Here is a 53,127-nt window from a genome sequence, read left to right on the forward strand (position 1 = left end):
TTCCTACTTCAGCTGCCTGTGCTCAGGCTGTGAGAGCCCAGAAATTATTACCAGGACCAATCTGATGCTTTTCTCATTCTCTTCTAGAACTTTGCTGGGTAATTTTGTTGTTCTGTTTAAGACAGGATCCTAGTAGCTTGAATTTGTATGACCTTGAATTTCTAAGAGTGCTGGTGTGTGTGTACACTGCCACCATGTCATTTACACATTCCTGGTGGTGGAATTTAGGGCTTCATGAATGCTAGGCAAGTACTCTACCAACTGAACCACATCACAAGGCCAATTTTTAACTTTTTATATTTAGGTCTTTGATCTACCCTAGTTGATCACTGTATGTAGTATTAGTATAGTGATCCAGTTTCACTCTTTTGCACAAGGATATAACTTTCCCAGCATTTGTAGAAGAGATGTGCTTGTTGGGTTTTTTTGTGAATTTGGCATAAGCTAGAGTCATCTAGGAAGAGCAAACGTCAGTTGAGAAAAAATTGGCTTGAAAGCAAATCTGTGGGGTGTTTTCTTGATTAATGACTAATATGGAAAGGTCCAGTCCACTGTGGGCAGTGCCACCCTTGGTCCTGGATTGTATATGAAAGCAGGTGGAGCGAGCCAGTAAGCACCATGCCTCCATGACTCCTGTTTCAGTCCCTGCCTCCAGGTTCCTGCCTTGGCTTCTCTCAATGGATTGTGGCTCGAGATAAGGAAGCCAAATAAACTCTTTCCTGCCCAAGCTGTTCTTGGTCACAGTTTTTAGTCACAGCAATGGAAACCTAACTAATATAGACATTTAGGTTTTTTTGGTTTTTGGGTTGTTTTTTTTTTTCTATTTTCCTTAACCATATTTCTACTTTTATTTGGAAAGGCATTTACCAGATCATAAAAGTAACCTCTTATTTTCTGTAGTACTTTATGACTATTTTTATATATAAACCTTTTAAGTCTGCTATAACCTCAAGAAAAAAGCATATTCAATTTTCCTTATAATCTCTTAAATAACTTAACTTTCCCCTTGTTTCTACTGAAAGAAGTTTCTTTTTGGCTACAATTAACAAAATACATATTGACTAATGAAATGAGTATACGGTTCTCAAAAAGATGGTTCAAATGACCAATAAATATAATAAAAAGTGCTCAACACCACTAGTCAGGAGAGAACTGCAAACTTGAGATCCCGTCTCAGCAGGCAGCATGGCACTGGTTTTAACAAGACAACAAATTCTGGTCAGGCTGTGAACAAAATGGTGGTGCTGAGAACTGAAACTTCTCCAGCCAGTACAGAAATCAGTATGGAGGCTCCTCAAAAAAGACCTACTATGTGGTCCAATTATAGCACTCAGCCATTTACCTGAAAGACTCCAAATGAACAAATCAGAGATCCTTGCGCATAGGTGTTTACTGTAGCACTACTTACCAGCACTAAGTTATGGAATCAACCTAAGTTTCACCAACAGAACTGACAGGAAAATTGATACACACAAAACTAAAATGAAATATTTTTAAAAGGATAAGGTGGGATCAGGAGTAAGTATAAAAATTACTTCCCAGTCTAATATTCTCTGGCACTAGTTATCAACTAACCTACATTTCACTTTGATTAATCGACGGAGGTCTCAAGGACTGAAATCTATTAAAATAAAATTAAATTTTCAAGCAATTTAGACAGTAACATGTATTTATATGTACATATATACACACAATGTATAAATGAAATCCTTATATAAGCATACAAATTCTCTTAACAGAAATAAATTATAAACAATACAATAAAACTTAAGCTTAATTTAGCATAGTGGTTTGTTTTTTTAAATAACTAAAACAGATTTATACCTTAACAAATTTTGGTCATTTGAACACAAACTATTCTGATTGGTGCATATTTTTCTATACAGAAATTCAACACACCCTGAGTTTCACTTTCCAATCTATGGTTAAATACATATCACACTAAGGAAATAAGGATGTTTAAAATAATGAGCTTTACATCCTGGTGCCTAGTTCACTGCAATCACTTGGAACAGCTCGGTTAGTCTGTGTCATGGTGGAAGGACCTTTTATCTCCTGGGATTTGGTCTACAGGAATCTGGTGAGCTAACACGCTGCTCCAGCACAGCCAGCCAACGATGAGGTGAAATCAGGACTTGCAACACTTTGTTCAGGAGAGTCTCTCTGTGCTTCACTGCGCTCTACAGCTTCTGGATCATCACCTGAAATTTGCCTGAAAAACAGAACAGCAAACAGAACAATTATTCTTCAATTTGCAGGCATAAGGAAAACAAGCACATTCATTTCCACTCAGGAAGCAGTTACATTCAAAGAACTTGCTATGTCAAAGGTCTTTTGCACTCCTTAAGGTATTCAATAAAGCCTATTTCACTGAATAATTGTCTGGTTTATGAGGAGGTGTCTTTCCTACATCCTGGATCTGTCCCTCTGTCTCAACTCCCCCCACTCTGTTTGGAGACAGAGTCTCATTATGTAGCTCTGGCTTGGAGCTCACTATGTAGACCAAACCAGGCAAGCTTCAAACTCAGAGATTGCCTACCTCTGCTTCCTCAATGCCGGGATTAAAGGTGTGAGTAACCATGCTTGGTAATTCTGGGTATTTCATTACTAATTTGTCAGTGGATAGAAAAGTAATACAGTGAAATTCAACTAACTTGCGTTCTTGGTTAGTACCTTGATTGAAAAGATATTACATATTACCAAAACAAATGTGAAATAAATGATACTAAAATAAAAGTTTCAGCATTTTTAGCTTCCACTACATTTAAAAGAAAAAGACCTGAAAAATGAGTTAAAACATATATAAGATAAACAAACTTACAGGCAGGCATTGAAGATACTTCAGCTGTTACAATACTTTTTATTCCCAAGTTTGACAAGCCACCTCTGATTAAGCCACATGTAAATGCTAGATACTAAAAGGGGAAAAAAAATTAAAAAACAGTAAGGATTTACTAAAACAATAAGCTATTGATAAACATGGAATTGATTTAAGCTATGGTATCAGCACATCAAGCTATATTTAAAAAGGAGAATGAAGAAAGAGGAGGACAAGGAGTAAGAGCAAGAGGAAAAGACAGGGCTAAGAAAAAATGAAGTTGTGAAGCTGGCCTTAATTCCCAGCACTTAGGAAAGAGAAGTAGGCTGATCTTTGAGTTCAAGGCCAGCCTGATCTACACTGAGTTCAAAAACAGCCAGAGCTACATAGTAAAAGGTGTGAAAGCCACTGGTGGTACACCCCTGCACTCCAGCTATTCAGGCTAAGGCAAGAGGATCATTTCTTTTTTTTTTTTTTTTTTTTGGTTTTTCGAGACAGGGTTTCTCTGTGTAGCTTTGCTCCTTTCCTGGAACTCACTTGGTAGCCCAGGCTTGGCCTCGAACTCACAGAGATCCGCCTGGCTCTGCCTCCCGAGTGCTGGGATTAAAGGCGTGCGCCACCACCGCCCGGCTAGAGGATCATTTCTTGAGGCAGGAATTGGACACCAACCTGAGCAACACAGAGTCCCCACAGCATGCAACCCCTAACTAAAAAGAAACAGCACAGATATTGTAAAGAACTGTTAGAGCTAAATCTAACTGAAACTAAAGCACATGGACAAATGACTTCAGCTTAATCAATCTGGTGCTGCAGAATAAGGCTCTGAATCTAGTATAATAGCAAAAACAGAGAAACAACAGAGTTGGCTTGAAGGGTTCTCCAGGCTGTGCACAGGGATCTAACTAGACACTTGTACAACACTTAACTAGTTCTTTTTCTAGTCCCTTTAGCCTTAATTTCTTGCCTATTTTCTTGGCCTTCCTATCAACACTGCTAACTAAGTGAAGATGTCTCTGTTTCTTTTTCCTTTTTTCACCTGTGAGACAGGGTCACATGTAAGTCAGCCAGGCCTCAAACTTCCTATGTAGCTAGCTCCTGGTCTCCCCGCTTGTCTCCCAAATCCTGGGATTACAAGCATGTGCTATCATATCCAGCTTCCTAAAACCAAACATCTCATCTTGTCTAAGACTTAAAGCTTAGCTACAGAGCCTGCCTGTAACCCTAGCACTCAAGCGGCTCAGGCAAGAGCATCACTACAAGTTGGAGACTAGCCTGGGCTTTGTGATACGTGCTCTTAACTCAGCAGCCATCAATCTAGTCCCCCAGCAAAACATCTTTAACTTATTCTTCACAACTGAAGAAACTAAGAGGCCCCAAAGTTAAGTGAGAATTAAAAGTAGTAAAATATGAATAAAAAGAAAAATAATGAATATATATTAACCATAAAAATGCCTGAAGCCTAAATTCATTTGGTTCTAGGTCCATCCTTTCTACATCATAACCACACTGCATTTGCAAGCTACTTCAGATACGAGAGGCTATTAGGAGGAGTAGGAGGACAGCAGGAAGGAGGCAGACAAAAAGGGGAGGCAGTGGGCGAGGAGGACCAACAAGAACAAAGCATACATGAAAGAAGAATCATGACACCTTTGTATGATTTACCTTCGCATGGTAATTTTAAAAATTCATAGAAAATTGAAGAATGAACAATATTTATAGATAAATAGCAAATTATACTTGCTTAGATACTTTTAATATTTCAAAGGAATCTTTATATTAGAATTTGTTATTCTGCCAGGCATAGTGACATAGGCCTTTAATCCCAGCACTTAGGAGGCAGTGAGCTCCAGGCCAGCCTGGTCTACAGAGCAAGTTTCAGACTAGCCAAGCTACAGAGAGAGATCCCGCCTCCCTTCCAAAAACAAAACACCCTAAAATTTGTTAAGTTTCCTTTAGTCCATCTGTTTACTCATTGACTTCTTTGTGAGATAAAAGGCAAAACTCACACAAACCCTAGAAATACAGATATACTTAATGTAAAACAAATTTTTAGAAACAAATGATAATTATATTTCTTTTTTTTTTTTTAGCCAGAGCTGAGGACTGAACCCAGGGCCTTGTGCTTGCTAGGCAAGCGCTCTACCACTGAGCTAAATCCCCAACCCGACAATTATATTTCTTAAACATTTAGCCTAGCAAAGGAGATGGTAAACTCTGAGGTAAGTATTTCTGTACAGCTAATGTCTGTGTCTAAGTACCTTTACTGAGATAACAACATCATATTAAAGAGTCTTCAGTAAAGTCTACATTCACTGCATGTCTCAGGTACACAGGAGCTGATGGTCAATATGTCTCCTGTTTCATAGAAAATGGCTTAAACAAAATGGTATAAGTGAAATACCTATTTACTGAGACAGTGTACTTATTTATTTATTTATTGGTCTTTTGAAACAAGGTTTCTTTGTGTAGCCTTGGCTGTCCTGGAACTCACTCTGTAGACCAGGCTGGCCTCCAGCTCAGAAATCTGCCTATCACTGCCTTCCAAGCACTAGGATTAAGGGCGTGAGCCACCGCCACCACCACCACCACCATTACCAGCCTAAGAGTTTATTAAAAGACATTTTTAACTTGGACTTTTAACATTCGGGTTAAGAAAAAAAGAGGGGACTGGAGAGGAGAGGTGCCTCAGTGGTTGAGACCACTTGTTACTGTTGCAAAGGACAGGAATTGGGTTCTCAGCACCCATATGGAAGCTCACCATCTCCTCAGGCATCAGACACGCATATAGTGCACACATATAAGCAGGCAACGCTTGTACACACAAAACAATAAAATAAAAAGTCTAGATTAAAAAAAGAAGAAAGATTTACTTAAAAAAAAAGGATCACTTAAGAACATGGGTTTGGGCTTCTCAATGAGTTGCTGAGATTACTATGTTTAATTTCAATCTGTTGTGATTGGCTTTATAATTTTCCCTGTTATTCTATTTTTTTGTTTCAGTACAAAACCAAATTCCATTAAATACCTTTGATGCATGTTCTAAATACTGTTTTCCTGCAGACAGCTGAGTAAGTAGTCGAAATTTGTTGTCCTGAAGTACATATATGCCCTGTATTAAAAAATTAAAAAACAATATCAAAAGTCCGTGCAGTCTGCAGTCCTTAAAAATTGCCTTACCCTAGGTGGGTATAGTTTGCCATGACTATGATTCCATCACAAAGTCAGCAGACTGTCTCAATAAATAAACAGATAAAGTAGATAAGACTGGTAGACAGACAGATGATAGATAGATAGAGAGACAGATAGACAGAGAGATAGACAGAGATAGACAGACAGATAAATGAATAAGTAAGTGAACGGATCTAGGAATAAAAAGAATATAAATTAGCTACTGCACACCCGAACAACTTGTTGTATAAGATTCATTTTTTTTAAGTTGTTCGTGAGGGCCAGGCGATGGAGGTGCACATGGTGCCTTTAATCCGATATCACTGCCTTTAATCCCAGCACTTGGGAGGCAGAGGCAGGCAGATCTCTGCGAGTTTGAGGCCATCTCTACAAAGAGAGTTCCAGGACAGCAGGGCTGTTTCACAGAGAAACCCTGTCTTGAAAAACTGTGTATGAGAATGTGCACATCAGTGTAGCTGCTCAGTGAGATGAGAAAAGACACAGATCCCCTGGAGCTGGAACTACGGGCAGCTATGAGCGTCTGATATGGACCGGAAACTAAACTCAGGTCCTCTGTTAGAATATTACGAGCTCTTGAGCCGGGCGGTGGTGGTGCACGCCTTTAATCCCAGCACTCGGGAGGCAGAGCCAGGTGGATCTCTGTGAGTTCGAGGCCAGCCTGGTCTCCAAAGCGAGTTCCAGGAAAGGCGCAAAGCTACACAGAGAAACCCTGTCTCAAAAAACCAAAATAAAAAAAAAAAAAGAATATTATGAGCTCTTAACCCCTGAGCCATCTCAGCCATCTCTCTAGTTAAACCAAAGCAAGTTATTTAAGAATTAAATATGGTCTATGAATTAGACTTTAGAAATTATTCTAAAGATATAAATATGATAATGGTTATGGTTCTGAGTGATAAATAAAGGATCAATCCTAAACCAATTACTCTGTCGTGGTACATTCTAAAGATTTTTTTTCCCAGTTCCAACAGTTTTATTAGAAAATATGTTTTTGAAAAGAAGACTCATTTTATCATTTCTGGTCAGTGGAATGAAGAGCTGTGTCCAGGAACCCTTCAGTAATGCTAAAAAGGACCCTGTTTCATCCACCTCTATTCACAGACCCAATGATGGCACAAACTTGTAGTCAACGAGTTATTCTAGCTTGAACCACAGACTCATCTCTTTGTCAGTCAGCATTGAATCACTGCCATGAATGACGGTCCTGCCAACTTGAATGCAGAAAGTCCCCGACTATCAAAATACCACCAAAAATGAGGTGTCTCTTTGCCCACTGCTAGAGGACTATTGTATTTTTTGTTTTGTTTTTTGTTTGTTTTTTGAGACAGGGTTTCTCTGTGTAACCCTGACTGTCCTAGAACTTGCTATGTAGACCAGGCTGGCCTCAAACAGAGAGATCCAACTGCCTCTGCCTCCCAAGTGCTGGGATTAAAAGCATGCGCCACCACCCCCAGCTGAGTTATTTTTAGTTATGTGTTTATAGGTATGTGTGTGTACATGCATGTGGATTCCTAAAGAAGCCAGACACTGAATCCTCCTAGAGTTGGAATTTCAAGAGCTTGTGAGACATCTGTCATGGGTGTTGGGAACCAAACTCATGTCCTTTAGAAAAGCAACACATTCACTTAACCACTGAGCCATGTTTCCAGCCGCCATTTGCTACTTTTAACTTTTGTTTTGTTTTTGTTTTTCAAGACAGGGCTTCTCTGTGTAGCCTTGGCTGGCTGTCCTGAAACTTATGCTGTAGACCATGCTGGCCTCAAACTCAGAGATCCAGCTGCCTCTGCCTCCCAATGTTACATTTTAAAATTTTAACACAACTTAACCTAAGTAATTCGAGGAAAAGAACCAGTTATATAGTTACTGACAACTATTGCTTTTTCCTTGTTCACTTTACCCTACCAGAGAAAAAGATGGACTTATCAATAACATTAGAAAAACATGAAGTTTACCCCTCCCCCAAAAAAAGAATTCTAGGGGGCTGGAGAGAGATGGCTCAGCTATTAAGATCACCTGCTGCACTTGCAAAGGACCCAGGTCCAGTGCCCAGCAAACACACTGAAGCTCACGATCTTTCCTCACTCCAGCTGCAAAGAATCTGACACCCTCTTCTGGCCACTAAATGCACAAGGTACTCTTACAAAAAAATAAATCCTAAAAAATGTAATTGAAATAAGTAAATTAAGGGCCAACAAAGACAGCACAGCTTGAAAAAGTCCTTGTGCACAAGTCTCACAATCTCAACTGGATCCCTGAACCTACTGTAGATGGAGAGACAACCCGGAAGCTGTCCTCTTAACCTCACTGTGACACACAAGCAGTTACATTCACACATATATCATATACAACACTAGGTAAGTAAATATTTGATACGAAGGACATTCACATTAAGTGACTTTAAAAAAACAGGTCTTCAAAACAACAAAAAAAGATTTATCTAAATACCTGGTGATTTGTCCTTAGATTGTCAATTTGTTTCTTGAATACTGTAGTCCAAAAATCTTTACATATGAACTTCATGATGTCTAATTCATCCTTGAACCTTGCAGTATCTTTCGTAAACCTAAAAGATCAACTAGAAGTAATACAATATATTTCTTCCAAAGAAAACAAAGGGTGAGTATTTTTCTAACAAGGGGCAAATTATTAGCTAATTTCTAAATGCCACTATTACTAAGCATTTATTGACAGTGATCATACAGTCATTAATACCAAGCAAAGCCAATCTCATCTCAGTGGATTTACATTCTGTCACATAATTATGGGGCTCAAGAGTCTATTATTTACTAGTCAGCCACACTTTCAGTGACAATTCAAACTTGCACATGAAAAACAACAAAAACGACCTCATTGAACGTGGTGGTTTGTGCCTATAATCCAAGCACTCTGGAGGCTGAGGTAAGATCTCCACAGGTCTGAGGTCAACCTGGGCTTTATGAGTTCCAGGGCAGGCTGGGAGACTGGGCAACAGTATGAAACTTTATTTTAAAAAAAAAAAAAAAAATGCTGGGCAATGGTGGCCCACACCTTTAATCCCAGGTCTCAGAAGGCAGAGAGGTAGGTGGATCTCTGTAAGTTCTAGGAGTTCAAGTCCAGCCTAGTGAGTTCCAGGACAGCCAAGGCTATACAGAGAAACCCTGTCTCGAAAAACCAAAAACCAAAAAAGAGTAAACATAGTGTTTTATATAAAATATAATCTAATCTAAATTCTACCATTTAAATATTCAGAAAGGAAAACAAAAAAGCAAAAAAGAAATGATCCATGAACAGAGACTTTCAGACGTTTCTATGCCTCGGCAGTTAAAAAAAATTCCATTTCCATTCGGTTTTTAAAAACCTACTAAGCCATAATACAGAAAATGCAATGAGACTGTAAATAGATATTTCAGTATATTAATGTTTTCATGGGAAAAAAATCACGTATGTAAAATAGGTCTTCCTCAATTATTAAAAACATGAAATTTGAAGCTGAGCACAGTAGAGAATGGTTATAATCCCAGTATTCGGAGGACTGACAGCATGAATAGTAAATCTGCAGCCAGTCTGAGTTACACAGCAAGGCCAAGTCCATAAACAAAAATAATAAAACCCGAATAACAGAATTAAACAAGCAGCAGATCTAGAGAGAATTTTTTTCCAGTGATGGAACCCAGGGCCTCAGGCTCACTAAACACATGTCCTATTACTGATATACCAGCAGCCCCTTAAAAACAATATCCATTCTATCAACTACAAAGCAGAAAAGAAGCCAGTCAGTGGTGGTGCACTCGGGAGGCAGAGCCAAACAGATCTGAGTTCAAGGCCAACCTGGTCTACAGAGTGAGCTCCAGGACAGGCACCAAAACTACACAGAGAAACCTTGTCTGGGGGGGTTGGGAGAGAAGGCAGAAAAGAATTAAAAATTGGAAATTAAAATCAAAGTATCTCAAGTGTTACATAATGATTTGGAACTGGTCTTCTGGGGTCATAACCTACCTGGAAGAAAATTTTCAAATCCATACTGCTCACCTTTCTATCAATCCTTGTCCCACTCGAAACCCCATGTTTTCCAGCTTAGTAATACATCGTCCATTTTCCTATCAAAAAAAAAAGTTTTGAATACTTAGAATTCTAAGACATCTGTATTTTAAAACAATAAAATAGAAATCAGAGAACAAAAAGATGTCTCAGCAGGTAAAGGTACTTGCCACCAACCCTGATGATTTTTTTTTTAATCAGTACCTTTACTATATACCACTTGCAAAGAAAGAAATCAGGGGGCAAATAAATTCACAATGACTTAAACATTAAATAAATTACAAAAAGATAGAAGACCCTCACAACAAAAAACTCTCACTACTTTTTATTTAAATGTTTCATTGTAAGTATCTGGGGAGCACGTCATGGCACACAGGAGGAAGTAAAAGGGACAATTTGTAGGTCTTAGCTCTTTCCACCACAGGAATCCAAGGGATTCAACAATTCAACTCAGGTTCTCAGGCTTGACAGCAGGCACCTTTGTAAGTAAGCAACTTAACAGCCCTCCCTAAATTTGTCTTACATGTAGTGGGGGGGGGGGTGTGGGTGTCACAATGCACATGTGGGAGTGAGAGAACAAACTGAGTTGGTTTGCTCCTTCCACCAAGTGGGTCCCAAGAATCCAACTCAGGCTCTCAGGCTTGGTAACGAACACCCCATTGTTGTTTTTACTCTTTTTGGGGGGCCCGCCACCCAGCTCCCAAATAAATCACACACGGAGACTTATTCTTTTTTTTTTTTTTTTTAATTTATTTATTATGTATACAGTGGTCTGCCTGCAGGCCAGAATAGGGAACCAGATCTCATTACAGATGGTTATGAGCCACCATGTGGTTGCTGGGAATTGAACTCAGGTCATCTGGAAGAGCAGCCCATCTGAGCCATCTCTCCAGCCCACGGAGACGTATTCTTTTTTTTTTTTTTTTTTTTTTTTTTTTTTTTGGATTTTCAAGACAGGGTTTCTCTGTGTAGCTTTGCGCCTTTCCTGGATCTCACTCTGTAGACCAGGCTGGCCTTGAACTCACAAAGATCCGCCTGCCTCAGCCTCCCAAGTGCTGGAATTAAACGCATGCACCACCACCACCACCACCTGGCTAAAACACGGGCAGGTGACTTATTCTTAATTATCAATGCCCAGCCTTAGCTTGGTAGCTTCTTGCCAGCTTTTCTTAACTTATTCTGACTACATTTTGCCTCTGGGCTTTTCCCATTCTCTAACTTCTGTAAATGTTACTCTTATTCAATGGCTCGCTGTGTAGCTGGATGGCTGCCCCCTGGAGTCCTTCTCCTTCTCTGGCTCCTAGCTCTCTCCTCCCAGATTTCTCCCTATATATATCCTCTTTGCCTGCCAGCCCCACCTATCCTTTCTCCTGCCTTGCTATTGGCCAGTTCTTTATTAGACCATCAGGTGTTTTATACAGGCACAGTAACACAGCTTCCCAGAGTTAAACAAATGCAATGTAAGCAAAAGTAACATACATTAAAGTAATATTCTACTACAGCACCCTTTTCAACAGTCTCTGCTGGTAGATATAGTGACAATATGAAATGCTAAAAAGTAAATTCAAGATAACACTAGAGTACACAAACACACACACACACACACACACACACACACACACACACGTTTGAATGAAGTTACACTACTTTAGGAGATAATGCTCACCCCAGAGCCACAGGCTAACTAACAAAAACTAGGTTTGTCAGGAGTGGAATATCTCTCTGTGAGTTGTTGATAAGGGAATTTCAGGAGACTCCCCAAAACAATAGGCTGTAGCTGGAAGTTTTCCTGTGTTCCGCCCAGTCCCACAGCTGCTCAGACCCAAATAAACACACAGAGGCTTATATTAATTATGAATTGTATGGCCATGGCCTGTGGCTCAAGCTTCTTGTTAGCTGATCTTATATCTTATATTAACCCATTTCTGTCCTTCTGTAAGTTGCCACGTGGCCGTGTCTCACCAGTACTTTACATGTTGCTTCTTCCACCGGCAGCTGGCACTGTCTCCTTCCTCCCCTTCTCCTCCCACTGTCTCTCTTCGATTTTCCTGCCTGGCTCCATCCTGCCCTTCCATAGGCTGATACAGCCTTATTTATCAACCAGTCAGAGCAGCACATATTCACAACATACAGAAAGACATCCCACAGCAATAGGCTATTGCCCTTGCACTTGGCTGCCTCCCAGAACCTGAAGTAAGACCCTATTGCTGAAGGCACAACACACAGCACAAACTGAGCTGGAAATGACTAGAAGTATACTCCCTTGAAGACTAGCTACCACAGTATCCAAAAGTAGTATGCAAGCTGCCAAGGGAGAAAAGCAATCAATAGTCCTACCCAGCTGTGATGCCTATAAACCACAGCAATGACCAGCATGGCAGAATGTCATCCCCAAGGGTACAATAGTCACACTTATATCTTGGGGGTAACAAGTAGATACCTAATTGGACATAAGGTCTCTTCAAGAGGAAGGGAGTCATGCCTGGTACTATGACCCTAAGCAATTACCTGTGAAGTCATGAACCCATATAATTTCTAACTGCATTCTCAATGCTTATCCTTATACCCACATATAAGTGTTCCTTCTGAAGCAGATGGAGACCATTACAGAAACCCACAACAGGTGAAACATAGAAAACAATTGACTGTGAGGTGCCCGATGCCAATTGATATGTCTACAACATAACCCCTATATAAGGCTCGGAGAATATATCAGAATGGGGTGAGGGGACAGAAAACTGCAAGAGCCAGAGGAGCAGAACATCTGCTGTGAGACTACGTTGTGTCTTCTGTGTATGAGAGGAACACCGTAAACTCATAAACTCTCAACAATGCAGTCACCTAAACAAAACCTACACAATACCAATTGCCATGCCAACAGAGACAGGGGATGTCTCACAAGGCCCCACCTCTAAATGAAGAGCTATGAACCATTAATGACTGCAGAGAGAGGGAGAATTGGTCTTCTTCAGAGAGGAGTCCCTTACAGGTTATTCAATCCCAAGTTGTCAGCCCTAAATAACACACAACACTAGAGGGACTCAGTAGGGCGTGTGTGTGTGTGTGTGTGTGTGTGTGTGTGTGTGTGTGTGTGTGAACAATAATTAAGAATAGGTCATGCGCCGGGCATGGTGGCGCACGCCTTTAATCCCAGCACTTGGGAGGCAGAGGCAGGCGGATCTCTGTGAGTTTGAGGCCAGCCTGGACTACCAAGTGAGCTCCAGGAAAGGCGCAAAGCTACACAGAGAAACCCTGTCTCGAAAAAAAAAAAAAAAAAAAAAAAGAATAGGTCATGCTTGAGAGTGGGGAAGCATGGGAGAAGTCGGAAGAGAAAAAAGGTGGGGTGGAAGTGATATAAATACAGTACTAATGCATGAAATTCTCAAAAAAAATTTAAATAAAAAAGTAAAGTTGAAGAAAAGTGAAGAAGGAAAAAAGGCACTACATGAAATACCTCTCATGCTCATAGATTAGTGAATATGCTGTGAAAGTCAACACCTAATTCTTATCAAGATTCTAGTAAGATCCTCACAAAACTAGACAAATGAAACTTAAAAACTACCTAAGATCCAAATAGCCAAAGCAATCCTGAGCGGAGAGAATAATGCTGGAGCACTCCAGAGCTATAGTAACGGAAACAGCACGATATTGGCACACAGACACAAAGACCAATCCCAGAACAAACTCCCACAGCCACAGTTGACCTTTGATAAAACAGCACAAACTCCCTGGTGAACAGCGCTGGGGTGTGGGTAAATGACAGAACATCATCTAGTGGGGACTCACACAAGACCCCGGCCACAATCCCTAACATCTGCGGCTCTTTCCAGGGAAGGGGGATCCCTGAAAAAACTGGATGGTCATAGGTAAAAGAAAGAAAATAGTTCTCTCACTCTGCACAAAAATAAATTCAAATGGACCAGAGACCTTAATGTAAAAACCTGAAACTCTGAAATTGCTAAAGTAAAACACTTTAAGATATAATCAGAGGCAAAACATTTCAGAAAAGGTTCCCAGTAGCACTGGAAATAATAACTGACATGAGATCCTATGCAATAAATGGTTTCTACGTAACAGTCAGCAAAGTAAAGAGATAAACTACAGAATGATGGAATGGAATGGAAAAAAATCTCTGCTAAGTATACATCAGACATGGGATTGCTATCTTGATTCTGTAAAGACGGGGGGGGGGGGGGGGATCCCTAGGAGATAACCTACTACTATACTGTGACTCTGCTAAATGGGCACAGTACTAAACCAAGGCCTAATGATTCATCTTTACATCCATAGATTACTGCATCTCTCAACCCTCAGAGACTTGTTTGCAGTCGACAGTGATTAACAAAGGCTCACCTTGGTCACAGTGAGGACACTAAGCCTGCAGAGTGCTCATCCCTAAACAGGACACCTATATCATACACTCTCCTCTCGAGGCTCAGAGATCATTGCAGAAGAAAGGGCAGAAAGACTGTAAGAAATGCCATATCCAACCTCTCCACTCAGCAAGATTCTGCACATCCTTCTCAAGGGACTACACCAGTAAATGGATCGAACTAAAAAACCATATTGAGTGAAATAACCCAGAAAGACAAACATCACATATTCCTTCTCATTTGAAGTTCCTAGCTCAAAATCTTTAGATATAAAATGTAGTCCTCACCCCTCACCAAGGAAATTTCTTCTTGTAACAGACAGAGACCATTACACACAGTTCAAAATGCAGAGTGGTAGAGTCAGTCCCAACTGATATATCTACAACACAGCTCCTGCACCTGAGGTTCAGGGATCATTGCTGAAGAGGAGACAGAAAGATTGTAAGAGCCAGAGGAACAGGAAGTTTGCTGAGATTGTGTCTCCTAGAAATGTCAGAAGATACACCCATGAAGTCTTACCAACATGGTTGCCTAAATATGACCTGAACAAGGACAACTAATAGAACCAATAAACAAGCTAATGTGGAAGAGAGAAAGCTCCTGAGGCCTCAACCCTAGACAAAGAACTACAAGCTACTAAGGAATCCTGAGAGCAGGGAAACAATCTATTTTTGCAGATTCATCCAGGAACATATTTATTAGCAGGGACTGTAGTTATACAGACATTCAAATCCTATGATCATATCACCTATGACCAAAGAAACTTTAAGAGTAGGAAAGGTATTACTTCGTTTACACTTCCACGTCACAGTGCACCACTGAGGAAGCCAAGGCTGGAAATCAACAAAGAAACCGTGTTTTCCAGCTTTCTTATTCACAGGTTAGTTAGCTTTCTTACACAGCCTAGGACTACCTGAGTAGGGATGGTGCCACCCACAATGGACTGGGCTCTCCTGCACTGGTTAAAAACAAAGACAACTCTCCACAGACATATCCACAGGCCAATCAGATCTAGGCAATTCCTCAATCCAGGCTTGAAACTCAGATATCTAACTTCAGGCCAGCGGCTCTCAACCAAGAGTCACCCCTTTGTGGATCGAACAACCTTTTCTTTTTTTTTTTGGTTTTTCGAGACAGGGTTTCTCTGCGTAGCTTTGCGCCTTTCCTGGAGCTTACTTGGTAGCCCAGGCTGGCCTCGAACTCACAGAGATCCGCCTGGCTCTGCCTCCCAAGTGCTGGGATTAAAGGCGTGCGCCACCACCACCCGGCTCGAACAACCTTTTCTTAAGGGTCGCATATCAGATATGCTGCATATCACATACATTATGATTCATAATAGTAACAAAATTACAGTAATAAAGTAGCAATGAAAATAATTTTGACTGGGGGTCACCACAGCATGAGGAACTGTATTAAAGGGTTGTGGCATTAGTCTAGGCTGTGTCAAGTTGACAATTAGAGCTAATTAGGACAGCCAGTAAAGGTCAATTACAGCCAAACGTTACAAACCTGAGTTCAATCCCCAGGACCCACACAATGGAAGGAGAGACCTGATTCCTGATAGTTGCCCTTTGACATATACATGTGTGTCATAGCACATGGGTGCACACACACAAATAATAGATGTTTCTAAAATGACATATAATCCAGTCAAGAATGATTCCAGTCTTTAAAAAAATAATAATTAAGGGCTAGAGAGATGGCTCAGCAATTAAAGGTACTGACTGCTCTTCCAGAGGACCCAAATTAAATTACAACACCACATGGTGGCTCACAACCATATTTTAGGGGATCTGATGGCCTTTTCTGGCCTCCTGGGCACCAGTCACGCATATAGTGCACAGACATAAATGTAGGGGAAAAAGAAAAAAAACCCTCATACACAAAAGATAAATAATAAAAACGTTGAAGTATATGTCCTAGAAATGGGGCAGACCCTTGCAGCTGCTTCCATCAGGCAGCAGGGTGGGGGTTTGCCAGGTGGCCCGCCCCTCTTCTGAGCTACTCAAGTTTTTCTTCCCTTACCTATTTCTTAGACACTGGCCCAAAGCAAGCAGGCTTTCGCTGGGACTCTGGGCTTCTTCCCTGGCTTTCTGAAGTCCCTCCTTGTGTTATGTGGCTGTCTACTTTCACCACAAACACCAATGGCTTTTCTCTTTCTCTTCTTCATGTCCCCTCTCCTGGCAGCAGCTGAGCCTTACAGCTTGCCGCCGCATGTCACGTTATTTTTCTCTTAAGGGTCACAAAAACTACCCCTGAACTTAAAACAACAGCAGGGGGCTAAGACAGATGACTTAGCCAATAAGAGCTCTGGCTGTTCTTCCAGAGGACCTGGGTTCAGTTCCCAGCACCCACATGGAGGCTCACATCCATCTATAACTTCAGTTCTAGGAGATCTGACGGCCTTTTCTGGCACTGCATAGATATAATGTGTGTGTGTGTGTGTGTGTGTGTGTGTGTGTGTGTGTGTGTGTGTGTAAACATCCATACACATTAAAAAATGTTTAATTAGAAAAACGAAAAAAGTCAGTGAGATGGCTCAGTAGGTAAAGGTGCTTGCTGCCAAGATTAGAGCCTAAGCTGATCCCGGGAACCCACATGAAAGAAGTAAAGAACTGACTCTAACAAGTTCTCCTCTCACATGCATACAGTGGCATACCCACACCTTTCTGCCCTGCTCAGCTACCAGGAACAAAATTAGTACACAGACAACACCCTTACACACAAATTAAGATACAAATAAGAATGTTTAAAAAGAAAACTTATTTTTTGAAGTTTAAAAATATATTTTTTAAACAAAAACAATCTCACAGCATTACTTGTTACCTGATAATAACATAAGGGTCACCAAAACAGTATGCATAAGTGTTTCAGACTGTGCTCCCAAAAACCCCTGTATCACCTTCTCAACCTCTGGGTTCCTGGCCCATTTCCAGTTGGAGACACTGTAGCAGAGGGATGTTAGTTCCTTTTAGTGTGATCAGACCCCGTTGTTTTCTCCACTTTGAGAATGTCTACTAGTGGAGGTCCATGAACTCAACAGCGGCTATATAAAAGTGTTCTGTTTGAGCCACCTGCATGCTCACTTGCTCACAGCCGAGCCTGAACCTGAGACCTATTTTGCAAGTGTCTAGAAATGAGGACAATGGGCTGCACCATCCCCATCCACCTTCTGGCACTGGCCACTGTCCGCCACCGTGGAAGTCACAGAGACCACTGCAGTGGGAAAAGCCACCTCAGAAAGCAACTTAGAAAAAGAAAAGAAAAAGACAAAAATTTAAATGTCAGGTGGCATGGTGGTGCATGCCTTTAATCCCTGCACTCCCGAAGCAGGTAGATAGATCTCTGTGAGTTCAAGACAAGCTTGGCCTGCATATGGAGTTCAAGCCAGTCAGGATTACATAATGAAACACTCTCAAATCATCACCATCATCATCATCATCACTGTTGCTCTCTATTTGGTTTTCCCTCTCCCAACTATAAATATATTGAAATAGGTAAACAAAAACCTTTTTAATAAGTTTTTTGTTTTATAAGACTCTGTTGTGAGTAGAACAACTATGTTTGTATTACTTCAAGCTAACCCCAGGAAAAAGTGATTAAAAGGTGGAAGATAAGAAAAAGAAGGATGGGAAGCTAGACACTGCTTGCTCTTCCAGAAGACCTGGGTACAGGGCAGCTCACAACTGTCTGTATCTCCAGTTCCAGGGAATATGAAGTTGTCTTCTGGTCTCTGTGGGCATTAGGCATGCACAGAATGCACAGGCATATATGCAGGCAAAATACCCACAGAAATAAATTTTAAAAATGTGAAGGCCCAGATGTGGTGTAGCATGCATTTAATCCCAGCCCTTGGGAGATAGAGTTTGAGGCCATTCTGGTCCACACTGAAGCTCCAGGCCAACCAGGGCTACAATGTGAGACCTTGTCTCAGAACAAAACAAAACAAAAGAAAACAAACCTCAGTTTCAATCTTCTTCCTAGTGGTATTTTCAATTATGTCATGCCCATCTTTCTTTTAGTTTACAATATGTCTGCACCTTTTCTTAAGTGTCTCAAAAGTTAAACCTGCATATAAGTCAATAGTCTCTGTACCTCTTCTCTTTATCCCTTCTCTCACTAACAGCACCCCCATCCAACCAACATGCTTTATCTACAGGGGGTAATTTCAACCTCCATTCCCATACTTAACCAAGGCTTAGTGTCCACCTCCCTACCTCTTAAGTCTCTTCTCTCTCCTCACTATCTCTTCTGAATTCAGACCTCGATCATCTCCTGCCCTGACTCCTGTGAAAATATATCTTCTCACTACAAACATCTCTTAGTCCAGACACTGAGCTATTTTCATTACAAGCAAATGGACCACATCGTTCCCTAACTTTCAGTCCCCCACTGAGAAACATCTGGGAGGCAGAGGTAAGCAGATCTCTGTGAGTTTGAAGCCAGCCTGGTCTACATACCAAGTTCCAGGCCAGCTGGAGCTACACAGTAAGACACTGTCTCAAAAACAAAGTCCTCACTCACTCTTTCATAATTCTATGACTTTAACTAGGATGCTTCCTTCCCTAACCTTCATCATCATCATCCTTCCCTCTTTATCATCAGCACTAAAGAAAGGCTCCTTCCAGGTGTGTTGGCACATGCTAGCACTTGGGAGACAGAGTTAAGAGGATCTCTGTGAGTTCTAGTCCAGCCTGATCAACATATTGAGTTCCAGGTAAACCAAGGCTAAAGAGTGAGATCCTGTCTCCAAAAAAAAAAAAAAAAAGAGGAGGCTTCCTGACCTGACTGTCTCACTTCTAAAATTCGCTAACATTCTGTGATTTTATGACTAATTGCGACCCAATACTTTAATCGATAAATTCTATTCCCTAACGACTGTTAATCTTTTTTACCCAGAAGGTCCAGTCCCACGAAGTGTTTTCCAAAAGAATAACGAGGAAATAAGAACTTCCACATTCAATGTAACCTCCCCACAAGGATAAGGCCACTGTGTCATTCACTATAAACTATTAACCAAACTCCCAAAACCAGCTCTGCCATAATGAGCACCAAATATTTTAAGTAATTAAGTAGCGTCATAATTATTGCTAAAAAAAAAAAAAAATCTTGCAAAGTTTCCTATGCTTTAACTCCAAGGTTCATCAGGGTTCGGCCCTGGAATTGTGTGGCGTGGTATATCCTGAGTCTAGAGATGAGAAAGGTGGAAGAAGAGTCTCTCTGGGACAGCTGTAGTGGGCCTCTCAGAGAGCTGGGCGCACCAGGAAAACTACCCAGGTATGTCAAAATCAGCTGATCTGCAGTAGGACTCTCAGTCAATCCTAATAGGGCCAATTATAAAAAATAAATAAAAAGAAAATCTGTGTGGCATGCACTCAAAGGAACATACAGACACGAACACACCAAACTGAAGACACAAGACAGAAAGGGTTGGGGGATTAGATCTCAGAGCAGACAGGCGACACACACACACACACAGTTTCTAGGCTGTGGGATGCCCGGAGGTGGACCAGTGCGGTCTCCCCTAAGGGGCGTCGACGGCCGCGGGGCGGGAGGGGAACGGAAGGAAGCAAGTGGCCCGCAGGCCCCCGGGGTGCGCGGCGGCGGCACTCACCACTTCCCCCTGCTCGGCGGACTTGTAGACTCCGGACACCATCTCGTTGTGGAGAAGCAAAAACAACGCCTCGTCCGCCATTTCCCGCCGATCCCTCGGGCGCCGAGTCGGCTCCAGCTAGTGCGGGACTCGCGGTCCCCGTTAGCCCCGCGCCGCTGGCCCGCCCCGCAGCCCGTGCGCAGCGGCCTACCCCGGTGCCGAGGCCGCGGAAGGCCGCTGTGCACCGCGCCCCTCCCTTCCCTCCCTCCCTCCCCGGGGCCGCCGCCACTGGACCCACCAGACCCTCTCTGACAGCTCCACACCCCGCAAAGCTTGGTGCGCCTGGCGCCGGGCGTGAGCAACTTCCGGTCTGGGGGTGAGCGACTTCCGGTGCTCTGCCCGGCTCTGGGAGGCCGGTGATAACCCAGCTGCGTCCAGCTGGTCCAGGTTCTCAGCTAGGAGGAGAGGACTTTTCTCCCGGACGAGGCAGAGTCGAGGCGGCACAGGGCTGGAGGGTAAAGACCCAAGCGTCTGCCTTGAAAGTCGGGCGTGGTTGTCCGTGCATGTCATCCCAGCACGCTGGGGGCTGAGGCAGGAGGATTGCCTTGAGTTTGAGACCGGTGTAAATTACAGAATGAGATCTCTGTCAGAAAACAAACAAACAAACAAATTAAGGCGGTATTGTTAAGCTGATGAAAATCCGTTTCTGCCATCTCGGTGCTAATTATAAAACTTGGGCCCGAGAGATGGCTCAGCGGTTGAAACCTCAAATTCGATTCCCAGCACCCACATTGAATGCCTCTCGACTGCCTGTGAATCCAGCTCTAAGGGAGGACCTGGTCTTTGGTTTCTGTGGCCACTTGCGCTCAGGAGCGTGCGCGTACACACACCACACACACACAACACTGCTAAAATATTTTTTAAAGTTATCTTGTGTTCTTTAACATGAAAAGGTAAACACTATCATTACTGGGTATGGTGACTCACCTGTAATCCTAACACTCAGGAGATAGAGGCAAGAGGATAGGATCTGTCATCAGAGGCTTACATGATTTGTAACCCATCTGAGTGTTGTGAGATGTGAGACCCCGTTTCACAAATGAAAAGAATGAATGGATTGAGGGTAAGAGAAGAGTGTCTCTGTGCAGCTCAAACTGACCTCAACCTTTGGGCTCCTCCAGCCTCACAAGTGCTGTAGTTGAAAGTTTGCACCAGCATGCCTGCTTCTAAACCCTGCTCAGACTGCAAATATCAGATATAGTGGATTCAACTCAGAATACAAAACAACAACAACAAACCCTGAAAGCCATCTTAGCAGCAAAAATAGCAGAGTATTTTGGGAAGTTGGATTCAAGGAACAAGTAGAGCTTCCTCCAATGCAAGTGACTGACATTCCTAAAGGATATTTTCCCTGAAATCTGCCTAGGCACACCTCTCTAGGGAACTTGGAGTCATTGTTATTTAGAACAATTACATGGGTTTGTTTGTTTTGTATTCCTAATAAATAAATCCCTTCCAACATTTAGATTAATTTATGTCATTCATCATATGCATTAAACATAAAAGTTCCACCTGAAAGCCACATGTGGTGGTAGGCACTTGGGAAGCAGAAATGGAAACTTTCAGCATGAAGAGGATAGATTCAATGGACAGTTCTATTCTCACCCACAGCAGCCTAGGGGATTTCTATAATCCCTTTTTTTAAAGACTTATTTTTTTTTATTTATGTGCATAGGTGTTTTGCCTACATATATGTCTATACACCATTCACGTGTCTGGTACCCTTGGAACCCAGAAGAGGGTGTCAGAATCCCCAGAACTGGAGCTACCAATGGTTGTGAGCTGCCAAGTGGGTGCTGGGAATCAAATCACGACCCTCTGGAAGAACAGCCAGTATTCTTAACCACTGAGCCATCTCTCCAATGCCATAAATTCATTGCATTCCTAATTGTGTGTGTATGTGTCTGTACACATGCACGAGAGTGTGGTGGTATTCTAATTGTACTGAAATGTGATTTTGATTGTATGTTAATAAATAAAGTTGCCCGGGGGTCAGAGCTATTAGAGCCATAGACAGAGTGTGGCGGTGGTGGCACACGCCTTTAATCCCATAGATCTCTGTGTGTTCAGGGATACAGCCAGCATTGGAGACATATGCCTTTAAGACCTGGGGGGCTGTACATTCAGACAGTGACGAGGCAGTCACGTGTTTGGGTTTACAACCAATGAGAAGGCAGAATGACTATGAAACGATTTACACACAGGGAAATAGCTCTCTTTCGGGAAGCTGGAACCATGGCAGGAGGAAGGGTGAGATTTTAGCTCTGAGCTCTGATCTCTTGGCTTTCTCTTTTACATTGGTTCTGTGTTTCTTATTTAATAAGACGGTTGGTTACATCAACACGAGAGTGAATGTGGATGCTAGCAAAGGCTGGAAGGTGTAGGATCCCCTAGAACTGGAGCTACAGATAGTTGTGAACCACCTGATATTGTGAAATATTCCTTTACACTGTGTGAAGATGCGTCACTGTGATTGATTTAATAAAGTGCTGAATGGCCAATAGTTAGGCAGGAAGAGGCTAGGTGGGACTTCTGGGGACAGAAGAAAAAAGGGGAGTCACCAGGCCGGGTGTGATGGCATTGGGAAGGCAGGCAGATCTCTGTGAGTTCGAGGCCAGACTGGTCTACAAAGTGAGTTCCAGGATAGGATCCAAAGCTACACAGAGAAACCCTGTTTCAAAAAACAAAAACAAAAACAAAAAAAGAGTTGCCAGCTGGACACAGAGGAAGCAGGACATGCAGGAGGAGAGGTAAACAAGCCATGCAACAGCACGTAGATTAATTTTTTAAAATGGGTTAATTTAAGTTATAGGAGCTATTTAGAAACAAGCCAAAGCTAAGGCTGAGCTTTCATAATTAATAATAAGTCTCTGTGTCATGATTTGAGAGCTGGTGGTTCACAAAAGCGTGCTACAGCCTGATATGGGTGCTGAGAACCAGACTTGCATCTTTGCAAGAACAGCAACCAAACTTTTGTTTGTTTGCTTCTTTTGTTTTGTTTTTTGAGACAGTGTTTCTCTGTGTAGCCCTGGCTGTCCTAGAGCTCACTCAGGCTGGCCTCAAACTCACAGAGATCCACCTGCCTCTGCCTCCCCAGTGCTGGCATCAAAGTTGTGTGCCACCACTGTAGCCAGAAGTTTTCCTGGTCCCACCCGGCTCACAGTTGCTCAGATCCAAAGAAACACACGGACGCTTATATTAATGAAAACTGTTTGGCCTAATGGCTCAGGCTTCTTGCTAGCTAGATCTTACACTTAAATTAACCCATAATTCTTATTTATGTTTAGCCACATGGCTTGGTACCTTTTCCCAGTTCTGCCTTTACATCTTGCTTCTCATGGCAGTGGCAGCTGGCCGCATCCCCTGACTCAGCCTTCCTTTTCCCAGCATTCTCCTCTCTCCTCATCCCACCTATACTATACTTCCTGCCTTGCTACTGGCCAACCAGGTTTTAACTATCAATCAATCAGAGCAACACATTCACAGCCTACAGAAAGACATCCCCAGCACACCACTGCCAGGTATCTGCAACCAGTCTTAAATGCTGAACTGTTTCTCCAACCCTCCAGTGCTAGGATTACAGGCATGATCCACCAGTCACAATGCTAAGTAGGGTTCTGATAAGATAATTTAACCATCACCCTATGTTAGAAACATGGACATGTGTTGTGTCTTTCCATAGTATTAGAGTTTATTTGGCTGATGAGATGACTCAGGCACCTGCCACCAAGCCTGACAAGCTGAATCCCAAATCCCATATGGTGAAGAAGAAAACTGACTCCAGTGAGTTGTCCTCTGTGTATACACACATAATACGAACACATTGAAAGTAAATTAAAAATAAATGTAATAAAAATTTAAAAATAATTAATAGAATAATGAATTTACTAGCCACATCATTTCATTGGCTGCACTTTGCCAACAAAATGATTTTGCTTGATAGCTGGCCTTTGGCAAACATGGGTTCTTAATTACCCTTACCTCTTAAATCACATACTACATATCACACGGTGTATATATACATATGTATACGTGTGTGTATGTATATATAAAATTCCATCCTAATTAGTCCTAATCAATAAAAACCAGGAGTCAGATGTTACAGTGAAATCTGAAAGATCAGAGAAGCAAAGGAGCAGCCGCAGTCACTTCTTACCTCTCTAGATCCTCTGATTGAACGGGAAGCCCCAGATCCTGTCTCCACCCACCTTATATTCCTGTCTCTATCTCCCTAGTGCTGGAATTAAAGGCTTGAGCCTCCCATGTGCTGGGATCAAAGGCATGATCCTCCCAAGTGCTGGGATTAAAGGTGTGAGCCATCCCCTCATGGCTTTGTTTCTATTCTAGACTGGTTCAATCTTGTATAATCCAGAGCAGTCTTGATCTTCTTGCTTCCTCCTCCCAAGTGCTGGGATTAAAGGTGTGTGCCACCAATGCCTGGCCCCTATGGTTAATTAGTAGCTAGCTCTGCCCTTTGATCTCCAGGCAGGTTTTACATGTCAGAACACAAAACATTATACAACACACACACAAGTATATATAATACACACACATAAATATACATATGTGTGTGTATATACATATATATATGTATATGTATATACATATACATATGTATATACATATATATATATGTATATACACACACACACATTCTGCCTCCTGGGTGCTGGGATTAAAGGCTTGCACCACTACCACCTGGCTGTTTTGTTTTGTTTGAGACAGGGTTTCTTCTGTGTATCCCCGGCTGTCCATTTTGTAGATCACAGGTGCTGTAACATTTACTTTAAAGACAGTGAAATTCTTCTTCGCTTATCCAGTTATGGGCCTCCACATTAATAGCATACAGGGTAAGACCAAATTACTGTTACTAAAAACAAAAACTCATTCTTTTTCAGGAAGCAAGCCTCTGAGGATTTGACCTCTGGGTAACATTTTCTGAACTACAACTTGTACATCTATTCTGGATCAGAACCAGTTCCAATGTTGACAGTGCAGAGAGGTCAGAGTGGAATCTGGTAAACACAGACACACAAATACTGGCCAGACCACTTCCCTAGACCCACTGTTAGATTAGCCGGCTCTAGGTCCGGTGAAGAATGTCAGCCTTTCTAGTGGGGGGGTCAATCACCTCTCAATATAGATCTGACTTGACCTGCTTGACCTAGGGAAACCGAAGCCTCAATGTCCTCCTTATCATTAATAACCATTTTTATCCAAGTTTCTAGTTTTTGACGACTAAGGCATGCAAAGCGATTCGCAGCGCCCGCGACCATTATTAGCTGTCAGGATGAAGACTCGCGGTGGTGGCGGCGGCGGTTCTTTGCTTTGCCTTCAAGTTCCCTTTAAGGGAAGGCAGCCAGCGCCTTCCCCGCATTCTGGGCATGCGCAACAACCAGCCCTCACCATGCCCTGTCCTCATTGAAGCTCTGGTGGAGGGAAAAGAGGGAAAGTAGAGCCGCTTGCCGTCTCACGGGCGTTGGGAGATGTTTAAAAAAATCACTACAAAGTCGGCGCTATCGCAAACTCAAGGCGCTGCCTTCCGGGACCCGCGAGCCGGGACGGGGGAGTAGGGAGGTCGAGCCCACCGGCCTAATCCCTCCCCGCTCTGCGCAAGCAGCGGAGCGCCACCGCCCCGCCAGGCGCCCTGCCGGCTTCTCATTGGTCGGGAGTCACGGAGCGGCCAGCTCCTTCCCCTTCCGGTCCCTGGGTGGTTGCGGCCGCCCGCCCAAGCCCGCCGGTCATTGGCTGGGGCGGGCTGTCAATCCTTCCGCGTCTGGCGGCGGGCGCGGCGCGGCGCGGTGCGGCGCGGCGCTGCGCGGCCTGTCGAGCAGTCGCGGAGCCCGCTGCAGAGAGAAGATGGCGGTCGCGGTGAGAACTTTGCAGGAGCAGCTGGAGAAGGCCAAAGAGAGCCTCAAGAACGTAGACGAGAATATCCGCAAGCTCACCGGCCGGGACCCAAATGATGTGAGGTGAGCATGGAACCTGCGAGGTCGGCGAGGCACGCCACGGGGCAGGCCGGGCCCAGCGGGGCGAGAGGGCAGCCGGCCGGTTTGCGGGTCGAGAGGCCTCTTTTCCCGGGCAGCGGCCGAGCACGCTTCTCGATTAGGTCGTGGGGGGCGGGAGACGCCATCCCTGCGCTCCAGGGCGCTGGGCGCAAGTGCTTGCCCGAGGGAGAGCGAGCCTGGCTGCGCCGCATGGCTTCCGCACCCGTGCGAAGGAGGGCCGAGGCCACGGCTTCCCGCCCTTGGCGCTGCAGGCCCGGAACTGCAGTACAAAGCCCGTTTCCACCCCGGCGGCCCCTCCAGCCCCGGCCCAACCCCGAGACCCTCCGGGGACGCGGGGTGGCCGCCTCTCTCCCTGCTCTGGCCTCGGTGTCCCCCCCTCCCTTGGGGCTGGCAGATAGGAGCTAATCCAGCCTTATTAGTGTGTAGAGGTTCGGAGGAAATGTTGTTTTCCGAAATACTGGTCTTGGGGAAGCAAGGGGGAGGAATGTAATTTCCCGTTTCAAAGACGTGGATCTGAAACCGTCATTTTAGAATTATTTGTGTTCAGTTTTCCTTGGGGTGCACCACACCTGTGGAAGTGTATGATGCCCTTGCATATGTCTACGTAGGACTTTGGCACTGATTATAAATCTTTTTATAGGCCCATCCAAGCCAGATTGCTGGCCCTTTCTGGTCCTGGTGGAGGTAGAGGACGTGGTAGTTTATTGCTAAGGTAAGGTCTCTGATATATATTACCTAATGCTAAAATTTATAAACTTGCGGCGGCGCACGCCTTTAATCCCAGCACTCAGGAGGCAGAGACAGGCGGATCTCTGAATTTGAGGCCAGCGTGGTCTACAGAGCCAGATCCAGGACAGGCACCAAAATTAAACAGAGAAAACTTGTCTCAAAAACCCAAACCAAACCAAAACAAAGAATTATCAGGAGCTGGGGGAGGGGGGTGGCACATAACTTTAGTCCCAGTACTCAGGAGGCAGAGGCAGGTGGATCTGTGTGAGTTTGAGGCCAGCCTGGTCTAAAAATCGAGTTCCAGGACAGCCAGGACTGTTAAACTTTGAAACCTTGTCTTTTGGGGTGGGGTGGGGGATCAGATTGAACCTGTTAGGTTTCTAATAAGTGTATTGCAGAAGTAGAGGTTGAAGACTGATAATTAGAACAGTTTTCTATAAGCTTAATTGTGTTTTTAAGTACTGTAAATGCTTTTTGACATCTGAGACTATAATTGGTGGTAGAGTGTTGCTTTGCAATCCCAGAATGGAAGAAGGCATCTTTTTCCTGTGAATGTTCACTTAAGTTCACTTTGTTTGGGAATGTTTTTATTTTTTATGAAGTCAATTAAATTCTTTCACCAACATTAAATATCAATTTATCTCAAGCTTTCTGTTGGATTTTTTTAATTGCAGGCGTGGATTCTCAGATAGTGGAGGAGGACCCCCAGCCAAACAGAGAGACCTGGAAGGGGCAGTCAGTAGGTAAGTTTTCAGAAGATTTCTGAAGCATCGACAGTACATGCCTTGTTTTCTGGGACACTACAGATATTTCTGCATCTGTATTAGGATATAGTGGCTTCTTCCTGGAGTCCTTTGGTGTCTGAACTGGGCTAGCCAGTGTCTTAGAAAAGTCAGCAAGATTGGAAGAAGTAACACTTTGTTTTATAATTTGAAACTCATTGTGAGAAATGTGGGTAGAGTTTGGTTTGAGCATTTTGCTCCCACCCCCCCACCCCCCAGCTGAGGACCGAACCCAGGGCCTTGTGCTTGCTCTACCACTGAGCTAAACCCCCGACCCCTATTTTTTTTTTTTTCCACTTAAAAAAAAAGGTAAATGAGGTGTAAAGACTGTGGCTTCTGGAGATAAACTGTCCTTGGTTATTAGGCGCTTGATTCTGCAACAGTCATTTATATTTTTTCCTGTGATAGGCTGGGTGGAGAGCGGCGGACAAGAAGAGAATCACGCCAGGAAAGCGACCCGGAAGATGATGATGTTAAAAAGGTATTGAAATTAAATATTAGGGGATGGACACGATTCTTGGTGTGTTTTGGAAAACATGTTGACCGTGTGCAGGCAGTCACCCACACTTCCTTTTCTCTTGTAGCCAGCACTTCAGTCTTCTGTTGTAGCTACCTCCAAAGAGCGCACTCGCAGAGACCTTATCCAGGATCAAAATATGGATGAAAAGGGAAAGCAAAGGTATCTGCAGACATGTCAGATAATAGAGTTTTAAGCCTAGAGGATCTCTTAGAAAATGTCGGGTTTGGTATAGATCCTGCAGACATTGATTTTATTTTGTTGCTTTTTAGGAACCGGCGAATATTTGGCTTGTTGATGGGCACCCTTCAAAAATTTAAACAAGAATCTACTGTTGCGACTGAAAGGGTATTGGTGCAATTTTTGTCTTGCCTCATTTTCTCATTAACAAATAGGGGACTAATGTTTCTAAAAAGAGCTTGAAAGTTCTCTTTGTTTTTGTGGTAATGGCTTTTGCTGTGAAGCTCTGGCTAAGCTGATATTCACCCTGTAACTAAGAATGACTTTGGAGCCGGGCGGTGGTGGCACATACATGCCTTTAATTCCAGCACTTGGGAGGCAGAGGCAGGTGGATCTCTGTGAGTTCAAGGCCAGCCTGGGCTATGGAGTGAGTTCCAGGACAGGTTTCAAAGCTACACAGGAACCCTGTCTCCAAAAACCAAAAAAAAAAAGACCTTGGACTCTTAATGCTCCTGCTTCCACCTTAGAAGTACTGGGATTTGTTTACTGAATAGGTTACCTGTCCACCTTTGAGATTTTGAGATGGTGGTCTCACTATATAACTGTTAGGTTTTTGCCTTTATTTTATGTGTATGGGTGTTGCTGTTACATATGTCTGTGCACGGTGTGTGTACAGTGCCTGTGGAGGCAAGAAAGAGGGTGTTGGGTCCTCTGGGGCTGGCATCACAGGCCTGTGAGCTGCCCTGTGGGTGTTTGGAATCAAACACAGGTCCTCTGGAAGAACATCTGGTGGTTATTTTTTTGTTTTTGTTTTTGAGACATTGTCTTATGTAGTCCAGGCCAGTCTTAACTCTTAGGAAAGATTTTCTGTTGCATTTATTTTATTATGTATGTGCATGTGGGCACATGTATTTCATGTTGTCCTGTGAAAGAACAGGAAAACTTGCTTGTAGACCCAGAGGATTAACTTCAGTTGTCAGCAGCAAGTACCTTTATCCGCTAGTCCATTTCGCCTGACCCCAGTTTTGAACTCTTAATCCGATACCTATATTAGTGAGGACTAGAATTATGGGCCTGTAACACTGTGTCCAGCTTTAAAGCTCTTTAAAGATTCATAGTCAGAACCTGTCTCAAAATCTAGTCCTGGGGAGAGTGGCTCAGTTGGTAGAGTCCTTGCCTGGGATAATTAAGGCCCAAAGTTCAATTCCCAGTACAACCCTGGCCCTCCCACCACCACCCCTAAAAAGGAAGAGATTTTCTTTAAAGACCACAGCAATACAAAGTAAAATCTAAGGAAACACTTAAAACCTTCAGAAATTGTTCTATTTTCAGCTGACTCTTTTTTTTTTTTTTTTTTCTTTAATGTTTTTTGTATTGTTATCAAGAGCCTGAATTTTTAACTATTGAGAGCATGGGTTCTGGCCTAAGCTACAACAGTCTCATTGTGTGGTCTTAGGCAAATCCTAATTTGGTATCAAGTTTGGTTGGGGGGGGGTGTATGTTTTACATTTATTTATGTGGTAGGCACATGTATAGTGAGTGAGGTCAGATAACAACTTTTGGGAATTGATTCTCTCTCTCCAAGATGTGGGTTTGGGAGATTAAACTCAGGTTATCAGGTTTTGATGGCATTCACCTTTACCTGTTGAGCTATCTTACCGGCTCTAGGGCTCAGATTTTCCTTCAAACAAAGGGGTTTGGGTTTTAGTATTTGGTTCTGTTTTTGTCTTTTTGGAATAGGGTCTCATATAATCCAGGCTGGCTTTGAACTACCTGTGTAGCTGAGAATGTCCACGAGCAGTTGGTCTTCCTGCCTCCCACACCCACGTTAGAATTACAGTCATTAAGTCACCAGGACTGGCTCAAGGGTTGTAGTTGAGTCTTATTACACACTCAAAGGCAATCCTTACCACTCTAGAAGCAAAAGGCTGCCCTCTACAGTTTATTTTATTTTGGCTTTTATAAATTCTTACTTCGGTACACCTATAGATTTGTGTCTCTGGAACTGATGTCAATGCTTTTGCAGGAAAACTAATAGGGAGAGAGGGACATTGTAGATGCCACCACACACCTGTGGAGGTAATCATACATATCCTCAACATGTGCTCTGAGAATGGAACTCAGTTGCTCAGGTTTGGCAGCAAGTGCCCTTATCCAGTGAGCTATCTTGCAGACCCGAGTTAAGTTATATTAAAGAAACTTTTATGATGCAATAGAATGGTTAATGTTCTGTAACTAGTGACTTTCAAATTTAGATATTTATGGGGAAAGGCCTTAGTCCCTGTTTCCTGAAATTGTCAGTTACAATCAGAACCAAATACTGAGTTCAGATTACTAATACCTGAAAGTGTGATACAGAAAAAAGTGTGCAAGTAAATTTTTGTGGTAAAGTTGTAAGTCTCAGGTAATCAAGATGTGTGGTGTTTTTATTGTAATTGAACTAACACTGAAATCTTGATTATCTTGTATACTAAATCAGGTTATTTATTTTTAGCAAAAGAGACGCCAAGAAATTGAACAAAAACTTGAAGTTCAGGCTGAAGAAGAAAGAAAGCAGGTTGAAAATGAGAGGAGAGAACTATTTGAGGAGAGACGTGCTAAACAGACAGAACTGCGCCTTCTGGAACAGAAGGTTGAGCTTGCGCAGCTGGTGAGCAGTGGTTTCTAAGTCCTAAATGAGATGATCCTTCATGTTTACAGGGCACTGACCTTTCTACTTTTTCTTCAGCAAGAAGAATGGAATGAGCATAATGCCAAGATAATTAAGTATATAAGAACTAAGACAAAGCCCCATTTGTTCTATATTCCTGGAAGAATGTGTCCAGCTACTCAAAAGCTAATAGAAGAGTCACAGAGAAAAATGAATGGTAAGTACATGAAGTCCATTGAAGCTTTATCAATGGTAAAACCAACCATACATTCACATATGCCCATTTCTTAGAAATGATTTAATAGTTCAGTTTTGGGTTGTTTGCTGTTTTATAATATTCTGAAATTGATAGTGGAGTTAGGGTTCAGGAATATTTTCTACATAGTTGAGTTTAACCTCAAACTCATTTTGTGGTGGTGAGTATATGTATAAAGACTTTGTATGTCTTATACAAAGGTTACTTTGTGCTTAAAAATCTTAGCAGACACAGAAGAATGCTAAGGCAATTAGGCAAAATAAAAGTTCATATTAGGTATTCACATGGCGGGCTAGACACTGGTAGGCTGGTAATTGGGCATTTTGTTGTGCCTGAGACCAGGAAAGTTACCTATAATGGTGGTTCTGCTTTAAAGAGGTTTTGTTGATCTTTTGGCATGAAGTTGAGCAGCAAAGGTGTCCAGGTTTGCAGGAGTATAATTCCTTGGTCTGTAGGTGTCCTGTGACTGTGTCAGTTTGGAATACATTTACCCTAATCAGTATTGTCATCTCTTTAGGAAAACATTCAGGGACTGGTAGTTCAGCTATAGAGTGCTTGTCTAGCTTGCATAAGATCCCTGAGTTTACTTCTCAACATTGTCCCAGCCCAAAAAAAACAAAAACTAGAGATATAATAAAAAAGACTATTAAATGACAGTGACAATTTGTGACCCGGTATAAAGTTGTTACTTTTTTTTTATTTTCTTAACTACCATAAATTGTACACATGTAATTTTTATTGTTTAGCTTTATTTGAAGGTAGACGCATCGAATTTGCAGAACAAATAAATAAAATGGAGGCTAGGCCTAGAAGACAATCAATGAAGGAAAAAGAGCATCAGGTGGTGCGTAATGAAGAACAGAAGGCGGAACAAGAAGAGGGTAAGGTGGCTCAGCGAGAGGAAGAGTTGGAGGAGACAGGTAATCAGCACAATGATGTAGAAGTAGAGGAGGCAGGAGAGGAAGAGGAGAAGGAAGCAGGTGTAGTTCATAGTGATGCAGAGAAAGAACAGGAGGAGGAGGAACACAAGCAGGAAATGGAGGCTAAGATGGAGGAGGAAACTGAGGTAAGAGAAGGTGAGAAGCAACAGGATAGTCAGCCAGAAGAAGTTATGGATGTGTTAGAGATGGTTGAAAGTGTCAAAAACGTAATTGCTGAGCAGGAAGTAATGGAAACTAATCAAGTTGAAAGTATAGAGCCTTCAGAAAATGAAACTAGCAAAGAATTGGAGCCAGAGATGGAATTTGATGTTGAGCCAGATAAAGAAAGTAAGTCTCTTTCTCCTGGAAAAGAGAATATTAATTCTCTGGAAGTGGAAAAGGAGTCTGAGGAAAAAGAAGATAAAGAACCTGAACCCCAGCCTGAGCCTATGGCTCAGCCTCAGCCCCCGCCTCAGCCCCTGCCCCAGAGCCAGCCCCACTCTCAGCCCCAACCTGTACTCCAGTCCCAGCTTCTCGCTCAGCCTGAGACTGTGCCGTTAGCAGCAGTTTTGCAGCCTCCACCTCAGGTTGTTCAGGAGCAAGGGAATCTACTACCTGAGCGGAAGGAGTTTCCTCTAGAGTCTGTAAAACTCCCTGACGTGCCTGTAGAGCCAGTGTTGGCAGTACACTCAGAGAACAAAAGTAAGAACAAAACTAGGAGCAGAAGCAGAGGTCGAGCGAGGAATAAGACGAGCAAGAGTAGAAGTCGCAGCAGTAGCAGCAGTAGTTCCAGCAGCAGCTCGAGCAGCAGCAGCAGCGGGAGCAGCTCCAGCAGTGGCAGCAGTAGTAGTCGCAGCAGCTCCAGTAGCAGCTCGAGCAGCAGTGGGAGCAGCAGCAGAGACAGCAGCAGCAGCACTAGCAGCAGTAGTGAGAGTAGGAGTCGGAGCAGGGGCCGAGGACATAACCGAGATAGAAAGCACAGGAGGAGCGTGGACCGGAAGCGAAGGGATACTGCAGGACTAGAAAGAAGTCACAAATCTTCCAAAGGTGGTAGTAGTAGAGATACAAAAGGATCAAAGGATAAGAATTCCCGATCTGACAGAAAAAGGTCTATATCAGAGAGTAGTCGATCAGGCAAAAGATCTTCAAGAAGTGAAAGAGACCGAAAATCAGACAGGAAAGACAAAAGGCGTTAATGGAAGAAGCCAGGCTTTCTTAGCCTATTTGCAGCAGAAGATTTGATGAGTAAAAGGATTACCTTGTAAGGAGGATGCTGCCTTAAGAATTGCATGTTGTAAAAATTCTTTTTGGAAAATACAGACTGTTTGTTTACCAGACATTCTTGTACTTTTTGCATAATTTTGTAAGAGTTATTTATCAAAATTATGTGAGGTTCCAAAATATGTAAAAATAATAATAATAAAAAAAGATTAACATCCCTTGTCATCTTTTTTAAATACCCTATTACTCTTCAGTCAAAATCTGTATATTTTAATAGGTAAATCTTTAAATTGTTCCTTTATGTTCTGTACCATACATTGCTTTTGTAGAAATAAATGTGCATCTTTCGTTATTTTTGGGATGTCCTTGTTAACACTTGTATAATAAATATCTTTATATCATTTTCAGTTTTTGTCACAAGATACTGAACATGATTAGAATGTTTTTGAAAGTTTCATCACTTGGATTTGCCTGAAAACAGTTATTTTGAGTTACCAGGTCTTTACAGCTTTGACAGGAAATAGTTCTTTTAAAACATTTAATTATTTCCTATCTTATAATTTTAATCTAAGCATTTTCCTGTTTTTCATTTAAACCATTCAGTTGGTGGATAACTTAAACAGTATAATTCGGTTGTCATTTCATGATTATGGGAACATCATTTTCTTGTCCTCATAGCTACTTGTGTGATAACAACATAGTGTATAAATCTGTTATAGTTATCACCTCCTGGGTGGTGGGGGGGTAAAAGTATCTTCTAAGCTTGGTTTTTGAAGTTGTGGTCTTGTCTTTTCTGTTGGCTATAACTGAAACATGCCAATCTGTGTTTTCAAGAATTTTTGTTTGAGGAAGTATTGTATGGAAGTTTACACAATGAAGGAAGCTCATCTAGACTTGACTATGTAAACAAGATAACACACAAGTGTACCAAGTGATTATTAACTTTGTTTCTAAATTTGTATGGACTTGGAGTATCTGTTGCCCATTACTATATATGTGCAAATAAATGTGGCTTAGACTTGTGACTGTTTAAGATTAGTATTTGTATTAACGTTCTGATGCACATGAGAGCATTTCAGTGGCAGTGGCTATTTCTGAGTTGATATTTTAACATTGTAGCTGTAGCTTGACTTTAAATATTAGTATACCATCAACAAGTAAACAGTTTGCATGAAAAATGAACAAACATCTTCATTTAGTTTCTGTGTCTGCACAACCCACTTGTTAAAGCAAATGTGAAAAGAATTCTTTTTAAAAATCCTTTTCTTGGGTTAGATGAACAAAAGTCAAACTGTAGAACCACATTCGTTCGTGAGCCTGTTCACACCAAGACCAGCTTTACAACTCTGTGCTCTTGATGACCTTGTGCCATGCAGTGGAACAAGTAAGGGAATGACTAGATTTAAAATGGCTGAGGAGAAGAAAAAGCTTAGACTCTTTCTTTTTTTTTCTTATGATTTATTTATTATGTATACAGTGTCCTGTCTGCATGTATGCCTGCATGCCAGAAAGAGGGCATCAGATCTCATTACAGATGGTTGTGAGCCACCATGTGGTTGCTGGGAATTGAACTCAGGACCTCTAGAATGCTCTTAACCTCTGAACCATCTCTCCAGACCTTGGCCTCTCTTTTGTTAAAGCACATAGATTTATTAAGGAAAGGTGAGAAGTGAGGGTGGGGAGAGCCTCCAAGGAAGAAGTACTTAATAACATTTTTTTACTTAAATAGTTTTGTCTGTGGATATATGAGCTCATAACTTTTTCGATGGCATTAGCATATTATAAGTATTAAGTACTAATATTTTAAGTTACATGTATTTTCAACTGGAAGGCTTGTAATTTTTTTAAATTTGGTATTTTATTCACTGGTGTGTGTGTGTGTGTGTGTGTGTGTGTGTGTGTAGACCAGAGGAAGACATCAGATCTCTAGAGCTGCAGTAATAGGCATTTTTTGAGTTGCCCTATTGGGTGCTGGGAAATAGGTCCTCTGGAAAAGCAGCAGTGTGTCTCAACTGCTAAGCCATCTTTCCAGCCCATGGAAGGCTTATTGGCATGTATTAGTTATAAAGGGTTTTATTGTGATATTTCACACAAGGATATAACATTTGCTCCTCTTTGCTTTGTCCCACTCTTCCTTCGCTTCCCAGCTAGTCCCTTCTGCTTTCATGTCCTTATTTTAATGGCTTTCTAAATTTAATTAAGGTTTCCTTTAAGAACAAAGGTATTGAAATGGCTCTCCCCAGTAGTCATTAACTGTGGATCCTTAGGGAGAAGGGGTTTGTGACCCCTAAGAATTCAGAATTTTTATCTTTTGCATTTATTTACTCGTGTGTGTGTGTGTGTGTGTGTGTGTGTGTGTGTGCGCGCGCGCGTGCGCGCGCGCACACACACACACACACAAATATTGTGAATTCTCAGGACAGCCAGCTAGGACTACACAGAAAAATCCTGTGTAGAAAATAATAATTGTGAATTCAGGGCTAATGAGATGGCCCAGCAATTATAAATGCTTGCCAAATCTGCGCTTGATCTCTGGAACTGATGTCTTGCAAATGTACTTCTCTACTCATACATATATACACACAATAATGATAAATGTTTGCATTTTAATTGGCAGTCCATATCTTTTTTTATAGGCCTCATGTAACCCAGGTATTTACCATGATGCCCAGTTTATGCAATATTGGGGATGGAACTCAGGGCTTCATGCATGCTAGGCAGGCACTCTACCTATCATAAACTGCTTCCCCACAGAGGCTGGGGAGATGGCTCAGCAGGTAAGAGCACTGGTTGCTCTTCTAGAGTTTCTGGGTTCAATTCCTGACAATGACATAGTTAACCATCTAGAGTGGGATCTGATGTCTTCTAACATAAAGTCATACATGTAGATAGAGCACTCATATACATAAATAAATCTTAAAATAGGCCACTTACATAACCTTAACAGTATCCCACAGCCCTTCAGAGTAGAGAATATGAGCTATACACTAAAGCTCCCTTCAAATGCATGTTTGCCTGCTTTGTGTTCTCAGGGGCTTCTAATATAGCCGTAGTATGTTCAAGGCTGCCTACCTTTGTGTTTCAGAGTGCAAATTATGTGATAATTGGGTCATCACTGAATTCTTTGTAGGTGAAATGACCTAGAAAGTGAACTAATAGAATTAAAGTCTCCTATGTATTCCTTATTTCCCTTTCCACCCAACCCAGAATCCATTGCATTTTCCTGATATGTATTCCAGTGAACCTGAGTTAATTTTCCAGCACCCATGCCAGGCAGCTCCCAACTTCAAGGGATCTGACATCCTCTTCTGGTATCCTTAGACACCTGTATACACAAACTAAAATGTTTTTGTGTTGTTTTGTTTTTTATGACATGGTATTTCTGTGTACTTCTGTCTGTCCTGGAAATCCATCTGTAGAGTGGGCTGGGCTTGAACTCAAATTTGCTTGCTTCTGCCTCCTGAGTGCTGAGATCAAAGGTGTGCACCACCACTGCCTGGCTTCAAACATAAATTTTTTAGAAGTCTAAAAAAGAATATCATTATAGAATGTCTTTTTTTTTTTTTTTTTTTTTGGGGTTTTCGAGACAGGGTTTGTCTGTGTAGCTTTGCGCCTTTCCTGGAACTCGCTTTGGAGACCAGGCTGGCCTTGAACTCACAGAGATCCGCCTGCTTCTGCCTCCCGAGTGCTGGGATTAAAGGCGTGAGCCACCACCGCCCAGCTAGAATGTCTTTTAATAAGGCTACTTTTCTTAGCTTGTCTATCATTTTTGTCAACCCAAATTAATAAGAGCTTACCCAAATATTTTGCACAATTATCTTTTACTATTAATGAAATTTTGATACTAGACTTGGAGAGTGCCATGTCAAGATGGTCTTATATAGCCCAGGCTGGCATTAGACTCAATTGTGGAGGCAAGGAAAACCTTGAAGTCCTGATCCTTTTTACATCCATCACCGAAGTGTTGGGTCTATAGGCCTGCATCATTATGCCTGACTTAGAAACAAGCCTTTAGTTTTTTGTTTAAATTATTTTTTAGACAGGATCTCACCATGTAACTGGCTGGCCAAGAACTCAAAAGAGGTATGCCTACCTCTGCTTGTATGTGGTTATGTACACAAGAATACAAGTGTCCAAGGAGGCCAGAGTTACAGTTGATTGGAAGCTATCACCTAACATGAGTGCTAAGACTTGAATTCTGGTCTTCTGCAAAAGCACTATGCGTTCTTTTGGTTTGGCTTAGTTTTTTGAGACAAGGTTTCTATGTTACAGCTCTGGCTATAGTGGAACTCTGTAGACCAGGCTAGCCTCGAACTATCAGAGAGCTGCCTGCCTCTGTCTCCTGAGAGCTGCGATTAAAGGCGTGTGCCACCACTGCCCAGTAACAATATGCATTCCTAATTGCTAAGCCATCTCTCCAGTCTTTGTATTTAGTTTTAATGCAAACTTATTTTCTCAAGAACCAGAAATAATTTTTAACTATTTTTAGTCTTGATTTTTCAAGACAGGGTTTCTCTGTGGAGCAGTCCTGGCTGTCCTGGAACTCACTCTGTAGACCAGGTTGGCCTTGAATTCACAGAGATCTGCCTACCTGTGTTTCCTGAGTTCTGGAATGAAAGGCATGCACCTTTTTTAGTCTTAATTTTAGTCTTTATAGACAGTGTTTTTCTGTGTAGTCCTGGCTGTTCTAGACAGGACTATAGACGAGGCTGGCTTCTTCCTCCTGAGTTCTGTTGATTAAAGGTGTATGTCACCACTACCCACTGTTAATTTTAGTTGTCCTATTAACTTTTACATTTATTTGGGAGTAATTAACATCTTTAGAATGCTGGATCGATCTAAACAAAGAAATTCAGTTCCTCATTTACCTTATCACCTACAGTCCTTACGAAAATTTCAATGGTTTTCTTCATTCGGATTGTGCAGTTTTTTAAGTTCCTCGGAGTTTTCGATTTTGCTGTTATAAATAGAAGTTTCATGTTTCGTTGCATGCCAACTCTTTACTTACATGTCAAAACAACTTTAAAAGTCTTTCTGGGATGTAGGAAGCTTGTTTTTCTCATCTCCAGAATAGAGTCTTACAACGTTTTCTAGCCATACTTTATTGAATCATAGAATCCATACGGACGTCCTCCAGGAAAACAAGAAAATTGCCTTTTGTGGTTGGACCCGTTGACATGTTTGACTGATTTGAATAAGTGTCTAATTTTCAGACTGGAACTACACCATTGGTTACTCTCGTCTCAGCCTTCCAACTCCAGGGGTCACACAAACCACTTTCAGGCATGGTCTTTGTTTTGTTTTGTTTTGTTTTGTTTTGAGACAGGGTCTCTATGTAACCTAGCCATCCTGGAACTTGCTGTGTAGACCAGGCTGGCCTCAAACTCACAGAGCTCCATAGGCATGGTCTTTAAGCATCGTTCCCCAGCTCTGTTCTACCATGGGTACAGAAACTTGGATGCCTTATGTTCTAGATGGCTTAGGCAGAGGTTAGCTGTTTTATGCTCACTTCATATCCATCACTCTAAGTATGAACAAGAAACAATCTTTGGGGCTGGAGAGAAAGCTCAGTGGTTAGGGGTGCCTGCTGCTCTTGCAGAGGACCTTGGGTTCTGTTCCCAGTACCTACATAGTGGCTCATAACCACCCGTAACTCTAGTTCTAGGGGATCCAATGCCTTCTGTCCTCTGTGAGCAGCAGTCATGCATACAGTGTAAATACATGCAGACACAGCCCCCACTTTTTTTCCTTTTTTTTAGAATCCCAGGTTGACCTCAACTCACTATGTAGCTGAAGATAATTTTGAACATGTGTGTGTCTGTGTGGGTGCACGTGGGTGCGCATGTATGCACATGTGTGAAGGCAAAAGGTTTACTTCAGGTGTCTCCCTCTATCATTCGCTACCTATTTTTAAAGCTTTATTTATTTAGTCTGTATAGGGGAATGTGTGTTATGGAGCGTGTGTGAAGGTCTGAGGACAGCTTGTGGGAACTGGTCCTCTTCTACCATCTGGCCCTGGCGATTGAACTCAGGTCATTAGGCTTGGCAGCAAGCACTTTCTACCCACAGAGCCACCTCACCACCCACACTTAGTCTACTGATATTGGATGGTGCTAACTTAGTTACAGTTTTATCATTCTAAGTCCTGGAGCAAATGCAAAATTACTTTTCCTAGTTGCCAAGCATGTTGTCCTTAGTCCTCTTTTGACTTACTTTTAGGGTGGGGCTGCAAGGTAATTTCCTATTTAGTCACTTAACCTTTTGAACTCCTCAGCTTTCCTAAGACTCGATCCATCTTTAGCTCTGCTGAGAGTGAAAGCATATGATTCAGCACTTAAGTGTGGAACAGTGTGTTCTTTACTTTGAGATTATGACCTCTTACTCAAGAGTTGTAACCAATTTGAACAAAATTCCACTGTAATGTTCATTGAAACAAGTCTTGACTTGATGAAATTCTGAGGCAAGCAGTGTGTGTGTGTGTGTATGTGTGTGTGTGTGTGTGTGTGTGTGTGTGTGTGTGTGTGTGTATAGTATATAGCAAAGGGCTAGTTGAGAACTACCAGTGCATATCTGCAGGAAACCAAACTGCAGAGGTTTGATGAGAGAAGCTATCTTAAGGCGGAGTATATCACCTCCCTGGGCGCTTTCCAGCAGTCAGGTTGTGGCCACAGGATTGGCTTCTGCAGTGTCTGTAGGTAAAGGGGATGTGTTCTCAGGCTGGGTCATGAAAATTCACATGTGGTTCTCAGCATGTTCTCTTTCACTTCTGTGATGACTTCAGAGGCCATCTCATCTAGAATGCAAAGTGGAAACATGCTGTGGGATGGTCTTTCTGTATGCTGTGAATATGTGTTGCTCTCATTGGTTGATGAATAAAGCTGCTTTGGCCTATGGCAAGGCAGTTTAGAGCCAGGTGGGAAATCCAAGTAGAGATACAGGGAGAAGAAGAGCAGAGTCAGGGGAGATGCTGCAAGCTGCCAAAGGAACAAGATGTAATAGAACACAGGTAAAGTCACAAGACAAGTGGCAATACATAGATTAATAGAGATGGTCTAATTTAAGATGTAAGAGCTAGCTAGCAATAAGCCTGAGCCATCCGACCAAACAGTTTGTAATTAATATTAAGCCTCCGACTGGTTATTCGGGAACAGGTAGATGGGAGAGATTCATGCATCTACAGAAATATTCTCTGGATTGCCATCTAGAAGAAAGTCATTAAGGAAAAATGGTCAGATTGACTTGGGGAATAAAAAATAAGCTTTTTTTTTTGTCTTAAATTACAGAGGTTTTATGGATTATTTATTAGTATAACATCTTACTGTAATTTAGTTCAAAGGAATATACCTGCTATCTATCTATCTATCTATCTATCTATCTATCTATCTATCTATCTATCTATCTATCTGTTTTTGAGACAAGATCTTTCTATGTAGCCTTGGCTAGCCTAGAACTAACTATGTAGATCTGGTTGACATTGAACTCACAGAGATCTGCCTGACTCTTATTCCTGAGTATTGTAATTTAAAATGCCTGGTGTAATAGTGAATTTTTAGGAGTTGTTTAATAATGGAAGCCACATAGGTAAGTTTATCTCCAATTCTGGGTATTCATTATGATTTGCAAAGTACACATATCCATTAATCAGCAGATAAATGTTTAATGAAATTTATCTGGTTCAAACTCAGAGATTCACCTACCTCTGCCTACAGAGTGCTGGGACTAAAGGTGTGTGTCACCACTGCCTAGCACCTGCCACTACTTCCTTAGGAGCTAAGCTAGCTGGAGGGCTAAGATGTAGATAAAAGCAGATAAGTTGCCAGGTGTAGTGGTATTTGCTCTGCCCATGACCTTAGGTTATAGGGCCGAAGGAGGCAGTACTTCTTGCCATTGTACATGACCTCTTTTTTTTCTGATTTTAAATACTCTTCCCCTCACCCCATGCCATTTATTGAAGGAGGGAGGAGGTCTTAAATACAGGCTTACAGCACAATGGGAGAACCCCAGAGGGCAGAAGTAAGCTACTGATGTTTTACAATCTTGTGTCTAAGCTGTTATGCAGGATACACAGAGAAGGATCTTTCCTTAATCATTCAGGATGGTGGAACCCGGCAAGGAATTAGCATAGGGAGGATATCAAGGTCAAGGTCAGCAAGCAAGGCAACAGTTACCCAAAACGGGGGCCAGGGCCCTACAGGTCCCCCTTTTACTAAAAAATGAGCTTCTGACTTAGGTTGCGTGGGACGTCAGCAGATCACCAGGTCACCTTACCCATCATAGAGATACCTGCCCAGGCCACACAGGTGCTCTGTCTTAGGTTAGTGAGTGCCCCCCCCAGGCATTACCTGTCTCTGAATACTCATTATCATATAGGCTCAATGGTGTGTGAGCTAAAGAGTTAACTGCTGCCAAAGATCTCAAAGTGGCACTGGGCTTGCAATCTGTGTGTTTGACACAGAAAAGACCAACAGAAGTCCTAACCCACCCATAGCCAGTAGACTAAAGGCAACTGAGCCATTCCCTTCCTTAACAAGCTTTACTGCAAATTGGAGTCCTTGTAAGATGGTATCCCAAAAGCAAATGGAACTTGAGTTTATAAATTTATAATTTTCAAATCCAATCAAAATGTATATAACTATTGAATTAAGTTATCATGCCCAATAGAATGAAAGATTAACTAACTGTGGTAGCTACTTTTGCTGCCAGGGTCTCCACTGTGCTAGCTGTAGTAAGCAATTATGAAATGGTAATCCCAGAAACAGTAGCAGCAATGGCTGCCACTGCTATAACAGCAACAACGGAAGCAGCAATGTCAAATTCTTTTCTGGAGCATGTGGGCATCCACTGGTATGGATACAACTCCATGAACACGAACCGCCAAGGCCCATTTTTCTTGATCCCAGCATGACTTAAGCTGGCAGCTCTGCAAAAGAACAACTAAGAACCATAAAGAAAAAACAGGCAGCTCACAATGAGCATAACTAATGGTCTTATAATGGCTACATTCAGGCTCATGAATTTTAAGGTATCTTCAAAGGGGGACTAAATGAATTTCAGGAGGCCAATAAATGTTGCACAGAGCCACTCCTGAAAAGTAGGTACTACACCAGCTTGAAGAGGATTGTGAAAATGAAAAGGCTTAGCTGGCATGCTACTGTTAACAAATGGAGGTCAGTGACCTTCAGGGTTATCCTTAATGTCGAAGGTGTCTGGGCGACACATTCTCAAACATACTTGAAAAAGCAGTTACCATATATTACCTTCTGGAGAATCCAAAAGCATGGCTACAGTTTCTAGGCTTACGTTAATGTTTGCCAAAGCTGACCATATTGGGCTCTCAATCTCCATTGGCATCAGAAGGGGAGAGTTTTTCATGAGGGCCCAATTGGTCTCTGCCATGTACATGACCTCTTAAAAGGAAAGGGAGAAGGGTCACAAGCTCCTTCTCCCTGCTGCCTGCTTCCTGGTGTGATCTAACTGCCAGGTAGATCAGAGGAGGACTTCAGAGTCTACAGCCAGTCTCAGAGTAATGGGTAAGATTGTCTGAGATTCTTAATCTCAGGGTCGTGGGTTCTTCCTTCCGGAGACTTCAGAGATTGCTAGTGGGAAGACTTACTTTTCACTGTGGAAAACTTGAACATTATTAATATCAAAATGGAAAGTTCGAGTTTAGGGATTTGAGGAAGGATTTCCAGAAATCAAGAATAATCATGGGAAGAAACAGAATCTTGACAATAATGGCCCCTAGATTATTAGTTTTCTTCTGTCTCACACCAGTAGGCTCTTCTGATATGAGACAGAATCTCTTAATTTTTCTTTTAGCAATCAATATGCTTGGGTTTAGAGAAGGAGAGAGCCACATTCCAACTCCCAAACCAGCTTGATTTATAATTAAATCGAGATCACAGCTATTCTAGAGTTAGAGAGATATTGATATTAGGCAGTGAGATATTACCCTGTAGAGTATATTGTTACCAATAGGTCCTTCCTTTATGTGGTAAACATCTAGGTGTCCAAGGCTTATGATTTCTTGAAGATGGGTATTTTTATTATCCTATAGAGACAAAAAACAGACCCCTGCGCCGGGCGGTGGTGGCACACGCCTTTAATCCCAGCACTCGGGAGGCAGAGGCAGGCGGATCTTTGTGAGTTCGAGGCCAACCTGGGCTACCAAGTGAGTTCCAGGAAAGGCGCAAAGCTACACAGAGAAACCCTGTCTCGAAAAAAAAAAAAAAAAAAAAAAAAAAAAAAAAAAAACCAAAAAAAAAAAAAAAACAAACCCCTGCATCAACCCTTGTTTTTTGAGTTTTTCTTACAAATTATAGAGTTGTCACATTGGTGGATGAGCTATTACTTCCCCTCATCAAGGGGTTTCTCCTGTTCAAAGTGAATTTTTATTAATTTTGTTGGTATCCATAGCTTTTCTTCTCCTTCAGAAACAAAAGCAAAACTCCTTCCTCAACGTAGGACATATCCTGGTTTCCATTTTGAGGTCAACACATCTTTGAAGTGGCATTTAAATGTTTTGATAACTTAGAATTCTGTTGACATGAGACACGATTAGTCCTGGCAGCACCGATCTGATCCCAAGAGAATGTTGGGCTTCTAAGACACTCTGTTTGGAAGTTGTCTTCTTCTTGGCACAAAATGGCCTGCTGGGCAAAGAACTGCCCTTGCCTCAACTGCTGACAGTATGAATGCTGTCCTTTCCAGATGAGCAGGACACAAGGAAAAGTGACTGCTGAACCTTGTCAAGACAGGGTAAGATGGTCTTTTAGATTTTCTGCTTCTGAAAATGGTCTGTCAGATATTCTAGGCCTGTAGCCAATTGGATGCCCCAATGATGCTGAGAAACTTTAGGTGACTATCCAGGCTGCCAGCTGTCTCTGTCTAGCAAGAATTTTGGAAATTGCTTGCTTGCATCTTCCATTTTCTCAGGTATTATGTTCCTTCTCAGGTCTTTGACGAAGTAGAAGATGAGATAGTTATAGGTACAATCTTTTCATATCTTAGCTAGGACATATTAAGTACTAGAGTTATAATCTTCAGAATAGGACAGCTATTGGAGTAATCTCAGTAATTTGACATTTGCCTATGACCTGGACATTTCTGGATGTTTAGCATGTGTGGTAATACATTGTGTACCTCAATAAAGCTTACCTGGGGATAAGAAGACAGAGCCAGCCACTAAATTAGACATAGAAGTCAGGCAGTGGTGGCACACACCTTTAATCCTATCACTTGAGAGGCAGAGATCGGTCTGGATCTTGTGAGTTCAAGGCCACTTTGGACTACATGAGAAACAGGACCAGGCAGTGGTGACACACACCTTTAATCCCAGGAAGTAATGTGGCAGGACACAGAAAGGTTTATAAGGTGTGAGGAAACAGGAACTCGCTCTCTTGAGGCTGAGGATTTTGCAGAGGTAAGCTAGTAGCTGGCTGTTCTTCTCTGATCTTTCTGCTTTCACTCCAATATCTGGCTCTGGGTATTTTATTATAAGACCTCATAAGATTTGTATTTCAAGCATGTCTTTCTTTTTTTTTAATTTTGTTTATTATATAAACAGTGTTCTTTCTGCAAGTTTGCCTGCACACCAGAAGAAGGAATCAGATGTCATTATAGATGGTTGTAGCCACCATGTGGTTGCTGGGAATTGAACTCATGACCTCTGGAAGAGCAGACAGTGTTCTTAACCTCTGAGCCATCTCTCCAACCCCTCAAGCATGTCTTTCTTGTTTGATGTTGTTCTTATTGGTCGTAGTTCCATTTTTGTTTATGTTATTACCCTTTGTTTTTCCTGGACAATACTTGATAATCATTCTTATTATATATAGTTTGCATTAAGTTTAGAACCTTCTTATTTAGACAAAAAGGGGAAATGTGATGGTATTTGCTCCACCCATGACTTTGGGCTATAGGGCCCAAAGGAGGAGATGCTTCTTGCCTTTCATGTGACCTCTTAAAAGGAAAAGGAAAAGGGGCTCATCACGAGCTGCCTGCTTCCTGGTGTGTTCAAACTGCCAGGTAGATTTGCTCCTGGTCAGGTCAGAGGATGACTTCAGCTGTCTACTCCATTCTGTATTCATGAGTGTATTTCTTCAATTTACCCTAATAAATTTCCCCAATACTCCTTAAGCAGACTCCCGTGGACTTATCGAATTAGCCAGGCAGTGTTTTGGAACCAGAATGGGTTATAAAAAATATTTTTTAAGAAATAACATATTAAAGTAATTAGGTTTGTAAATGTACTTTGATTAAACATTTTGAGTTTAACAAGTGACTTTTAGTTCACAGTTCTTTATTATTATTTGTGGGGGGGGATGTAGATTTTTCAAGACAGGGTTTCTCTGTGTAGTTCTGGTTGTCCTGGAACTCGCTCTGTAGAGCAGACTGGCCTCAAACTCAGAGATCTGCCTGCCTCTGCCTCCTGAGTGCTGGGATGAAAGGTGTGCACCAGCACCTCAGGACTATATAGTTCTTTATGTATGCTGTGTCAGACCTGGGTTCTTGACTCCGGACAAAAAGCCTCAAAAGCTGTCTGTTGAAGCATTCTCAACTTTGAACAATTTCAAGGGCTCAAAGATAACCTGTATTGGAGTTTAATATTACAAAGATTAAAAGACAAAGATATATTCATTTTGCTTTCAATGACTTTATGTTTTAAGTATTTTTTCAGTTCTGCTCAAAGATTAACAAACCTTGCAAACAGAATAGGCAAAGTTAAGAATTCTCTATATACTTCAGATAAAATAAAACTTCATATTATAAGTTAAAATGCCTTGGGACTGTTGTGTGTAGAGTAGCGGTAGTGGATATACAGCTATATGTTCATTAAAATCTCCCAAACTGTATACTTAGGCTATAAAGAATTAATTGTACTGTCTACAAATCAACAAGACAGCAGAGGAATTCAAGGTGGAATGTAGGTTGTGATAAGGAAATTCAAATATATTACAAATGTATGACATCACCATCTTGCCAGAGTGGAGAGGCTGAGGGCTGACCTAAATCATTTTGTAAAAACACAACTAGACATCGCAGGTGAGAGGATGACAGGGTTGCAGCCATCTTAGAGAAGGGTCAGACTCGGGGCAGCAGGCCCTGGGAAACCCACCGGAGGATGTGCTGCCCCTAGACCCAGACAACTAAGAGCCACATTTAAAAAAAAAAAAATGAGTTCCAGACATTTCCTGCCATAAACCTAAAGGATATGATAGATTATATACCATAGCTGTCAGAGGGAGCAAGTTCCCTGCAGATAAGAAATGGGATGTCTTACTGTCGGAGAAAATGGGCCTGCTGATGATACAGATGTGATGACATAAACTGCTAGAGTCCTTGCAGCTGCAGCTCTCCAATCGGTTCAAACCAAGCATCTCTAACCTGAAGGAAGCACCAATCCTGAGCTTGTAACTATATAGAGCTGGAATTCCCCCAGATCCTCTACCCTGACCATTACAAAAGCCCTGCTTGATTGCTACTCAGGGTCTCTCCTGCTCAGCTGTTGCATCAGACGGATGGGGAGACCCAGGTTAACTCACAACAATAAAAAGACTCTTTGCTTTTGCCTCTGATTTGGTCTCTTGGTGGTCTTTGGGGGACTTTGGGTACAACAGTAGGGCAAACCAGAAAGGAGAGCAGGAGAACACCTCGCTGGCAAATTTGTTCAGAATGGGTGTAGGCTATCAGTTCTGAAACTATACATATAATGGAGAACAAGTAGGTGAGTATCTTGAAGCTAATGATCTGGGTTTCTTATCATTGGAGAACCTTCTGATAATCCTCAGGAGTAAAGTAAAATTCTCCTTGAAAGTGGGCTGAGCCTAGTAATTCTCCTCACATGAATAGGACAGGAGGAGAAAACAGTTCCTTTACTTTACAGATGTCTGGAAGACATTACTTTAGTCAGGTGATCAAGGTGATGCCAGCAACTTGACATATGTATTGTGTGTAACCGTGAGATGCTGCTGTTCTGTGGTGTCTTCCTCCACAAAAAGCACCAAGCAGCCCCAAATGAGGAACATTTCAAAGTGTTAAGATCAGTGTAGACCAAAAGCCTTTCACAGAATATAGAAGATCGAAGAGGCATAACAACAAATACAATATGCTATCGTCAATTTGATTTTTTTTTTCTGAGACAAGGTTTCCCTATGTACACTTGGCTAACTTGGAACTTAACAATTCTCCTGCCTTAGCATCCCAAGTATTGGGATTACAGGCAAGTCCCACCAAATATTGGCTCTGAATTAGATTTTTGAACAAAAAAGGAACCCCCCCCCCCAGACAGGGTTTCTCTGTGTAGCCCTGGCTGTCCTGGAACTCACTCTATAGACCAGGGTGGCCTCAAACTCAGAGATTTGACTGCCTCTGCCTCCTGAGTGATGAGATTAAAGGCATGCTTCACCACCAACCATCTTTGTTCACACTTTTTACCAATGTAAAAATTTAATAAAAAGGTTAGTTGATTCTTTTTCTTTTTAATATGAGACATCAGGGGGACCATCCAACTGAATGCAGGATTTTATTTAGTCATGAGAGATCACTTACTCTCGAAGAGAAATCTACTCATTAACTCATCCATCTTTGCATTATTTCGGTAACAAAATATTAAGTGCTAGTATTTATGAGATTTTTGAGTCCTGAAGAATAAGTAGGATCCGGAAAAACAGTCATTAAAAAAAAAAAAAAAAAAAAAAACAGGCCAGGTGGTGGTGGTGGTGGTGGCGGTGGCGGCGGCGGCGGCGGCAGCGGCAGCGGCGGCGGCAGCAGCAGCGGCGGCGGCAGCAGCAGCAGCGGCGGCAGCAGCAGCAGCAGCAGCAGCAGCAGCAGCAGCAGCAGCGGCGCACACCTTTAATCACAGCACTCGGGAGGCAGAGTCAGGTGGATCTCTGTAAGTTCAAGGCTAGCCTGGGCTACCAGGTGAGTTCCAGGAAAGGCGCAAAGCTACACAGAGAAACCCTGCCTCAAAAAACCAAAAAAAAAAAAAAAAAAAAAAAAACCAGAAATCATATCACCTGCTTCCTTAAAACTTTGTATGGCTTCCTTTTCTACATCAGTCTTCCCTCAACACACACGCTCCATACTTCCACAGCTCATTATGATCCCATTATGACTGCATTGCTGTCCGGCTTCTGTTTCCTTTCCTACCCATTGTCATCTATGGGCACCAGGCACGCACATGGCGTACATCCATACATGCATTCAAAAACACTCACAAATGTAAAATACAAATAAATAAATCTTTCCTGAAAAGCAGGCTCCTCCCTTAGAAAATATGAGATAGGCTCACGGTCACAAATAGCCACGATGGGGCCCCAAAGAGACACAAGAATCTTCAGGTCTGCCATTTCCCTTCAGATCCAAGAACAAAGGGAGTTTCTGACTCTTAGCGATTTTTGAGGTGGAGGAGTGTATTCCATACTACATGACCTCGTCTACATTCTAGAAGTTAAGGAAGGCACTGTTAAAGATGAGCAATGGGTCAGGGAGATGACTCGGTGGGGTAAAGGTACTTGCCACACAAGCCTAGCGCTTGAGTTGGAGCCCAGACAGAAATCCACGATAAAAGGAGAGAACAGATTCTTGAAAGTTGTCCCCTGACCTCTGCACGCACACGCACACACACACACACACACACACACACACACACACAAACCCACCTTTGGTCTTGACAGTACACAGTAAAAGGGATCACGACCTGCTTGTGTTTTCTTTGCTCTTTCTAATCCACTCTTCGATTTGTCATTGTGCTTTACGCCTCCAGACTGTAGACATTTACAGCAGCTTCCAAGGGGCCCCTGCTTTGCTGGTGTCTGCTGGTTTTGGTCAATGGAAAGCACCATCAGGACAGCAAAGGACAGCGAAGAATGAGGTGCTCTTGACTGAGCTTCCCGGAAGGTTTCAAGTTCCTGTTGGGCAGGCCTCTCCTGTAGCTCTCGTCAAGCAAGTCACAATTCCTGCATGCCTGAGGATGTTACTTCTCTGTTGCTTCCCTTTCACCTAGTCTACACCTTTGTAAACTGTCCCTTCAGGACCATCCCCGTGTATCAGCCCTTAAATCTGAATGTCTATTCATTTCATATTGATAGAAACAAAACACAGACCAGGTGGTGGTGGTGGCGGCGGCGGCGGCGGTGGCGAGCGCACACACCTTTAATCCCAGCACTCAGGAGGCAGAGGCAGGTGGATCTCTGTGAGTTCGAGGCGAGCCTGGTCTACAGAGCGAGTTCTAGGACAGCCAGGGCTACAAGAGAAAGAAACCCTGTCTAGAAAACAACAACAACAACAAAAACAAAACCAAGAAACAGCCGGGCGGTGGTGGCGCACGCCTTTAATCCCAGCACTTGGGAGGCAGAGCCAGGTGGATCTCTGTGAGTTCGAGGCCAGCCTGGGCTACCAAGTGAGTTCCAGGAGAGGCGCAAAGCTACACAGAGAAACCCTGTCTCAAAAAACCAAAAAAAAAAAAAAAAAACCAAGAAACAAAACATAAAATGGTTGAGTAGAATTACACTGTGGACTTCAGCAACACAAAACACACAAGGAAGTCACGAGTGACTAGCACAAACGATAACAAAACATGTATGCTTACTGTTGTCTATTTTATTTTACTTTTTTTTTTTTTTTTTTTTTTTTGTCTGTGGTTCATGGCTTCCTAGATATTGAGCCTGCTGGAAGCAGATGCTGAGATAGGGCTTGGGGCTCAAGGGATTCATTTCCTCAAAAGAAAGAAGAAAGCAGAAAAGCACAGAGGAAGTCACATTGCAAGGCTTAGTCAGCAGGAAGTGCTGGGTGAAAGAATGACCTTGCCCTTTACTACTTTGTTTATTCCCTGGATGCACTGGAACACCCAGGAGGAGTAATCTCGGGGAAGGTGACTCCCTGCAGCGAAGGCAGACTTTGACATCGGAGCCTGCTGCAGACTGCCAGCTGACTAGACGCAGAGCAGTTGGCCGGAAAGTCCTACCTGGAGGATAGGAGACCAGGCCTCTCCATGTCTTCTACACAAGCTTCATTCTCTCTTTCCTAGGCATTTTTTTTTTCTTTCTATGTGCCTGCCTACCTTGGGGACTTTATTCAAAGGCTCTCTTCTCATGCCTGGACCTTGGAAAAGCCCTACAGGTTTATTCATTCTGTATTTTAAGGCTGTGTCCTGACTGAACTTATCTTAAATAGTCAGAGTGGCAGGCAGATGATTTAAGGAAATACATTTTCACTTTCAGGAATTTGAGACAGTATTAAAGAAGGCAATATTGTATAGGGTTGGCAATAATATCATCACCACACAATAAAAATCAAACACTTGTGAGGATGCTTTTATGTTCTGATGGAAAGGCTGCTCTGTGATTTTAGCTGTAGGATACAATGTGTGGCTTTGATGATTCAGTCTTCAGCTTTGTACAGTAGGCTCTCTTACCTCCGGTGGCTGTATTTTGTTACCATGACATCCTCCTTAGTGCTAACTTTGTAGATGAATATAGATACATTTAATCTACACACTGACTCAACTGTTAGTTAATATCTAAGTTGATAGAGCTGGTATGTATAGTAGTTTCTTTCTTTCTCTTTTTTCCTCCGAGACAGGATTTGACTGTGTAGCCCTGGCTGTGCTAGAACCCACAGAGATCTGCCTCTGCCTCCCAAGTGCTGGGATTAAAGGAGTGTGCCACCACCACCCAGCTACATTTTCTTTTATCTTTAAATCACGATCTGAACAGAAAATGAGATCACCGAGTGCAGTAATTGGCATAAAGAGATGTAAGTAGAGAAAATATTCAGAGATAGGTCTACTAACCATGTGCACCCTCTCTTGCCTTTCAGTAGACAAATTTAAACCTTGCTGGCCTCTTATTGCTCTTTTTTTCTTGGAATTTTTGAATTAAATGTTATTATTTTTATTTATTTGTGTGTGTGTATGTACCCATGCGTATCATGGAGATACAGTGTACATGTGGCAGCCAGAGGACAGCTTGAAGGAACAGTTGGCTCTCCTTTACTCTATGTGGATTCCAGGAATTGAATGCACATCTTTAGGGTTTGTGACAAGTACCCTCATCCCTGAACCATCTCCTTGGCTTATCATGTATGTATGTATGTATGTATGTATGTATGTATGTATGTATCTACCTACCTACCTACCTACCTACGTACCTATGTATTGTATGTATGTATCTATCTATCTATCTACCTATGTATTGTATATATGTATGTATCTATCTATGTATTGTATGTATCTATGTATCTATATCTATCATCTATGTATCTATCTATGTATATATCTATCTATCTAATTGTATGTATCTATGTATCTATCTACCTATGTATTGTATGTATGTATGTATGTATGTATGTATCTATCTATCTATCTATCTATCTATCTATCTATCGTATGTATCTATGTATCTATCTACCTACCTACCTACCTATATATTCTGTGTGTGAGTATAAGTGCCTAGAGATCAGAGGACAATTTACCAGAGTTGTTGTCTCCTTCCACCCTGTGGGACCTGGGGTCAACTCTATAGTTAGGGCCTGGTGTTCACACAAGCCTGTGCACACGCTTTCATGATGTGTGCACATGATGTGCTCACATGTCATGTGCATGTGTGGCGGTCAGACTTTGTGTAGTCAGTTCTTTTCCTTCACCTATATTAAGCTCAGTATTAAACCTCAGGTCGGCAGGCTTGCAGGACAAGCACCTCACCCACTGAGCCGTCTCCCCTACCTGTTTATTGCTAATTTAGAACATCAATGATTCTGAATTTAATTCATGAGGTCTTAAGTGTTGAGTATAAACAACAATGATACTTAAAGGAAATTGCTAAGTGTTCTCAATTTATTACTGGTTTTAAGATGTATGTATGTATGTATATATGTATCTATCTATCTATCTATCTATGTATTGTATGTATGTATCTATGTAACTATATATGTATGTATTGTATCTGTATGTATGTATGTATCTTATTTTTATTTTGTTTATTTATTCTTATATTTTTTTGTTTGTTTGTTTTGGTTTTTCAAGACAGGGTTTCTCTGTGTGACAGTCCTGGCTGTCCTGGATCTCCCTTTGTAGACCAGGCTGACCTCAAACTCACAGAGCTGCCTGCCTCTGCCTCCTGAGTGCTGGGATTAAAGGCGTGCACCACCACTGCCCGGCTTATTTTTTTACTATTTTTAATTATGTGGCTATGTGTAGATTTGTGTACATGAGGTGTGTAGATTTGTGTATATGAGGTGCAGGTGCCCTGAGAGGCCAGAGGTGATAGATCCCTCTGGATACTGGGTACTCAATTTGGGTCCTCTGCAAGAGCATAAGTGCTCTTCACATATGTGCCGCCTTTGAAGCTTCTAATGTTGGCTTTGATAAAATACACTGTGCAAATAACTTCACACCAAATCTTGAGGATGAAGAGTTAACACTCTCTCACTGACACGGGATCTTGCCCTGATTGATCTGGAAGTTTCTCTGTAGACCAGATTGGCTTGGAATTCTCAGAGATCCTGTCTCCCTGGAGTGCCAATATTAAAGGCATATGCTACCACACCTGGCCCCAAATCAGCCTGGCTGATTTTTATTTAAACGTCATTAACAATGATATTCCAGACTAATGAAGTTGATCAAGAGCCTAACCTACACTGTGTGTGTGTACACAACTCTGGAATGCCCTGTTGTTGCAAGCCAACTGACCCTCAAGTGCATGTTGGATCGGACTTTTTGGGGAGATGTACGAACCTTATCTTTGACAGAGCAGACTTCCACGGGTAAACAAACCAGCAGGCAGTCGTATTTCTGTTCTTTTAGGACTTTGAAAGCAAAG

General features: G+C 42.2%; 2 protein-coding genes across 3 annotated transcripts; one reads left to right on the forward strand and one right to left on the reverse strand.

The window, feature by feature from the left end:
- Nucleotides 1–280: 280 nt before the first annotated feature.
- Trappc6b (trafficking protein particle complex 6B) lies at nt 281–20,349 on the reverse strand. 2 transcript variants are annotated; one of them, XM_028885112.2, is made up of 6 exons: nt 20,009–20,349; nt 10,013–10,080; nt 8,450–8,567; nt 5,844–5,927; nt 2,822–2,915; nt 281–2,212 (listed from the first exon to the last, which is right to left on the reverse strand). In XM_028885112.2, the coding sequence occupies exons 1-6, from the start codon at nt 20,087–20,089 to the stop codon at nt 2,181–2,183; spliced, it is 477 nt and encodes a 158-aa protein (XP_028740945.1). In that variant the 5' UTR covers nt 20,090–20,349; the 3' UTR covers nt 281–2,180. The 2 variants fall into 2 exon arrangements, with proteins under 2 accessions (XP_028740945.1, XP_037066452.1); XM_037210557.1 differs by lacking the exon at nt 5,844–5,927 and having other exon boundaries at nt 20,009–20,227.
- A 5,463-nt stretch (nt 20,350–25,812) lies between these two features.
- Nucleotides 25,813–34,340, forward strand: Pnn (pinin, desmosome associated protein). Its single transcript, XM_028885113.2, has 9 exons — nt 25,813–26,019; nt 26,696–26,767; nt 27,459–27,527; nt 27,975–28,047; nt 28,151–28,245; nt 28,356–28,431; nt 30,758–30,913; nt 30,992–31,130; nt 31,916–34,340. Exons 1-9 carry the CDS (start codon nt 25,907–25,909, stop codon nt 33,283–33,285), a joined length of 2,163 nt encoding a protein of 720 aa, XP_028740946.1. The 5' UTR covers nt 25,813–25,906; the 3' UTR covers nt 33,286–34,340.
- The last annotated feature ends 18,787 nt before the right edge of the window (nt 34,341–53,127 follow it).

Source organism: Peromyscus leucopus, chromosome 14, assembly GCF_004664715.2.
Source record: "Peromyscus leucopus breed LL Stock chromosome 14, UCI_PerLeu_2.1, whole genome shotgun sequence".
Lineage (NCBI taxonomy): Eukaryota > Metazoa > Chordata > Mammalia > Rodentia > Cricetidae > Peromyscus > Peromyscus leucopus.

What these genes read in the sequence shown, in the direction of transcription:
- Pnn (XM_028885113.2), top strand. Translation starts at nt 25,907, where the DNA reads ATGGCGGTCGCGGTGAGAACTTTGCAGGAGCAGCTGGAGAAGGCCAAA. An exon ending in CGGGACCCAAATGATGTGAG is followed by an intron (nt 26,020 to 26,695) that starts GTGAGCATGGAA and finishes ATCTTTTTATAG; the next exon opens with GCCCATCCAAGCCAGATTGC. An exon ending in CTGGAAGGGGCAGTCAGTAG is followed by an intron (nt 27,528 to 27,974) that starts GTAAGTTTTCAG and finishes TTCCTGTGATAG; the next exon opens with GCTGGGTGGAGAGCGGCGGA.
- Trappc6b (XM_028885112.2), bottom strand. Translation starts at nt 20,089, where the DNA reads ATGGCGGACGAGGCGTTGTTTTTGCTTCTCCACAACGAGATGGTGTCC. An exon ending in GGACAAGGATTGATAGAAAG is followed by an intron (nt 8,568 to 10,012) that starts GTGAGCAGTATG and finishes TTGATCTTTTAG; the next exon opens with GTTTACGAAAGATACTGCAA. An exon ending in AGTATCTTCAATGCCTGCCT is followed by an intron (nt 2,213 to 2,821) that starts GTAAGTTTGTTT and finishes TCTGTTTTTCAG; the next exon opens with GCAAATTTCAGGTGATGATC.